The 67,933-nt window shown below is 52.5% G+C and overlaps 5 protein-coding genes across 7 annotated transcripts in view; 2 read left to right on the top strand and 3 right to left on the bottom strand.

Moving 5' to 3' along the window:
• The first annotated feature begins 2,487 nt into the window (after positions 1–2,487).
• Positions 2,488–15,924, top strand: KRT7 (keratin 7). 3 transcript variants are annotated; one of them, XR_005021519.1, is made up of 10 exons: positions 2,488–3,325; positions 4,741–4,952; positions 7,071–7,131; positions 8,334–8,429; positions 9,833–9,997; positions 11,107–11,232; positions 13,519–13,739; positions 13,844–13,936; positions 15,209–15,243; positions 15,615–15,659. XR_005021519.1 is itself a non-coding variant. In XM_036866163.1 (9 exons), the coding sequence occupies exons 1-8, from the start codon at positions 2,996–2,998 to the stop codon at positions 13,908–13,910; spliced, it is 1,278 nt and encodes a 425-aa protein (XP_036722058.1). In that variant the 5' UTR covers positions 2,488–2,995; the 3' UTR covers positions 13,911–13,936; positions 15,209–15,282. The 3 variants fall into 3 exon arrangements, 2 of the variants coding, with proteins under 2 accessions (XP_036722058.1, XP_036722057.1); XM_036866163.1 differs by lacking the exon at positions 15,615–15,659 and having other exon boundaries at positions 15,209–15,282; XM_036866162.1 differs by lacking the exon at positions 13,844–13,936 and having other exon boundaries at positions 2,489–3,325; positions 15,615–15,924.
• A 756-nt stretch (positions 15,925–16,680) lies between these two features.
• On the bottom strand, positions 16,681–20,965 carry LOC118902770 (keratin, type II microfibrillar, component 7C-like). The gene is made up of 8 exons (XM_036867447.1): positions 20,913–20,965; positions 20,679–20,739; positions 19,713–19,805; positions 19,026–19,188; positions 18,687–18,814; positions 17,729–17,949; positions 17,536–17,567; positions 16,681–16,979 (listed from the first exon to the last, which is right to left on the bottom strand). Exons 1-8 carry the CDS (start codon positions 20,963–20,965, stop codon positions 16,681–16,683), a joined length of 1,050 nt encoding a protein of 349 aa, XP_036723342.1.
• Positions 20,966–30,711: 9,746 nt separating this feature from the next.
• On the bottom strand, positions 30,712–35,617 carry LOC118902150 (keratin, type II microfibrillar, component 7C-like). The gene is made up of 9 exons (XM_036866165.1): positions 35,249–35,617; positions 34,302–34,510; positions 33,441–33,501; positions 32,569–32,664; positions 32,180–32,344; positions 31,792–31,917; positions 31,320–31,540; positions 31,036–31,057; positions 30,712–30,777 (listed from the first exon to the last, which is right to left on the bottom strand). The coding sequence occupies exons 1-9, from the start codon at positions 35,615–35,617 to the stop codon at positions 30,712–30,714; spliced, it is 1,335 nt and encodes a 444-aa protein (XP_036722060.1).
• An 8,995-nt stretch (positions 35,618–44,612) lies between these two features.
• Positions 44,613–51,505, top strand: LOC118902146 (keratin, type II cuticular Hb6). The gene is made up of 9 exons (XM_036866159.1): positions 44,613–44,982; positions 45,720–45,928; positions 46,730–46,790; positions 47,567–47,662; positions 47,887–48,051; positions 48,314–48,439; positions 48,693–48,913; positions 51,157–51,188; positions 51,324–51,505. Exons 1-9 carry the CDS (start codon positions 44,614–44,616, stop codon positions 51,503–51,505), a joined length of 1,461 nt encoding a protein of 486 aa, XP_036722054.1. The 5' UTR covers position 44,613.
• A 5,829-nt stretch (positions 51,506–57,334) lies between these two features.
• The window catches only part of LOC118902147 (keratin, type II cuticular Hb5), a 20,451-nt gene continuing 9,852 nt past the window's right edge, over positions 57,335–67,933 (bottom strand). The window contains exon 9 of the mRNA XM_036866161.1: positions 57,335–57,844. Within this exon, the coding sequence (XP_036722056.1) occupies positions 57,735–57,844 (110 nt within the window). The 3' untranslated portion in view covers positions 57,335–57,734. The remainder of the gene's footprint in view (positions 57,845–67,933) is intronic.

Below are 67,933 nucleotides of genomic sequence, written 5' to 3' on the forward strand. Positions count from 1 at the left end.
TTGTCTCTTCTGGAAAGCCTGTTGGCTGTCATATATGTGTTTTGTCATTTGACTTTATTTTTAAGATATTACATTCCATGCGAAAATATTACATGGCTTTTGTTATGATTGCAATCACTGGAATTCCAAGACAATGAAAACACATTATGCCTTAAAGATTTTTTTCTTTAGGAATTTGAGGAGGTGTTTTGAGGGGATGGACAATGAGTAATGGAGCCAGAAAGAATGTCTCCCCCACCTCTCCAGAGAGGACCAGCCAGTTCCAGCTTTGAGGGCTGCAGGACGGCGGTGTCTGGACAGGTTTAGTGACAAGCAGCGCTGCGGAGCTTGGGCTGCTTGTTTGTTCACAGCTGGGTCCAGGGGTGCAGGGGAGGCCAGGCGGGCAGTGGGGGGACAAGTGATGTGCATGGCGGGTGTATCTGTGTGTGTGTGTGTGTGTGTGTGTGACAGAACGCTACAGAGATGGAAGCGAGCCTCTGGATTATGGAAGAAAAACTGCGAAAAGGTTATGGAAATTAATTCATCTCAAGATTATGCCCGGAATCTCCTAACAGGGTCTCTGTGAGGCCAGCAGAGGCATGGGCTGGTGGGAGACTGGGTTTAGATGAACCAATGGACGGGGCAATCTTGTGGGGCAGGAATTTGATCCTCGGCCTCTCGGTGTTGACACTCCTCGTGAAGCCCTCCAGAGGGTGTTTCTGCGGGCAGCCTGGCACCCAGCGGGCTCATGGCATTGGCCTAGGAATGGAGAGACAGGAAGAGACTGGTGAGGGCTGGAGCCACCAGGAACGCTTGGGGGAGGGGATGGGGAGGCGATGGGCGGATCCTGGGTGGGTCTGGAATGGGGAAATGTGGCCGGAGGCGAGGCTGCATCCTGGGCCTGAAAAGCCCGCAGACCTTTTCTCCTTTGTAGTGTCCTCCCAGCTCGCTCTCCCCATGAACCTGAGGATTTCGTCTCTGGTGAAGAAGCTGTGGCCCAGGGTGGGGCAGCGACTTATTCAGGGTCACCAGCATTGCCCTGCCAGCGTTCCCAGGCCAGGCTCTAGGGAAGCAATGGGGGTGGCGGGGAAGGGAGGGATTCCTGGCATGGGCAGGGCGTAGCCTCTAGAGGGCAAATCCAGGTTGTGGGGGGGCAGCTGTGGAACTTGGGTGGGTTTAGGGGGTGGAGGGCGAGGGGGCTGGGGTAGGAGGTAGTGGGGAAAAGACGATGAGCGCTGAAGGGTAAGGACTTTGGAGTGTATGAGTGTGTGTGTGTGTGTGTGTGTGTGTGTGTGTGATGTATATATGTGCGTATGTGCATGTGTTCATGTGAATGATGTGGTGTGTGTGTGTGATATGGTGTGTATGTGTATGAATGTGTGGGAGTGTTTATGTATGCATATATGTATGTGAGTGTGTATGTGTGTGATGTGGTGTGTGTGTGTCTCTCCTTCTCTCTCCCTCTCTCTCTCACACACACACACACACACACACACACTGCAGCAGACACACTGAAGGTCTCCTTGGGCATCCCTCAGCCTCTGGCCTGAGCTGTCCCAACACCAATATGGAGGAGAGGGAGGGAAAGGGGCCTGGGTCTCCACTGTGATCACTGAGAAGGGGCTCCTGTGCGTTAGTCCTCCTTGTCTAACTGAAATGGAAACCAGGAAGGGCATTCCATCCCCAGCCTCCTCCACCCAGGATGCCCCCAAGGGCTTGGTCTGAAGTGACAACCTGGCCAGCTCACTGGGCGGGACTAGAGGTGGACTAAAGGCGACAACATCCTGTCGGCTGTCTTTTCCAAAGGCTCCTCAGGCTGCCCCTCTAGCAGAGCTAACAGCACATTTATCTCCATCTTGGGCTGGGTTCGAAACTGCTGGGAAATTTTTGGTGGTGGCTTCAGGTGGGGGAGATGATGAGAGCTGGGGACGTTTAAACAGGAAAGTGGCAGGGGTGGGGAATGGGGAGGAGTGTCTGAGGGCAAACACAAGCACGTTGCACAGACATACGTACAAAGGCGTGCAAGCGTGTATTCACAGACACACCTATCCCCCTGCCCCCCCGAACATAGACGCCCACTTGTATAAGTACATTCACAGACATGCAGACACATATGTAAACACACATGCCTAGGGTGTGCACGCAGCCAAGCCCAGGGCAGGTGCATACACACAAAAGTGTACAGACATTCACACAAAGTGTCTCAAATACACACAGGTGTCCCCTTCCTCTCCAGGGACAAATAAACTAAGTGGACAGGAATGTGATCTGGGGCAGGGGGAAGTGCAGGCCCAGGGTAACCATCACCAGGAGATGTCTACTGGAGCGGGGAGGAGAGGGGCAAGAGTGGGGTCATGCCCCACTTGGTCTGGTCTCTGTATGCAAATGAGGCATGGGGACACGTGGCCAGGGAAGCCAGTTCACCCAGGCCCACCTTGAGGTCAGCTTACTCAAGAGCCGAGCTCTCTCAAGGAGGAGCTGGACTTGGGACGGAGGCTTTCGGTGAATGCCTTTCTGGCTCTCAGTAGCTTGGGGAGGGGATTGGGGGCTGACTCCTGGGCTAGAACATTTTGTCCACCCCTTCCTCCAATCTTTTACCGCTTGATCTTTCTGCTCTTGTCTCAGGAATCTGGATATTCTTCACTCCTTCCCCAAGCCTCCTCCAGGGAGCCTTCCCTGACTGAGCCCGTTGCAGATCGACTGGGACCGCTGTCTTCCACCGCTCTCTGCGTCAGCCTGCACCAAGGGGTCTGAGCCTCTGTGGCCCTCCTCCCCACTCTGGACGGTTCAGGCTTGGACCGAAAGCCTGGGCCTCGGAGGGGTGGACGGTGCGATGGCGGAAGCGCGGCCCCGGGAGGAGCTGGCGGGCAGAGAAAGGTGGCTGGCGGCCAGCCCCGCCCCTACCTGTGTAAGCCTATCCGCCCGCGCCTAGAGGATAAAAGCGGCCAAGTCGCCCGGAGGTCAGCGAATTCGGCCCCCTGTCGCCCGCCGCTCGGTCCAGCCCGGCCCAGCCAGCATGTCCATCCACTTCAGCTCCCAGGTCTTCAGCTCGCGCTCCTCCGCCTTCCCGGGGCGAGGCACCCAGATGCGCCTGAACTCGGTGCGCCCGGGCGGCTTCGGCGGCAGCAGCATCAGCCTCTACGGCCTTGGCGCATCGCGGCCGCGCGTGGCAGCGCGCTCATCCTACGGGGGCCCAGCGGGCGCCGGCATCCGCGAGGTCACCATCAACCAGAGCCTGCTGACCCCGCTGCAGGTGAACATCGACCCCTCCATCCAGCAGGTGCGCCAGGAGGAGCGCGAGCAGATCAAGACCCTGAACAACAAGTTCGCCTCCTTCATCGACAAGGTGAGCGGCCCGTGCTGCCCCAAGCCAGGATCCAGGCCCCAGCAGCCGCCCCGCAGCGCACGTGGGCCAGGGGCTGGGAGGGCTGGTGCCTGCTCTCTTTCCGCCGATATCTGGGACTGTACCCTCTCCATGAACCCTGTAGATGTTTTTGTCCCCCTCGGCCTCCAAGCCCTCTCTTCCAGCAAGCTACCCAAATCTCCCTGCTTTTTCCTCCGGGAATGTGTGCGTGGGTCTGTCCGGTTGTCCTGGTGGGCTGTGTCTGTGAGTCGGCTGGGGTTCTTGGGCAGCTTTTGTCATCTGAGTCAGGTTGGGAACTCCAGATGCCAAGGCCAGGACTTCTTTCTCTGGGCCCCCTTCTCTGAGAGGGGACTGTGCGGAGTCAGAGATGGGGCAGGGTGAGATTCTCCCCTCCCCCCCACTTATTATCTAGCAGATGCTGGAAATAAAGGGCTGGAGGGAGGCAGGCTCCTGGCCCCATCGGCCCCACCTACCTGGTCCTCCATCCTCCTTTTGGTGGTAGGAGGTGAGGTTATACTTGCCCTTGGAGAGAGCCCATCTGGGGGCACTGAGGGTCCCGGGGAAGGGCCATTTAAGAGGTGTTTTTCCTCTTATGTCCCAAAGGGGTGGGGCATAGAGATGGGGGGGGGAGCGCACTTGTGGGGCTGGACCCAAGAACTAAGGGCTAGCCCCCTGGGCCCCTCTGGCCAGGGCCTCCCCCCTGGGCGTAGAGCAGGCTTTCCCTTTCCTGCCTTTGTGTACCTCTCTGCTTCCCTGGTCCCCCATGTCCTCCTCTCCTTCACCCTTCAGACTGTACACATCCTTCAAGTTCTGGGGCAGCCTCTGCAGGAAGCCCCAGGCCCAGGTTCCCCCCGCTGCTGCTCGGCTGCAGCCCCCAGATCCTGCTGCCTGAGTTGCTGGTTTTGAGGAGGCTGGCTTCCCACCACCAGTCATTTTGGTGCTCCTTAGGGACTCATTTTACATTGGCTTGATTGTAGCATCCTGTCCTGAGGCTTTGTTGGAGAAAGAGGGAAGGGGAGAGAGGATACTGAGAGAGGAAGAGATGAGGTCCCAGCCTGAAGGGAGGGGGCCCGAGTCGGGCTGAGGACACAGACAGGAAGGGGGCAGCCGTTCAGAGAGGGAGGGAGAGGCCATCGCCTGTGATGCGATGGGAAGGAGAGGAGGGAGGAGACCCTAAAGCACAAGCACTGGCACGTGTCAGTGACCTGAGCCCTGGACACACTCTGAGACAGCTGAGACAGAGAGTATCCTGGAGGAGAGAGCCAAGGGCTAGGGGCCCACGTTGGGGGAAGAGCCAGTGGGAGCGTGGATTCTGCTGGATGGCTGGAGACCCTCCCAACCGCACTGTGGGTGGCACGATCTGCCTCTCATGAGTTTCCTTCTCCCGCCCCTTCTAGGTGCAGTTTCTGGAGCAGCAGAACAAACTGCTGGAGACCAAGTGGGCACTGCTGCAGGAGCAGAAGTCGACCCAGAGCAGCTGCCTCCTGGGCATCTTTGAGGCCCAGATTGCTGGCCTGCGGAAGCAGCTCGAGGTCCTGCAGCTGGACGGGGGCCGCCTGGAGGTGGAGCTTCGGAACACGCAGGACGTCGTGGAAGACTTCAAGAACAAGTACTGCCCCGCAGTACGACCTGCCGGGATCCATGCCCTGGGCCCATGTGCCCCTCTCAGCTCACCCTCTGCAAATCCTCTCTGGGTCAGGGGTCAGGGGGTACAGCTGCTCAGAACAACAACTCCCAGAAGGGAAGGTCTTGATTAACACATTCCCTGCTTCTCCTCTCTCCTCTTTGTCTCTGGGGGCCGTTTCCAAGTCGCTCTGGTCCTTTCTTCTGACTTACTCCCAGTGAAATATCTCAGCCTAGCCCTGATCTGCACTGCTCCCTTCGGAAGCCTGACCAAGGCCCAGGAAAGGGCAGGGCAAGAGATGATGTGCGTCAGAACTTGCATGACCCTCAGATTATTCTAGAACAACTCTGTTTTGTTCCCGTGAGGAATTAGAGTCCAGAAAGTTTCAGGGGCTTGATCGAGATCGCATAGTAGGTCACTGGCAGAGCTGGGGCTTGTTTTTGGGCCCCTGACTCCCAGCGGGAGACCTGGAACCAACTTGGGAAGGAAAGAAGCAGAGAGCATGATCATTGTGAGCGATGGGAGGGGTTGTGGGGGCCGGGGGTGGGTGCGGCCAGGGCAGGAACCAGAAAGGAGGCTGTGAGGAGGGGCAGGGAGTGGGAGGCTGGAGGCCGGGAAGGCGGGGTCTTGAGGACAGGCCTTTGAGGTGCCTGCTGAACTCTCTGTTCACATTGAATAGAAACCAAAGCCAGAGGCTGGGCCAGGCATCCCTGCCCAGTGGGCACTCGGGGTAATGAGTGAGTTCTGTGCTCTGCCTGGGGAGATGTATGACTAAGCCGGAGCAGGGACACTGGCTTTGACTGGAGGTAGAACAAACAAAGGCCTCTGCAGAGAGTGTCTCTCCATTCCCAACCCCCCCCATCCCCACCCCCGACTTCCCTAGGGCAACAGTCAACAGGATTAATCCCACGGCAGGTGGAAGGCAGGTGGAAGCAGACCGGTGCAGGACAGGGAAGGCCTGGGACGACCCGTGAGCCCCTGCTGTCAGGTGTGCATCTGTGCACACATACCCCCCAACCCAGAACCCACAGAGCACTTTCCTGGGGAGCCAGGCTGATCTCCAGGCCAGGGCTGAAGGAGGAACTGGAAGGGGTCCTGAGTGCAGCTGCCCAGGGAGCTCCTATCTGCACATCCTCTGGGCCCAGTGGCACAGCAGGGGTGGACAGATGGCCTCGCAGATATTTTCCTAACTCTTCTAGAGGCCCTGGGGGAGTGGGACTTTGGGGGTCTGGGCTCCTGGAGGGCCTCTGCCTGCCTGAGCATCTTGCTCCCCACTAAAGTTGCCCCACATCGCTCCTGCTGTTCTCCAGAAGCTCGTGGACACTGCTGACTTTCTGTTTCTGACACCTATTTTGAATCCTCAAGTAAATACTGGGTCAGGCCCACCTGCCCTCTTGCTCTGTGCCCTGCTTTGCTGGCGTCCTCCTATGGGCAGGGGGCTGGCTCCTTGGGAGAAAGAGGGATGGAGGCGGGGGCTCTGGGAGTAGCGATGGGGGCTTGTCACCTAGTTGGGGGCTGGTTCTTCCTCCTTCCTGAGTCCACAAGGTTCCTCCTCTTCAGGCCCCTCAGCGGGTGGGATTAAGCAGGTTAAGGAGTGAGCTCAGGCGTCCGATGGCCAGGCTTCAGGTCCGGGCTTTGCCACTTAGCAGCGTGGTGACTGGACAGAGGACTCAGCCTCTCTGTGCCTCTGTTCCTTTCCCTGCGAATCATAGCACCATTGTTATGGGATTGTTGTAGGGATTAACGGAGAGAATGCAGGGATTAACTGAGAGAATGCATGGGAAGCACAGAACGGGGCAGGCCCCGTACAGAGTGGTCCATAAGCTTGGCTGTTATTCGTCTTCTCACTCCCAGTATATGCAGCCTTTGTCCTTTGATTCACGTATGTTCCCAGCTCCCTCACCCCCATGCCTGCCAAGACTCAAAGCCCTAGGAACAGCCATATGGAAAAGTCAGGGACATTTTGTTTCGTAGCTGACACCTGTTTTTTCAGGTGTGTCATTAAGGAGGGGGTAAAGGTGATGCACGGCAGACTTTCACACCTGGATGTGGGGGGATGGAGGCAGAGCTGCACCAACACCATGCTCCCCTCCTTTACTGCAGGTACGAAGGCGAAATTAACCGTCGCACGGCTGCTGAGAATGAGTTTGTAGTGCTGAAGAAGGTGAGGGGGTCAGACAGGTAGGGTGGGTGGCATTGTAGGAAGCACAGGGGACAGGGGACCACATGCCTCTCACCTGAGCAGCCAGTAGGGACCTGTGGTCAGGGTCTGGCTGGGTCTATAAGAAGGGAGCGATGGGCTTGGAGAAGGAGAGATCTGGAAGCCAGCCATTTATAAGCCTGCTTCGTGTACGTATGTGAACATATGTGTCTGCATGTCTGTGTGTGTGTATTTGTGGGTAGGTGTGTCTGGCGAGTCACTAGACTTGTTTCTGGGCTTTTGGAGGGGTTAGAATTATGACTACAGGATGGAGGTTAGAAGGGACGATTTCAACCCCAAATAAGGAAGTGCTCTATCAGAACATTTAATTACAGTTGAGGGTGGCACATGGCATGCCTGAAATATTTACTGAATGAATGGGATGGGGTGCCTTGAGGCAAAGTGAGCTCCCCGTCCCTGGAGGTGTGCAAGTGAGGTCAGAAGGCCTTAGGAATATCTTAGAGGGGATTGACTTAAGATTCTGATTCAAAACACACTCACTCAGTGTTCCAGGCCCATCCACAGAAATGTAACCTGCCCCGGAGTGCTGGGCCCTTGGAGATTCAGGGATGAGTGGAAGTGAGCCCTTTCCACAGGAGCTTAACCACAGCAAAGGATGGCTCTCAGGGGCCCAGACTTGTGGTGTTACCTGTTGCCCACCTGCCTTATATCACCCATGCTGCAAGCTACATATTTAGGCTAGAGATCTGCCATCTCTGGGAGCGGTGTCCTGGAGTCTGAATGATTTCATGCTCTCCCATTTGACGGATGAGAAGCTGAGGCTGATAAAGTTGAAGTGATTTGTTCAAGGTCACATAGCTAGTAGGCGGCAGAGCCGGGGGTGTGTCTAAACCACTAAAGCCTTTAGGAACTGGTAAAGCGCTAGGTTTGGGGCTTCAGGCTGCTCTGGGCTATCAGCGCTGAGTAGGCACCTCCAGTCCTGGGGCTGCGCGGAGATGATGTTCCTCTCGAGCCTGGGCGGGTCCAGTGGAGGGAACTTCCCACCGTGGGCGTGTCAGGCAGCCTGGAGGAGCTGTATGTTTCTTGGTAGGGCAGCGGTGATTGGTCCTGGGGGTTGGACAGTACTGGCTTGCTCCCACCCCTAAGTGTTTCTCGAACTGAGGACATGGTGTCCCTCTCCCCCTTCTTACCACCACTCCTCCCAGGATGTGGATGTTGCCTACATGAGCAAGGTGGAGTTGGAGGCCAAGGTGGACGCCCTGAATGATGAGATCAGCTTCCTCAGGACCCTCTATGAGGAGGTGAGGACCTCAGGGTTGGGAGATGTGCCACAACCTGCGTGTCCTAGCCAGGGGGCTATCTGGTCCACCCCCTGCCTCTAGGTCAGCCGGGGTGTGTGTTGGGTGCATGTAGGGGAGTTGATCCTACTCTTTATTCTTTCTGGATTCAGGAATCCATGGTAGGCGAGGAGTTCAGTAGGAGCTGGGGCAGCACACCAGGGTGGGATGATCATTTGTCAGGAAGGGGGATTGGGACGGGCTGGAAGAAACCAGGAGGATGTTGAGGGATCTGGGCTGCGACAGGGTTCACAGGTGGGCTGGGTGGGCTTGCAGGGGAGCCTGAGTCAGGAGAGACTGGAGTGCCTGAGGGTTTACGCCCACCGATCAGGCACCCTCTCTGCCTGCCCCTCCCATCTCCCCTCCTGCTCACGCTTGCCCTGCCCTGGGCTTCCAGTTCCTTTCCCTCAAGGGGATTTAAAAACCTCTTCATTCCGTCAGTGTGAGTCTCTGGCCTTAGGCAGAAGATAGGGTGGCGGATCATCTGGCTGCTCTGGGACACAGGAAAACGTGAGGCAAATTACAGACCAGTTCTCATTTCTCTTCAGTCTGGTCTTTACCTGCACATCCGGCCTCCATGAGCAACTCCGAGAGAATTTCCACATGTGTTAATTTCAGGGGCTGGATCCTTGAGGCTGACTTTGGGTACTTCTGGTCTCAATGTGGGCCTTCATATGTCTATCACATGTTATATATATGTGTGTGTGTATGTATATACATGTATATATAATTATTTTCCTCTCATTATGAAATACATACTCATTGCAGAAAATCTAGAGAATTAAGTAAAGCATAAAATTGAAAACCAGTTTCCTATACCTACTCTTATCTTGATACCTACCTTTTCAGATTTCTTCTGTGCATATATACACATAGAGATATAGAAATACATATATTTAATAAAATAGAATCATACCTTTTTTCATGTAACAGTATACCACAGATATAGTTCCCTGTCCGTAAATACGGCTGTATCATCGGTGTTAAAGGCTGCAGAGCGTGCATAATAGGGTGGAACATGACTTATTTTACCCACCCCCTAGTGACCCCCTTCACAGCAGAGCTCAAATCCAGTAGCACCTCGCAGCCAGGAGCCGCCGCAGTTCACCACTCTGTCACTTGTCTGTCCGCTGTGATCCTGCCAGACTCTTTCATTTCAGAAGGTGCTAATGGGCTTTTCTGGGAGTCAGGGCTGGTGGAGCTGTTTAGTAGGTGCTGGGTCTGTGCCCCCTGGCTACCTGGTGACTCACTCCCACTCTGGCCTCTTCTCCCTGTTTCTTTCCCTAGTGTGCGGGGAATCCCAGGATGGGCATGGGGACAGGGATGGGTCACGCCCCAAGTCCTGATGTTCTGTCTGGTCCCTACAGGAGTTGAAAGAGCTGCAGTCCGAGGTCTCAGACACGTCTGTGGTCCTGTCCATGGACAACAGCCGCTCCCTGGACCTGGACGGCATCATCGCCGAGGTCAAGGCCCAGTACGAGGAGATCGCCAATCGCAGCCGGGCCGAGGCCGAGGCCTGGTACCAGACCAAGGTGGGTGGCCGCTGGAGGCATATTTTCTCTTCCTGGCAGAGTCCTCGGTGACGGCTTCCCTTACTCCTCACCCTGTCTCAAGCCTTTGGGGTCTGGGTCCCACTGTGCTGACAGACACCAGGGATTAAATCTGTGGTGGTCTCCAGTGTCCTGGGAATAAGAGGAAGAGAAGGCCAGGTCCCTGCCCAGGGCGAGATTCCAGCCTGATGTAGGGGGAGAGGGCAGAGGAAATGGACATGGATTAATAATTATTATAGCTAAAATCTGGCAAGTAAGCACAATGCTAGGCAAAGTTTCAAATGTTTTACCTGTATTGACTCATATAACCCACAGAACAGCCCTGTTAGGTAGGCACTATTATTATCCCCCTTTTACAGATGAAGAAACTGAGGCATGGAGAGGTTAAGTGATTTGTCTAGCTCTGCACAGCTAGCAGATGGAAGAGCAGGGACCAGATCCTGGGTCCAAGGGCTCCAGAGCAGGTTTAATCGTTGTATGCACTGGGTGTGGGCAGGGCAGCTGACAGTACAGGTGCTGAGGGAATGGGCGGGGAGGGGGTGTGCTGGGGCAAACCAGTGATCTGGGGGAGGGAGCCTGAGGGTTTAAAAGCAGAATAGGGCAATGTCTCTGCAGAGATAGGGAGTCATCCATGGTGCGTGGGAGGACACATGCATGCCAATAAGGACTTACTGTGTGACACTAGGCCAGTCCCTTCTATTCTCTGGGACTCATTCTCCTCATCTGTAAAATGGGTGGTGCTGACGAAGGGGTTAATAGGTGAGGATCTCAGACTTCCAGTGATTCTCCAGCATTAGGACATAATGGGAATGGGAAGAGTCCCGGGATCAGTGGGAATGGGCCCGGTGAGCCATCCTTGTCCTCCCCGTCCTGGCTGGCAGGAAACTGAACCCCTCCCCCACCCCACTGTCCGGGAGTCTGGCCTCCTGGCATCGGGCAAAGCTTGCTGGGAGTCAGACTGTCCCTCCCTGGGAAGATAAGCTGGGAGGGCTTGTCACTCAGAACCTGGGGCCTTCCTTGGGTCGGGAGAAGACAAGTCACCTGTAATCACGGCCCACCCCTTGCCATACTCTTCTGTGTGGTCCCTCCAGTTTGAGACCCTCCAGGCCCAGGCTGGGAAACACGGGGACGACCTCCGGAATACCCGGAATGAGATTGCGGAGCTGAACCGGGCCGTCCAGAGGCTGCAGGCTGAGATCGACAGCATCAAGAAGCAGGTGGGCACCAGCCCTTCTCCTTGGGGCATGTGAAGGGCAGCCGGCTGGGACCACGCTCAGGATGAGGAGCAGGAGGCTGGGGGCGAGGGTGTCAACCCCGCCCCTGCTGCTCTGGGGACGAGGCTGGTGCAGCTCAAGTCTCTCGGGCCCACCTGTGAGCTCTCTAGGACGAAATGTTCTTGGCCAGGTCCTGCTTGACCGAAGGGAGAACAGGAATCCTAGCTGGGCATAGAGCTTGTGGAAGGAGCCTCAGGCTGGCTGGCTAGACTAGAACCACCATTCGTTACCACACTGGTACTGAGCCCTCCCCTTGCACCTAGCTCTGGGTGCGATGTGTACCTGGGGGAAGGGGTGTGGGGGGGGGAGGCGGGCCGGAGGCCAGCAGAGTCCCTCACTATGGCTCCCAAGGCCCCGCCCCACCTGCTGACCTCACTCCTCACCACTCCCTCTCTGGCTGCGCTCTTGCTTCCTGTAGCTTACATTTGCCAAGCATCTTCATGCTTCAGGGCCCTTGCACTTGGTGTTCCCTCTACCTGGAATGTGGTTCTCCCAGCTCTGCACGTGGCTGCCCCTTTCTCACCCCTGGGGTTTAGGACAAAAGACCTCTTCTCAGAGGTGGCTTCCTCAGCCGTCTGTGTGAGCTTCCTGAAACACCTATCACTCTCTGAAATTTTCTGTCTTATTACTTTAGTATTGACTTATTAGCTAAGTCTTATTAATTAAGTATAAATAAGTATTGTCCCCTACCTCCACTGGGATATTACAAATGCCTTAAGAGCAGGGGCCCCCGTCTGGTTCACTGCTCCTCCCTTCCCAGCACCGGACACATGGTCAGGGCACAGGTCTCAGACGACAGACTGATGCGAGGAGGTGCTGTGAAGCTGGGGTGGGGGGTATTGATGAGGAAGGGTCCCCCAAGCCCTGACCAAGGCATGGGGGTGGTCGGGGCAGCTAAGCCTGGGCAGGTGTCTGCAGTGGGGAGGGAGGGAAGCTGATGGGTGGTGACTACTTTCCAGATGAGCCGGAGGACGGGATGTGGGGGTGATCTACCCAGAAATGTCCTCCCCTTGGAGCCCTGCAGGCCTTTTTACATGAGGGCGAGGGTGGAAGCTTTCTCCTGGCACAGATTCAGGGCTGTGAGTCACCGGTGCAGCAAGCCAGCATCCAGCCCTGGAGGGGAGGCACAGAATGATGAATGGCGGTTTCCCAAACGCCGCAGCTTCTGCCACATCCGGTTCTCCTCTTACCCAACAGGGCAGAGACAGACCCCGGAGCTGGGGTGTCTATCACCGTCGGGGGGCTCAGAGGCAGTGGCATGGCCTTGCCAAGGGGGCACCAGTGTGACAGGAAAGGGCACTGACCAGTGGATGGGGGCAGAGGGCATCAACCAGCCTCCTGGGCGGGACTGGGGGTGTTGGGCAGAGAGGAAGAGTGCGTGCTCTGAGGGGAGAGGGTCTGAGGGCAGAGCACGGTTGTGAGAGGGCAGGAGGAGGAGCACCGCGCTAGGGGATGGGGATGGTGGCTCTTGGGGCTGAACAAGAAGCGGCTCAGGACTAAATAGGCTCCTCTAGTGAGGGACGGGCCACGAGAGAGGGAACACTAAGGCCAGGCAGGAAGCGGCAGCTGCTGCTCACGTCCGTCGTGAATCACGCCACCCCTGCCCAAACCTGGGGCCTGTTGACTCGGAGTCTAGGGGTTCCAAGCAGCGTCTCTGTACTCCAAGTCTCCCTGTTCTGGGCCTGTTCCAAACTGGTTCCTATTTTGAAGGTGTTTTTGGTTCTGGTCAGCTGCATGAAATTTGAGAACTAAACTAGAATCCCATAGCCTTGGAACTCCTCTAGCTAGGGGTCAGGTGTGCGGGCATTTGTAAATCATAATAGCATTTACTCATAATAGTGATCATAATAGCATTTATTAAATGCTTACTGTTTACCAGACACTGTGCCAAAGACTTTTGTATTATTTCGTTTCATTACTTGCAATATCTCTCTATACATACTGTGATGACTGCTATTTTAGAAAAGAGGAGACTTTTGGCTTAGAAGGGTTGATTCATCCAAGATCACATGGCTTGTAAGTGGCAGAGCCAGAAGTGGAAGCTACGCATTGGGTATCAAAACCCATGTTTGAAACCCTTGGGATTCCCTGGTGCTTGGGAGAGGAGGCTGGTGCCAGTGAAGCCACCGTCAGCAAGGTGCCCAGATGCTCACTGCAGTATGGGGAAGCAGGAGGGCAGTGGCCGGTGAGGCCTGTCCCCCCAGCTCAAAGCCCCACTACTCCCCACAGCGTGCCAAGTTGGAGGCTGCCATCGCCGAGGCCGAGGAGCGTGGGGAGCTGGCCGTCAAGGATGCACGTGCCAAGCAGGAGGAGCTGGAGGCCGCCCTGCAGCGAGCCAAGCAGGACATGGCCCGGCAGCTCCGGGACTACCAGGAGCTCATGAGCACCAAACTGGCCCTGGACATCGAGATCGCCACCTACAGGAAGCTGCTGGAGGGCGAGGAGAGCCGGTGAGGACAAAGAATCTGGAGAGGGGATCCTTCTGGGGCTCAGTGAGGCCTGGGGCTTGACATTCATCCATTTGCAAGCATTTCCTGTGTACCCTCTTCTGCAGGGCACTGCGTGTGGGAAGTGCAGGGAGGGTACAGATGATGCTTGCTTCTTTGCCCTTGATGAGATGACTTTCGAGAGGGAAAGACCATATGGTGTAAGCTCAGTGGGAAAGTTGAAGTAATAACAGCGCTTTGTGTGTGTGTGTGTATGTGTGTGTGTGTGTGTGTGTGTGTGTGGCTATTAGCAAGGTTATCTTATTTGATCCTCAGAACACATCAGGTAAGCAAGACAGGTATTACTGACTCCTTAGTGTACAAAGGGGAAATTGTGGTTAGTTTCATTAATTGAGGGGACAGGGCCAGTGTGCAGTCAAGCTCTCCCGGTCCAGGCATCTTCCATGGCGACAGGCTGCTTCTCACTACATAACTGAGGGCTAAGTCACGTGGTATTGACTGAGCGTGGTGAGGAGGTAAATTCCCCCTGTCTCCAGAAATATTTGCATACTCACCTGCAGCCTGAGATGAAGCTGGGTTGGGTTAGTCTTCCAGGGAATTCTTCACAAAAAACTCCACATCTATGTCCATGAAGTTGGGTCTTCATTAGTACCTTGAGGGCTTGACTCATTCAGTCAACAGACAAGTGGCCTGGAAGCTTCCTAGTGTCCCCATCTCTTGCCCTTGACCTTTGCCCTGCCCCCTTCCAGGATTTGGGGCTGCAGCTGGGCTTCCCTCACTCCCTCCACTAAACTGAGGCCTCTCCTCCTCCCTGCAGAGTAAACTCATCCCCAAGGCCAAGGGCTTGGTGACAGTGGAACTGTGAGTCACAAAACAAACACCCAGCTGTCTCGGATTGATTTTTAATTTCCAGGGCAAGACCTGTTTCAGCCCCACAGCCTGCTTATAACCACCCCCTCTCCTCCCTCCCCACTCAGTCCCGGCTGGAGCTGAATTCACTCAGTCAACGATTCACTAATTATTTCAACACATATTCAGTAATTACCGTGTGCCAGACCTCATGCTAAGGACTGGAGATGCAGGAATCAATAAGCTCCAGCCTGCTTTGAGGATTTTATGATCTGGTTAAGAGAGGCAGCCATCTACATAAGCAACGAGAACAGCTACCATTTACAGAATCCTGTGTGCCCAGGGCTTTAGGTAACTTACGTTATTTAGCCCTCACAAACAACACTGAGGTTGGTACTGAGTTAGGCCCCATTATAGGTGAGGAAGTGGAGACTCTGAGACATTCCCAAGGTCATGTAGCCAGTAGGCAGGAGGGCCAAAGTGAAAAGGCTGAAGGAAGGCTGAACGTGTGGGGACAGAGGAAGGAACCTCAGTTCTGCTCGGGGCCTGGACGGAGGGATACGGGAGTGCTTCCTCCAGTGCTGAGGAGAGAGCAGCCCTCACAGGTATCTCCTCTGCCCCAGGATGACCGGAGCTGGAGTGGGAGCCGTGAACATCTGTAAGTCCTTGGCTGCGGGCCCATCACCTATGCCGTCCACACTAGGCTGGGTCTATTGGATGGCACATCGGCCTGAAGGCCTGGCCTTCTGGAGGCTGGGAGCCTCCTTCCCTTCAATAGCTTTCAGCAGGGGCCTGCAGCTCCCATCCAGAGAGGCTCAACAGCCCAGGAAAGCCATGCACGGGACAGGGTGGGTGGGGGCAGTGTGGAGCAGCCCTCATCTCTGTCTGAGGCTCCTTCTGGGTTGGCCCCTGGCTGTTGGTGGGAAGGGAGGTGGGTGGGAGGAGGGAGACGGGCAGCTATGGCAGGAGGGCGGGGGGCCTCGGGTAGTGGGCCTCACGCCGATGGAGACCTCCTCCCTTCTCTCTCAGCTGTGGTCAGTTCCACGGGCGGTGCTGGCAGCCGGCTGACCTTCGGGGGAACCATGGGCAGCAATGCCCTGAGATTCTCCAGTGGTGGAGGGCCTGGGGCCCCCAAGGCCTATTCCATTAGGACCACATCCACCCCCGGCAGGAGCACCCGCAACTGAGCCCCTGGTGTGGGGAGACACCATCGTCTCAAAAGGACCTCCATCCCTGGTCCCATCCCTGGTCCCAAGACTGCAAGGCAGTCTGAAAAATGATGTCAGAATAGCTTCCAATAAAGCAGCTGCTTTCTGAGGCTTGGGTGAGCCCATGCCCACCACCTGGTATCCTGGCTTCATTAGGCTGGGCGGGGAAGGCGGTGGGGAGGGGAGGGCTCGAGAGCACAGGGTCTGCCCTGATAACTGGGACAGCACATTGGTGACATGGGGGTGCTGCTCTATGGAACTTGACTCTTATCCAGAGTGAGGCCTTGACCCCTCCCAGGGCTGGGCCTGATTCCAGCTCCACTCCTGAAGAAGCCCAGAAGCCCCTGGAAGTTCTGGCTCTGCCAGGAAGTGGGCACTGGAGTCCTCTCCTGCTGAGGGGGTGGGAGAGCTGTTTGCACCCACCCCCTACCCCAGCCAATGCCCTGTGCTGTCAGAGAACATTCCTCAGTGGTGAGAAGACCACACATTTAGCTGCCCTATGTCTGGGTTTGGGGTGGACCAGCCAACTGGCAAATCAGCCCTTCCTGGGAGAGAGAGGGAGCCAGGCGGGGCATAAAGTTGTCCCCTGGGAGACGCAACCTCAGTCACCGTGGGAGGGTTTAGGAGGCAGGGGAAGCAGCAGCAGGTCCACACTGGAGGGGCCCTGGGACCAATCTGTCCGTTAGAAGCCACAGGCGTCCAAGCCTCCAGAGCAGCCGGAGTCAGGGTTGGCTCTTTGCCCAGGGCTGGGGGAAACCAGTCATTTAGACTCTTGGGGATGGAGGGGAGCTGCCAGAGCTGCGGGCGAGGAGCCCGCCGTCCCTGGAGGAAGTGAAGAGACAAGCGGGGAGAGAGATGCAGGAGGAGAAGGCAGCAATTGCGGCAGGTCAGGCCGGCTGGTTCCTGCAGCCCTTCCGCCGCAAGCCCAGGGGCTTTCCGAGCTCTGGGACCCGCCACCGGAGGCAGGGACGGTTGGCTCGCGGAGCGGTGTATTTACAAAGCAGAAGGCACCAAGCAAACCGCACCAGGTGGCTGCCGCCACTGCTTTGGCCGCAGGGTGAGCACACGCCGGTGCTCACCCCCAGGTTCCCGCTGCAGTGGGCACTGCAGATGCTGCCCGTCACCGGCTGGGAGCCCGACACGCAGAGGTCCCCGCAGACGACCCCGCCCCGGGAGCTGCTGACACCTGCGGGGGACGGGGGAGGGGAGAGAACAGGGCTGAGTCGCCTCGCAAGGTCGTCACCAGCGGCTCCTGCCTGCGGGCCAGAGTCCCCCCACCCCCTCTTCTCTTGCTCAGAGCTCCTTCCCTCTATTTCTATTCCCCCTTCCCCCTCAAACAACCTCACACCTGGGCACTTCTTCCAGTAGTCTAACCTCAAGCATCCTTGATAAACTGTTAGCCCAGCCCTCCCTATAGGCTGAAATAGCTATTTAAGTTATCATAATCATTCACTGCCGCATCCCCCTCCTTCCTTTCAGGGTCTTAAACTGTGCCCCCCCGTCCCCCCCCCCCGCCACTGCCTCCTGTTTTTGTAAATAAAATTTTATTGGAGCCCAGCCACACCTATTCCTGAAGTATTGCTATGGCTGTGGCTGCTTTCACATTACAACAAGCTAAGCAGTTGAGCAGAGACTGCATGACCCGCAAGCCTAAAATATTTACTATTTGGCCCTTTAAGAAAAAGACTGACCACCAGGAGCCCCAAGCTCTTATTTCAGAACCCACAGTATAGATAACTTACAGACATTTACAGCACCAATGCCCTTAAACAAACTTGTGGGGAGAGGAAAGAGTCAAAAATTAGTTGGGGGGAGCAGAACTTGCAAATTCCCTCCTCCAAGTAATCATGACGCAAATAATACGCAAACAGGCTCCTAGCTCTAAGCACAGCTTGGAGGATGAAGAGACATCATCCCCACAGATGTGGTCCTCACCTCTGCTCCTCGCCCTCCAGCAGGCGCCTGCAGGTGGCGATCTCGATGTCCAGGCCCAGCTTGGAGTTCATCACCTCCTGGAACTCCTTGAGCAGGCAGGCCATGTCCTGCTTGGCCTTCTGCAGGGCCTCCTCCAGCCCGGCCAGCTTGCACTTGGTGTCATTGAGGGCCGCCTCGCCCTGCTGCTCCGCCTCGGCCACGGCGGCCTCCAGCTTGGAGTTCTGGGGGACAGGGGAGGGTTATTAAGGCTCCTTCTTCTGGATTTAGGGTCAGAGACTAGGTATCCACTGACCATTGACTATCAGAGGAAGAAGGGGCCTTACTCGTTTGTTAGGTCAGGGGTTGCAAATTAGTGCTCTTGGGGAATGTTGGCACAGTGTCCTTAATTTTTGAAATTTAATGTAAAAATCCAAATTCCTGGCTTCTCTTGAAAAACCAGAGGATCTGGCCACACTGGACCTGCATTTCTGTAGGGCCTGCCTCAGTTGGATCTGATCAGCTCTGCCCGTTTGTTTTGTTTTCCAGTTTACCACACCCTAGTGCCTTCAGTACAGCCTGCTCCACTCACTTACTAACCTCTGGGGACATCAAAGTGTGTGGTCAGTGATCTCGAACAATGGGCCAGAGAGGTGAAATGGCTTCCCCCAAATCACATGGTGAGCTAGTGGCAGGGCTGGTTTGAGAGCCCAGGTTTCCTGCCTCTCAGACTGGTGCTAGTTCCTCTGCCCCATTCTGCCCCTGGGACCATGAAAGCCCTGGTCATTCCGTTCCCCTCCACAGCCCTCCCCCTGCACCCCACATTCAGCGGGAACGGAGAGCATTCTCCATGGAGAAGACTTGCCTAAAGTTTGATGTTGCTCCTTTTCCCACACTTTGGCAAGGTGTCTGACTTAAATCCCCCTGCTGCAGGCCAACCCTGTTCACTTTTTACGCTGAGGGGTGGGCCAGGCTTCTGTACCTGGCACTTGGCATTCTCAACCTCAGCCGTCAGCCTCTGGATCATGCGGTTCAGCTCGTTGATCTCCTCCTTGGTGCGGCGCAGGGTCTCCCCATGCCGGATCACCGTGGCCTTGATCTCCTCGCATTGGGGGGAAGCACAGATGCTCATGGGACACAGGATATGCCATCGCATTGAGCCCCACAGTTTGCACATCGGCCACCCCATCCTGAGAGCTGCCTGCCCTTCCCTTACCCATCCCACCTAGACAAAGGCCAAAGCCCTTTTAGCATCCCTCCTGCTAATACTTTCAGCCTTTAGCATCCCTGTTCTGGGAAGGGGGCGCTGGACCACTCACCTTGCTGAGGTACCAGGACTCAGCCTCAGCCCGGCTGCGGCTGGCCATGTCATCGTGCTGAGCCTTGATCTCGGCGACAATGCAGTCCACGTTCAGGTCCCGGCTGTTGTCCATCCTGACGATGACTGAGGTGCCTGAGATGTGGGCGTGGAGGACTTGGAGCTCCTGAGGGGAAGTGGGGGAGTGGTAAGAGCTTCCTGGACCATAGCCCCACTCCCGGAAGCCCTCTTTCTCATGGTCCTTCCCTGTCCCCTGCCCTTGCTTCTTCCACAGCCTCACTGTCTGAAGCCCCAGTACAAAGGTGACATCTCCGCTTCAACCCTGGAACCTCTCAGTGCACCTCAGGACCAAAGTCCCAAGGCTGAGAGGAGCCCAGCTCTGAGGCTTGCTGCCTGATTTCAGTCAGGGCCTCTGAAATCAGGCAGCAATTTACAATCTGTGCCTGATTTGTGAATATACAGTTTTCGATCATTATCACCACAGTAACCAGGAACAACAGCTTGTTTGGGTTTGGCAGATAAGACAAGAAGCTATACTTTTTCATCTTCTGACAGTAAACCTGCCTCGGGTCCCTCAACTCTGCCCTGTGCTCCCCTCACCCAGGGGTTTCAGAAGCCAAATGGTGGCAAGTCCTTTCCAATGTCCAAATACCATCCTCCTTGCTGCCCCACTGCTCTGTGGCCCCTCACCTCTTTAAACAGCTGCTGCAGGAAGTCGATCTGGGTCAGGGTCTCCGCCTTGGCCTCCAGGTCTGACTTTTGCAGGTAGCCGCAGTCCACATCCTAAAGGGAGAGGGTGGCACAGGAGTCTCACTGGGGAGACAGCACAGAGCTCTCCCCACCAGGGAGGGGCACCCCATCAGGCTGGGCACACTCTCTGGGCCCTCCTTAGCTGCTCATTCCAGTGCCTGGTGTCATGGCATTGATGAAGTCCTTTACTCAGTTCAAGGGGTCAGAAGCAGGTCTGGGTAAGGGAGGAGGTCTTGAGGTTTCCAGGCATTTCCTCTGGTACCCACTAGGATGATCTCTCTAGAATGCACAGCTTGCACTATCATGAAACTTAGGTTCTGGTGTAAAATGGCTGTTTTAATGATGATCCACCCCTCTCTGCTCTGGAATCACATGGAAAGAAATCTAGAGATCTGTGGTCAGAAGAAGTCCCAGGGATCAGCTCTGCTCCCAAGCCAATGTGACTCAGGGCGCGACCCTTGCTTGATCTCTGTGCCTCAGTACACTGATGGCAGTTATGCTGAGTCAAGTCTAAGAGGTGAGGAACAACGGCACTGTTCATGCCAGCATCTCCCAGCTGTTGCTGGCCTGAGGATGGAGCCATCCCCAAGCATTCATGTACTCTTCCGTTCACAAAAATTTATGCAGTGCCTATTTTCTGCCAGGCACAGGGCAGAAGGAGGAGGGAAGCCATTGGCCAGATGGGAGTGACCTTGGATGGTGAATGATTACCCTGCTTGAAGCAGGCAGTGTACTCTGATGTCCAGGGCCACCCAGGGAGCATTGGGGCATTTGGGGAAAGAAATAGGGGAGAGGTTGGGCTGTGTGATTCTGGGGAAGTTGCTCAGCTTTTCTGAATCACAGAGAGCTCTCTCTGCCTCTGTCCTTGGTTCTGAGTTGTGGGACATGTATTCTGGGGTCACTCACCTTCTTCGGGGCCACAAATTCATTCTCAGCGGTGGCCCTTAGTGCCACTTCCTCTTCATACCTGGGGACAAAAAGGGCACAAGTTTCAGTGGCTAGAATTTCAATAGGCTGGGATTTGAAGAGAAAGAAAGAGAATGAAGGCCCAGACAAACACATTCCAGGAACTGGATTTTTTTGGAGGTGGTCATAGAATCAAAAAGTGTCCATCCCTTTCCTTTGGGTACTCAAACCAACCATGTCACCCACTGCTCTTCCTGTTTCAGGGCCAGGGTTGGTGCCTCGCACATTTTTGTAGGGCTCCTCTCTGCTTCTGAAAGGTAATTCCCTGGTGGTGGTGGTGGGCACCCTGACCTAGTTCTGGTGGCCCCTTTTCCTGTCCTCCTTACTTCCTTATCCCTACCCTACTTCAGGGCCCAACACAGCACCTGGAACATAGAATAGATGCTCAATAAATGTTTGATAAACTAAAATAAAATAAACACCTAATGATGAGGTAGCTGGAGCAGCTCAGACTCTCTCCAGTGTTTCAACTCCCATCCCAGAAAAGCATTTGATGCTTCCCAGACCCTAGCTCATTTTAGCAGTGTCACTATACTAGATGCAAAAGGCTCTCAGTCATCAAGACGGCTGGCCCCCAACCTCCATCCTGGGAGTGAGGCAGACACACAAACGCACCGTTAAGAACAGGCACGCTCACTCCTCACAACGATCTCTAATCCCTCATTGGCCCTCCAGCTGCTGAGAAAGGTCTGGATCCTTGAGTGGGGAGGGGTGGGGGCCAAGGATGTCCTCCTGTCTGTGGTCTTCCCTTCACCCCCAGCCCTGTGAACCAGGGAGAGGAGGCAAGGACCCAGCAGCTCTGCAGGAGGAGGGTGCCTCAGGAAGCGCTAAGAGCAAGCTGGCCTGGCTGGAGGCCGCCCTGCAGCAGGCCAAGCAGGACATGGCGCGGCAGCTGTGCGAGTACCAGGGGCTCGTGATGGTCAAGCTGGGCCTGGATTTTGAGATCGCCACCTACCGCAAGCTGCTGGAAGGCGAGGAGAGCAGGTGAGGGCTGGGCGGTGCTTGAGATGCGGTGGTGCAGGGGCATAGGGAGGGCACCACCTGGGTCCTCGCCAGCTTGGGAGGGGTGGGGAGAGGTGAGCTGGGTATCCAGGGATCTGTTCTCCTGGAGCCAGTTTTTTCCCTCCATCTTACAGCCCTTTAGACCAAAGATCCCAGCTAACGAGCACCCTTGGCACCTGTGATGGGCAATTCATTCACCCCCAGGATCAGAAAGCAGGGGCCAGTTTGTCTATCGAGACAGCTGCAGGGACCAAGGCCCAGCCAGGGGGAGTAAAGTCCCCAGTGTGGGGTGACTTCTCCTCAACTCTGCCCATCTCTCCTCCAGGCCTGGGGAAGGCAGGGTTTATGGCAACAAGTAGGGCCTGGCTTTTTAACCTTAGGCAGGTAGAGACCCACGGGCTGCCAGCTCCAGCTGGGCTCACCAGTCTGAGGGGAAGGAAAGGGAACGCACCGTGCAACAGACAATCTGCATTTATTGTCTCCTTTAAACGCCACAAAACCCTGGGAGGGAGGTGCTATTAGCCCCATTTTACAGATGAGAAAACTTGAGTGTCAGAGAGTAAAAGACCACCTCAAGGACACACAGGTGGAAACTGATTGGATGAGGCTTGAACAATATCCTCCAGACAATTGACTTATCTCCTCTGTGGTCTCCTTCAAAGTGCCCCCCTCATGGTCTCTAATTTCAAGAAAAGTTTACGCCAAAGACAGTGTAGATCTTCTGCCTTCTCCCTTCTCTAAGAATTCATCAATAAAAGTGAATTATTTGACTTTAAGGCAGGAAGGGTTGAGTTTAAAGGCCCAGAAGGAGTCTTTACTCAAAAGGGCTGAGGGGATCTGAGAGAACCAAGCAGCTTGAGGGATGGAAGGATTTCTGCTTGTCTGGAGAGGGCCAGGAGTGCTTTGTCTTGAAGAATGGAGAATATTCTGCCTCGTAGATGGATTCACTCACCTGCTTCCTCTTTCTCCCTGCAGGCTTGGTCTGGGATTTGGGGCAGGGAACATCAGTAAGTAAATAATAGAGTAACTTGGGTTAGAGGGGTCAAATCTTAACTCCCAGCCACCTGCTGTGTGTGTATCCTCTTGGGAAGGGAGAAGGGGTCTGCTGCCTCTGTCTCCCTTTTGTGGGGGGCTGTTCCCTCTCGTAGTGGTTGTTTTGTGTTTGTGTGTGTTGGGGGAGGGCGTTCTGTGGTCTGCTCTTTGCGGGAAGGATCTCTTGGTGTGTCCTGGGGTGTGGGAAGAAGTTCTGTGTGTTTATCCCCGTGGAGGAGACTCTTTTATTCTCGTGTGGGGAGAATCCGTGTCTGACTTCAGGGCCGGGGGATTCCCGAGTTTGGTTCTGGGGGATGCGGTCTGTGTCTCTAACACTTTGGGGAGTTTGCACTGCACGTCTGTCTCCTGGGGGAGGGGGGTTGTCTGTGCATCTGTATGTCTGTCTTCGGGGGCGGCGCGAGCAGGGGAGAAGAAGGGGTTTCCTCCTCCACCAGCCGCTCTCAACACCTGCAGGCTGGTCTCAACCTCGGGCCTCTCGGTCCAGCTGCCGTCTGGAGCTGGCCCCGGCGCCCTGGAGACGAGCGCCCCTGGCGGCGGCTGCGCGCCCTGCGGCTCCCCCGGCGGTGTCGGGGGCTTCAGCTGCAGCGGCTCCCGTGGATGCTGAGCCCTTCCTGCCCTGCTCAGGAGAAGTCAAGGAACCCTAGCTTCCGCCCCAGTGACTTGGCGCTGTGTCTCAGACGCCCCCTCCCACGGTTCTGGACCTTGCCTCACCTTTCCCTCTTGCCCCCCACCTTAGAGTGTAAAGTCTTGGAATGTAGTTTACTGGACCATGACAGACCCATTCCCAGGGTGGGGACAGGCTGGACGCTGTGCCGCTGGGAGGCAAGGCGTTTGGCTTATCTGGACCCAGCGCCCCACCCCCTCTTTTCCTGGGACTCCTCCTTTGCAATAAAAAGTTATGCAGCGAATGGAGCCTTCCCGCTGTTTGTGCCTAGATTCCTCAGGCTATTTATCTCCAGAGCAAAGACAAAGCTGGCCGGATTTGGGGGAGGGGAAAGAAAAGGGGGCACCCTTTGGTGTGTGGGTCCACGTGACTTCAGATGATGGTGGTATCATAGAACCAGGATCTTAAAGGTTGGTGAGTGTGTGTGTGTGTGTGTGTCAGAGGGTCCCCGGTGAAAGGGAAAGAAGGGGTTAATTCATGCATGATGGTGGACTTATTCCTAGCCTGGGGTCCACAGGCAGCCGTCCTTGGCGGAGTTGCTGAGAACTGCATGCATTCATCCACTCACTCACTCTACAAGCGCAAAATGGCCTCTGAGGGTCAGGCATAGTGCTTGGTGGGCAAGACACTCTAGTCCTGGGCCTCTGGAGATGACGGTCTGGTGGTGAGGCAGGCCGCAAACCAAGACATGGACCAGAAAGACATACAGTGAGATAAGGATGAAGGTGGACCTCCTTCTGCTGCCCTGGCAGGGGCGCTTGAAGGCAGGCCCTGGGGAAGATGGCCCTGGCAGATTGGGGCTGGAGGACATAGACACAATTGGGTGGTCCAGGTTTTAGTTGAACAAGTGATCTGACTGTGGGCTGGGAACAGCATACCACGGTGGAGGAAAACATGGGCTTTGGAATCAGAGACTCCAGCTTTGCTTCTACTTCCAGATCCATGGTGTAGTGTCAGAGTCCATCTCTAACAGGATCCAGGATACCCCAAAAGGATGGACAGCGTCGGCGATGAACAACAGGAAGGAGACTGAGACTCGTGGACTCAGCCAAGTCAACAGGAAGGAGACTGAGACTCATGGACTCAGCCAAGTAAAAATAGCACCATCTCGTGCTTTCTTTATTTCATATACTCATATATAGATTACAGTAGAATTACATAAATCATTAACATACATTGTAATATTATTATTTTGAGTCGAAAGAATGAATCATTTTGAACCCACAAAGATTTCCTTAAAAGATTACATAAACCATACCTTTTAGTTTCTAGATTTTCTCATAAGATAAATTCCAAGGTTACCATTACGTACAGTACATGTTCTAAGAATTATTCTTGGTGGTTAACCAACCTTAACACCTAAGTCTAAATATATCCTTATATTCTATATATCCCTAGCCCCCACATAGCTTTTCCTACCTGGACATTCCTTTTTTATAATGCCATTAAAATATCTAAAATATATTTTACAATTTCTATTTTGAATATTGCTACTCAAAGGCAATTTAATATAGCAACAAACAATATTAGGATCCCAATAATCTATTAAAGAATAACTTTCCAAATCATTTCTATTTGTCCCTAATCTAGAACATATCTGTTCACCAGTTAATTGATCAAATATCATTAAACTACCATTAATATTGAACCACAAATTATTATTACCATCATAAACACTCTCATATGGCCATATCTCTAGGGAGGATGGTGTTTTCCAAAGAAACATTTCCCTATGTCCAGATTTAGTCACTGTTTCCCAATGTCCCTCTTTAGGCACCGGGCCTTGCCAAACAGTACTCAAAGGGGAAGTCAGGAAATCTAAGATTTTTCCTTGGGGCAAATCCTGCCACACTTAAATTTACATATATAGAAATTATAAGTATTGCTTTTACGGGGAGTGTAGTCCACCTTCCACGTGCGGTTCCGCCTTGCAGTTCCGCACTGGAGTGCCCCATGACCTTGTCATGGAGTTGCAGCCTCTGGATGGCTTCCAACAGTGTAGTTTGGTCTGAGTTTTCACAAGGCAACTTTGGGGGGACGGAAGTTAAGCCAGTTTGTGCGGGTGGGGTGAGCAGAGAAAGGCTGGGTTTCTGGGCTCTTTCTTTGCCATACAGGCCTGAGAGAAGCCTCCATTCAGCAAGCTCACATTCTTTTCTGTTGCACAAAGGATTACATCACCAATGCATCTGGGGAACAATGGTCCTTGCTTTCTATGTCCCTGGGTGGGGCTAAGGTGCATAATTAGCCAGAGGCCCCGGCTTTACCTTTTAAGGTTCACTAGTGCCAGAGTGTCTGCTGTGTTCTCTTGGGTCCCAGCCCAGAGAACAGGTACCCAAAAGGCCCCCCTTGCTGGATAAACAGAGCAGTCTCATGCAAGAGGAATGGGACCAGAACTTGGCTGACAGGCTGTCAATCACCTGAGGGGTAGGGAACATGGCCCCATTGGACTCATGCATCAGACCCTTTTGATCCTTTCTGACTGACACCAATTGTATAAACATTCTTACCAAGACTCCCAATGCAAAGCAGCTGCCTGAAAGCAGAGCCACTCCTCCACAAGATTTTTCAGCTGGACTCCTTATTCCCTGCATTTTGCTAGGAGGTAATGAGATTCTCTGATGTTCAAGGTCAAGTTTTTCCAGCTCCTGTTGTGCTGATCCTGTCAACAAAGGAACTTTGTGGGATGTGTGGAAGGAAATGCCGCCCTTCCCCAGCCAGGAGCTGTAGGCAGGATTGACGGTGAGCATCCTGCATCCAGCATCACCGAGGACTGGTTGTGGACCACAGGTTCTCTTTCCAAATCCCAGGCCTGATGTCAGGCCGGGAGATACCAAGGGCCATGAGGTCAGGTTTTAGTCACTTGCTGGGCCAGGGCCACATGGGCCACCAGCAATGCTTGCGGTTTGGGGACCACTTTTCTGAGTGGCTCCTCTGGCCACGGGCCATATTCCAGCCTGGGGCATTTATGGGGAGTCAGTCCTCACTCATTTACAAGCTTTGTGAGTTGGAGTGACTTCTGAAGGGAGGAGGGTTGTCATCAGTTGCTTCTCAGCAGAAGGGGATCCCGAGGGATCAGTCCCTATCGGCTCCCCACGCCTGCCTCACACTTGATAGCGGCACTTAAAGTGCTGGACGTGACTTCACTGTGCTCGCATCTCTATTCGAGCCCCTTGACCATGTGACCTTTCTCATCCATCTGTCTCCAGAGCCTGCCACGTAGTAGATATGAACGAGCTGAGGCTCTGTGGTCCTGTTTGGTCTGCTCTGTCCTTGGGTGAATTGGGCCCTGTTCTTCCACTATTAACGTGTTTCACGAGACCCTCCTTGGGAGTGTCTTGATGAGTCTAAATGCAGTCCTTCCTGATGTGATTCTAGCTGCAATATATCAACCAGTCCAGTCTGGAATAAGAAGAAAGGGCCCAGATTCTGTTCCCAATCTTGCTGTTACTTTTCACCTGTTTCTGGGCCTCAGTCCTGCCCTCTCCAGACCTGACTAGTGAAGATTTATTTATCCCTTTTATTTTTCCTCCCTAATTAACCTCGCTGCTCCGCAGTTTATCTGTAAAACAAGAATAGTACCTATCATAGCGTTGTTTCAGAATTAACTATATTACTATATGTAAAGTGTTGAAAACATAGTAAGAATTGTATCGATATGAATGTCATTAATATTTCACTTACTGGAGTTCTTGGGAAGGGTTTTGAGCACCTTTAAAGAAGGCTCTCCAACTTCAAGAAGGCCAACTGATCTCCCTCTGCCCTGGCTGGTGCTATAGTAATTGCAGGGCAGGAGGGGTACATAGGGGAGCCAAAGGGTTAGAGCTAGGGTTCCCTAGTCAGAGGTCACCTCCTCAGGATAACACCCAGCAGCACCTTCCCATCACCACTCCCACCATACCCGGTTCTCCATCTGTGACCCCATCTCACCAACACGAGTCCACTTGTGCACTCACACGTACCCACAAAAGTCCTCTCTTCAGCACATATATACAGGTATACACACATTCATACACATCATCACACATATAGGAACCCTCACAGTTACACACAAATGTACATGTTTCCACACAGATGCCCAGACACGTGTGTGTACCTGGTTGCAATCATTCTGTTCCTCTCACAGACAGCAGCCTATAGACAGTGAGCTGTGCGGAATGAAGACACAGCATGCACACAGCACAGTGCATGGCACCTGGTCCCCTACTTCCCTCTAGCTCCTCATCCTTTCCCACATCTCCTAAAGAATAATAGAGCTTTCACTACTTACAGTAGCCAAGACATGGAAGCAACCTAAATGTCCATCGACAGATGAATGGATAAAGAAGATGTGGTATATACACACACACACACACACACACACACACACACACACACACACACACACAATGGAATATTACTCAGCCATCAAAAAAAAGAAATAATGCCATTTTCAGAAACATGGATGGAACTAGAGTTTATCATATTAGGTGAAGTAAGTCAGACAGAGGAAGACAAATATCATATGATATCACTTATATGTGGAATCTAAAAAAAATGATTCAAATGAACTTATTTACAAAACAGAAATAGATGCACAGACATAGAAAACGAACATATGGTTACCAAAGGGGAAAGGTGAGAAGAGGGGTAAGTTAGGAGTTTGGGTTTAGCAAATACAAACTACTATATATAAAATAGATAAACAACAGGTCCTACTGTATAGCACAGGGAACTATATTCGATATCTTGTAATAACCTATAATGGAAAAGAATCTGAGGAAGAATATATATATATATATAAACTGAATCACTTTGCTGTACACCTGAAACTAACACAACATTGTAAATCAACTATACTTCAATTAAAAAAAATAATAGAACTTTAAATGGCTAAGGGACTTTAAATGGCTAAGCAGTCATCTAGTCCAATCATTTTTTTTCACTAGTGAATACACTGAGGCCCAGAAAGGGGAGGTGACTTGCTAAATGTCACACAGCGAGGTGTTTCATTTTCTTCACCATTCTGTATCATGGGCAATATGTATGTGATCCATTCACCCTCGCTCCTCTGCCTGAGCTGTCCAGGAGTGGGAACCTAGATCTGTGAAGGTGAAGATTGTGGAACTGGAGTAGGAAAGAGAAGGTCAGAGCCAGAGGGAGGGTGAGAGAGTGAAGTATGACAGGTTATCAAGGTCCAACTGGGCTGATGAGACTAGTGAGATGCAGAGGGAGGGGTCAGTTGACAGAGATGAGAAGTCCCTCAGGACTGGTGGCTTCTGAACAGGGGAGGGATGGAGGGATAGAGCTGGTGCTGGGGCCTCAGGTCTGGACTCCAGACAGGGCCTGCTTCTGAGCTGTGTGGTGTCACAGCACAGAGGGCTGGTTAGAACAGTTGCATATTCTGGAACTCTCTGAGGGCTCTGTCCTCAGAATTCCATTGGAGGGTGGAGGGGACACATTGGTTGCCAGGAGACCTGGAATTAATCCCATCTTTTAAAAGAGCCAGTGTCTTTTCAGACCGCTCACTTCTGACCTCTCAATATTCTCAATGATTTCTATCACACTTAGAGATGGGGATGGGGACTTCCATTTCTGCTATAGTTTCCTGGGCCCGGCACTGGAAGTTTAGAGATTCACTCTGCTGTACAGATGTATGTTCAGGGACTTGCCTTGGCCTATAGGGAAGCTGAGGGGCCATCTCTCCACTCCCACCAGCACTTGTAATATCCTCATCAGTGTGGCGGGGACGGTTTCCTGCATGAAGGAGCCTGATGGCCTGGAAGACGTGGGGATTTCTTTCTGTGCTTGCAATCTCTGATCACAGGTATAAGTGTAATGAGAGGCTGCCCATGGCCCTGATCCCAGGAGGGATTTCTACTTTATATTCTGCAAAAGAATACTACTGATGATAAATGCATATTGAGATTTTGTGGCAGGCACTAGGTATTTTATGTATATGAAATTCCTTAATCCTCCCAACAACCCTAGGAGGTAAAAGAGAGGTGCTCTTTTTCTCATTTTCACTTTAGACATATGGAAACTGAAGCACAGAGAGGGTAAGTAAATTGCCTGAAGTCACTCAGCTAGGAACAGAGCTCAGTTTTGGACACATGCAGTTTGGCTCCAGGGTCTGTGTGCTCACCTCTACACCACATCATCTTCTTGCTACGTGCTGTTTTCTAGCTTTGAGGCAATTTATCAGCTATGGAAGGTCTCCAAACCCCAAAAGGACTCCATTAAAAAAAGACAGCCATATCAAAGGCTTTTTGAAAGTTTAAGTCATGTTCATGTATTCACCCCTTAAAGAATTCTTGGAAATTACTCAGGCTTGAGTCTTCCCCACCAAAGCCAGGAGTGATGTTTCCTTAAGCTTTGAGTGACTGGTGCATCTACCCGTAGGTTTACAGATGTGCACAGATATGTTCTCTGGGAGGCAGCTGTGGTTTAGTGAAATGAGCACTAAACATGCTCACGGGGTTCAAACCCCAGCTGTGCCACCGAACTCAGGGTGGGGCCCTGCCCTGGCTACTGTGGGAGATATTGTGAAGGTGGTATGGATAAAATTACAGGATGTAGCGGCCTAGCACAATGCTTGGCTAAATCTGAGAGTGCTGTGAGCCCAGGGACAAAGGACTGTAGTGGAGACCCCAGATCTAGGGCTTTTTCTGCTCCATGTGACTTTGGGGACCCTCCCAAACCTCGACCCCTGAGGAGGATAGCAGAAGTGCAGACAAGGCCCAGGGTTGGCTATATTGATTTATTGGAAACACAGATCAAGAAATAGAGGAACACAGCAGAGAAGGAAGGGGAGATGCCGGGACAGAGTGGGAGCTTTGGCCATTGGCCCCATGCAGCCCAGGTCCTGATCCTGGTCCTCCCTGCCCCGGAGTCCCCTTCCTGTGGTGGCCAAAGAGACGTCTTTCTAGGGTAGCCTTTCCCAGCGTGGGCGGCAGAGCCCGGGAAGAGGGGATCACACACAGGCTTGAGAGGCTAGGAGTGGGATGGACCTTTCGAAGAGCCAGAGAAGTAGCCTAGGGCTTGCTCCGCCCAGAGGTGGGCGGGGTGGGGTGGGGCGGGGCCAGGCAAGGCGGGCCCTGCCCGGCTGCGCGGGAGGGTTGGCGGGGCCGGGCCTGAGTTGGGGCGCCTATTTGCGGCAGCTGCTGGCGCAGGGGCCCACGCCGCGAGACTTGATGGAACTGCAGGGGCCGCAGGGCGCACACAGGCTGGTGCTCACCGCCAGGTTCCCGCTGCAGGGGGCGCTGCAGACGCTGCCAGTCACCGGCCGGGAGCCGGACACGCAGAGGTCCCCGCAGACGACCCCGCCCCGGGAGCTGCTGACACCTGCGAACCCCAAAGGCTGAGTCAAAATTCTGGGGGGCCGAGTCTCTGGCCTCCCCGATGATGCACCTCTCCAAGCATCTTTACTTAACAACTCTAGTCCCAAAGAAGTGGTCCTTGCTTGCTGTCTAACACCAAATCCCTCCTCCTGTGATGCCAGCCCACTCTTATATTTAGGTCCAGTGGAACTCCTCCTTCCATCCCTTACAGGAAGAGAGTAAATTCATCCACACAGGGCCTAGGTTACTCACAGACATTCACGGCCCCAACGCCTTCACACAGTCTGAGAGGGAAGAGGAAAAAAATCAACATTAGTGACTGAGCCAGAGTGGCCAACAGAGCTCTACAAATTCTTGGGGTGGGGTTCACAAGTGGTCAGGAAGGAGGGGGCAGTGGGTCAAAATTAATAGTCCTCAGAAACCGCCCCCCACCCCAAATGATAAATGATAGGTTTGTCCCAGATCCCTGATCAGCCAGGATCAAGGGTGGTTCTTGTAGAAGGGGTGGGAATGGGCAGCTCAGGGCCAGGCTGGGATGGGCCCCACCTGTGCTCCTCGCCCTCCAGCAGGCGCCTGTAGGTGGCGATCTCGATGTCCAGGCCCAGCTTGGAGTTCATCACCTCCTGGTACTCCTTGAGCAGGCAGGCCATGTCCTGCTTGGCCTTCTGCAGGGCCTCCTCCAGCCCGGCCAGCTTGCACTTGGCGTCGTTGAGGGCCGCCTCGCCCTGCTGCTCAGCCTGGGTCACTGCAGCCTCCAGTTTGGAGTTCTAAGGGCCCAGAAGAGAACAAGGTGGGTTATGGTCCCTGGGTCACTGTGTCCAATCCCTGGATGTTTCCAGTCTCTCCACCCAGCTGGGATCACCCCAGGAACAGGTCTCTGCTCTTCATCACCTGGGTCTCCCTGAGTGGCCACAACCTGGGACTTGAGTCATGCAAATGGGCTGGAGAATGAATGGTGAGATCCAGTTGGGTGCACACACTGACTGTGGGACCCCGGTGGGCCTCAAACGACCCCTACCTGGCACTTGGCATTCTCGACCTCGGCCGTCAGCCTCTGGATCATGCGGTTCAGCTCGTTGATCTCCTCCTTGGTGCGGCGCAGGGTCTCCCCATGCCGGATCACCGTGGCCTTGATCTCCTCACACTGGAGGGAAGCAGGGAGGCTCATGAAACTCAGGATGGGACATCCCACCCACTCAGGACACCACAGATGATTTGCAAATCGTACAGTACTCAGCCTGTGCAACCATACGTGGCAGCCATGTCCTGCTACTATAACCTGAGAGGGGTCTGCACTTCTTTCACCACCTCTAGGAATCAGAATCCCCAGACAAAAGAAGCCTTGTTAATATATACCACACATCCCTGCCACCATGTCTAGGAGGCAGGTGCCCTGAGACACTCACCTTGCTGCGGTACCAGCTCTCAGCCTCAGCCCGACTGCGGCTGGCAACGTCGTCATAGTTCGCCTTGATCTCGGCCACAATGCTGTCCATGTTCAGGTCCCGGCTGTTGTCCATCTTGACGATGACCGAGGTGTCTGAGATGTGGGCGTGGAGAACTCGGATCTCCTGCAGATGGTGGGGTGGGAGGATGCGTGTGGTTTACACCACCCCCTCCGCCACCACAGTGTGTACCCAACCTTCTCAGCCCTCCTTGGTGTCTAGCCCCTGCCCTCTCTGACAGCCTCACGGACTGCAGCTCCTGCCCAAATCCCTGTCCCACTCTGATCCCAGACCAACGCCCTCTCTTCCAGGCCTGCTGCTGGTTTTCTGCCTGGACCACAACCCCTCACCTCCTCATACAGTTGCCGCAGGAAGTCGATCTCCTGAATCAGGGCCTCTGAGTTGGCCTCCAGGTCTGACTTGCAGAGGTAGGCGCAGTCCACATCCTGGGAAGGTGGGGAGTCTTTGAGTTCAGAGGACCTCTGGTGATCACCACCCCCAAATTCCCCTCTCTCTTCACCCATTACATGGAGGTGAGGGGAAAAGGATTCCCAGAGCTCCTGTTCCCGTCCCATCTCCATACCCTCTGCCCTTCCCCAGAGGCACCTCACAACCTCCTCCCCTTCTGAGAACAAACCCCTCGTGCCTTGGAGATGGGTCACCAGTCTTTCACTCCTCCCACCTGAGACCCCTTACCTCCCAGCTCTCCTTCTTACCCTCCCCTGTACCAGGAAGCCTGCCAGACTGGCTCCCTCACTCAGCCACCGTGACACTTCCCTGTCCCCCAGCAGTCCTCCAAGACTCCACCTGGCCTCTCCTGGCTCTGCTCCGTCCTCCCCCAGATCCTGAGACTGTGCCCCTCTTCTTAACCAGACTTCCTGCAACACTAGACAGGACACCGTCCCTCAACAGAGAGACTGAAGCTGCCATGCCTCCATGGCACCCCAGCCACAGACCACCAGCTCTGAAGCAGCACAGAACATCCAGAGGTCAACTCAGCCATCCCCCTGCTTCAGGGCAGGGTGCTAGTGGATATTCCAAGGTTATTGCCCTTCTCAAAGCCCTACATGTGCCTTTCATGACCTAATCTCTGGGAATTTCCCATGCTGACTTGGCAAGGTCACTGCACCCCGCACTGAGGTTGAGACCATGGGTCTCCCCAACAAGAGCCTGTCATTCTGAGATCCCTCATGTCTCTGCTTCCCGATCCCATGTTACTCACCTTCTTCAGAGTCACAAACTCATTCTCCGCTGTCGCTCTCAGATTGACTTCCCCCTCGTACCTGAGGCAGAAGAGGGCAGAAAGGGAGGTCATGGCAGGGCAGGTCTCCCCAGAACCCCCTCCACTTCATACCAGTGAAGGAGGCAATGTTAGGGACCTGCCAACACAGCCCGCCCCCTGGCAGCCCTACTGGGGTCCTCTGTGGTTGGATTTGGGATGTGTTTGTGATTCTCTCTCCACTTTGAATGGAGGGGTCCAGGGGGCTACTCTTCTGGGACCTCACAGCCCTGTTCCCAAAGCTGCTCTGAGGTCACGTCTGGAGGAGAATAAGGACTCAGCACCAGCCCCATGCTAGGAGTGGACGGCAGCACCTGTGGGCACTGCAGCCTCCCCTCACCTGGGTGTCCATCCTAGCTCACCTGTGGGAGGGCCTATGAGTCCCAGAGGCCCTCAGCACTCCGCACCCTAGACGATGGGACACCAGCAGCCCCAGGACCTGGCAGCCCTGAGCGACACTGGGACTCATATCACATCCAGGTGCTACAGGTGGGAGCCTGAGAGGCCGGGAGCAGATGGCTTGGGAGACTGCAGAAGCCCCCTCCCCACAGCCCGCAGGGCATAGCTGCTGGGTGATCAGGCCCCAAGAAGAGAAGGCTGAAGGAGCAGAGAGGCCTCCTGGGGGACCACGGCCCTGCTCTCAGGCGTCTGATCAATGACTGCCTGATGTGAAGATCCTGCTGCACACCGCCCACCTGCCCTGCAAGGTCACTGCCCCTTCTCGGAATTTCTTCTCCAGTCTCATCCAATAGGCTTTAACTCAAGTCCATTCCTGTGCCCAACATCATCCCTGACCGCACTCACTTCTCCTTGTAGCCCTCCAGCACCTCCTGCACGTGGTTGAGCTCGGAGGCCAGCCTCCCGTTGTCGGCCTCCACACGCTCAGCCTCCCGCCTCAGCGTCTCGATGTAGCCGTTGAACAGGGGCTCCAGGTTGCTCTCGGAGCACTGGCGGTTCTGGTAGAACTGCCACTTGGTCTCCAGCAGCTTGTTCTGCTGCTCCAGGAAGCGCACCTGCCATTCGGGGTGGGAGGACGGGTCAGATGGCCCCCACTGCCCCAAAGCCTACTTGGGGCATGGGGGGATGGGGGGGGGCGCCGATTGCTTTAAGGTAAACTCCCAAACCAGGAGCTCCGCAGAGATCACACAGAGGGCGCTGTGGAAGACAAGGCAACTTCTGGATTTCGGGATTGGGATCTATGTTTGGATTTTCCAACTTAGGGGTGAGAGCAAGGGGCTGGGAAAGATCAGTCCCTGCTCAGGTGGACTGAGTTATCCTGACGTGCTGAGCCTAGGTGGCATGTGGTCAGGAGCCAAGTAGAGGTCTTTTTGCCTCTGACTCCCCCATCAGTGCCCAGCCTGAACTGAGCATGGGTGGGTTCAGGAAAGGTGTGATCAAGGACACCCACCCAAAGGCTGACCTGTGGTCCTCTTCCTATATCTTATGTGCATTTCTTGTGTCTTGTTTGCATGTATGGCCTTCTTCCTCTGACATGCGGTTCCAAACCTTGTCCTTGTCTGTCTGTGGGGACCCTGCCTGTCTGGACAGAGGTTGTATATAATAACAATTGCCTAATCAGGAGCCCCTGCTCTAGACTCATCTCTCTGATCTTTCTGTGCCCTGGATATGTGTCCATCTCCTCCATTAGACTGGAATCTCATGGGCACCACATCTCTCCTGCCCCCTGACTACCCCTTCAGTGCCTACCCAGGAAGGGAAGGTTCAGGAAGGGTGTGATCAAGGACACCCACCTTGTCGATGAAGGCAGCGAACCTGCTGTTGAGACACTTGATCTGCTCCTTCTCCTCGTGCTTCACACACTGCGCATTGGTGTCGATCTCCAGGTTGAGGGGTGCGAGGAGGCTCTCGTTGACCGACACGGTGGTGATGCAGGGCGGGCTGGGGCCGCACACGCCGCCAGAGCGGTACCCGAAGCTGCGGCCGCAGGAGCCGGCGCGGAAGCCCCCGCAGAGGCTGCGGCTGCCGAAGCCCCCGGTGAGGCCGCGGTAGCAGGAGATGCCGCGGTAGGGGGCGGCCGTGATGCAGCAGCGGCTGGGCCGGGGCCCGCAGGCTGAGGCGCAGCTGAAGGAGCGGCCGCCGAATCCTGATCCGCAGGTCATGATGCTTCTGGAGGTTTGGCTTGCAGAGGACAGGATAGGAGAACTGGAGTCTTGTGGAAACTCCAATGTCCTCCTCTAGAAGCCTGGGTCCTATTTATGCTCAGGTAGAAAGGGGCTTGGCTATGCAGATGGGGTTTTGCAATTTGTGCTTTATGGGCTTGGGTGGCTAGCTGGGTCCAACGCCTCTCTAGAATGTGCTTTAATAGTGGAGTGGCCCGCACCCTCTTCTGTGTAAAGGATGCCAACCCCTGGGCTGTAGGTGAACTCAGCATGTTTCATCTTTCTTTAAAGTGCCTTGACAGCAGGGCATGCACACATCTGAGGGTACTGGAGAGAGAAGGGCAGGGCAGGGGAGGGGAGGGAAGAATGGGGCCAAGAAAAGGGGAAGAGAAGGGAAGCCAGATGGGGCAGAAGCAGGCAAACTGTATGTGTGTAGGGTGTGAGTGGGGGACCCAGGAAAGACTGCGATATTTATGAATAACTTCTAGAAGTTTCCATCCCAGTAGTGGCCAAGGTTCTACTATAACATAAAGCTGTGTTTCCCCCATCTGCAGAAAGTCCAGTTGGCTGCTGAAATACACCTGACTTTTCCTGTCATGGCAGCACCAGCGGATTATTAAATATTTGTGTTTTATGTTTCCTTCCACTTTTATCATGAGAGTTTTCAAACATATAGAAAAGTTGAAGGAGTAGTACCTGTGTAACAAACACCCTGATGTGTTCCACCCAGGTACCCAGATTCAAGAGTTGTTAACATTGTGCCATATATTCTTTCACATTTACCCAATTATTTGACGATTACAGAAAGCATAACATGGAGCCCTTAAATACTTAAGCATGCATGTCTTAAGAATAAGGACAGTACCATTTTCACATGCAAGAAAAAGAACGATAATTCCAAAGAGTCATTTACTATCCATTCCATATTAAAATTTCCCAATTGTCCTAATAATTTTTAAAAATAGTTTTTCTTGATTTAACTTATGGCTCTATCTCTTGTATTTTCTGTACACTGAAAATTAACTCTTGAGCTAGGCTGTTCAGTATGGTAGCCAATAGACACATGTGGTTATTTAAATTAGTTAAAATTAAATAAATTCAAAATCTAGTCCTGCAATTACATGCCACACATGACTACTGGCTACCTTATTGAACAGCACAGCTACAGAACAGTTCCACCATCACACCAGCTTCTATTAGATAGTGCTGGTCTGGAGGCTTGACTGGGTTTAACTGAAACATCTTTGGGCAGAATACGTCATAACTGATGCTTTATAACTCTTACCGTATCACCCCAGGAAGCACAAAATGTCAGATTGTCCTGTTACTGGTGATGCTAAATCGGATCACTTGAGTACATTTTCCCCTTTACAATTAGAAAGAACTCCATAGGGCAACATAGGTCCTATTTTCTTTTTATTGGCCACCTACTATGTGACCATCATTATATGCCATAAATGATCTCTAATTCTCACATCAACCATATGAAGTATGTATCATTATCCCCATTTTACAGATGAGGAAACTGAGGCTCAGAGAGGTTAAATAACTCAACCAAAGTCTCCCATCTATTTTTTTTTTAAATATTTTTTTATGTGGACCATTTTTAAAGTTGTTATTGAATTTGTTACAATATTGCTTCTGTTTTTTTAAAAAATATATTTATCTATTTATTTATTTATCTATTTTTGGCTGTGTTGGGTCCTCGTTGCTGTGCACGGGCTTTCTCTAGTTGCGGCGGGTGGGGGCTACTCTTCGTTGTGGTGCTCGGGCTTCTCATTGCGGTGGCTTCTCTTGTTGCGGAGCACGGGCTCTAGGCACGGGGGCTTCAGTAATTGTGGCACGCGGGCTCAGTAGTTGTGGCTCGCTGGCTCTAGAGCGCAGGCTCAGTAGTTGCGGCACACGGGCTTAGTTGCTCTGTGGCATGTGGGATCTTCCCGGACCACCCCAAATCGAATCACATCAAAAGGATACAACTCCTGCTAGTGTTAGAGGGTCTTCTGCAGAGGCGGGGAGTGGCTGTGGCTCACCGTGGGAACAAGGACGCTGGCAGCAGAAGTTCTGGGAAGTACTCCATGGCGTGAGCCCTCCCAGAGTCTGCCATTAGCCCCACCAAAGAGCCGGGTAGGCTCCAGTCTCCCATCTATTAAGTAATGAAGCTCAGGAGATGCAATGCCTTCTCACCTATAGGCTATGGCAACCCCTGGATTTTCTAATCCCTGCAAACTTTCAAGAGGGTGGAGAAGTTGTTAGAGAGAGGATATCTGTGGATATAGGATTGGGGAGAGTCAGTCTAAGGAAGGTGGGCAGAGTCAGAGGAGGCTGGAATGGTTGGAACCAGGAGGGCCAATGGGCATGTATGTGGCACAGGGCAATGAGAGGCTGGGGGGGCGGGGTGGAGATCTGCAGGACCGTGTGGCCGCGAACTGAAGGAAGGGGATGGAGAGCAGCAGTTTTAGTTATTTGTTTACCTCTGGTATATTGTAAGTACCTAGGTAGGTTATACTGTGTTCTATGTACCCGTGAAGCACCCCATTCCAATAGAGCAGGTCTAGAAAAATGATACCATTAAGTACAGGGGTTTGCATTAAATGGAAGGGAAGAAAAGAGAAGTGAAACGCCGCAGCTGGCAGTCTTCCCCGGCCCCCCCGCCCCTCCCCCATAGCTGCTGTGTCTTAGGGGCAAAGGCAGGCAAATCAGCTTAGGGCAGGAGGGAGGGAGGGTTTGGGAAAAGAGAATAGTGTGTCTGTGCAAAACATTCAGGAGTGGGGCTTGTGACAGGACTGACATGGGGTCACGGACTGTGTCAGCCATTTTGCCATCCCAGAGGAGGGCGTGGCTCCTGATACTTTATGTGTTTGGGGAGCTGGGCCAGGTCTTCTGAGGCCATTCATGCCCTCATCCGCCACTGTGAGCACTGCCCACAGGGAGCTGTGGTGCTGCCAGCCAGCCAGCCAGCTGGCCGGGTGTCCTGAGGAGAAGCCCTGTGAGTCAAGGTGCAGCTCACACACGCTTTGCCTTTTCTACCAGTGTAACTCCCTGTAAAAATGACCGCGTAAACATGAGCTAATTACTAATGGCTGGTCTTTGCTAAGCAATTTGAAAGGAGCAGCAAGCAATTTAAAACAAGATATTAAAAAAAATTCAAACGTGGCACCATTTCATTTAACTTCAGGTATTATTAATGGCTGCTAATTTTGAAGACCTAAAAAGACATTCAATCTGTAGGTTTTCTTGGAGTAAAAAAGCTTGCGTTGGGGGTTGGGGGGGGGGGGAAGGGAAGAGGGGAGGGGGGAAGAGTTGGCAGAATGACCACTCCGTGGTCTTGGCTCTGGCAATGGGAGCTTTATGGAAGTTAAAATTGCTTTTATGGTGAAATATACCACCCCCAAAAAAGAAAGTATAGGTGGTGTGCCTACCACCTGTAGGAAGAAATAGAACATATGTGTAACTTAGGAGCTTCCTGTGAGCCTCATTCGCACTGTACCCCCTTCCTTCCTGACCCAGGGATGGCTCCTCTCTGGGATTTTGTGTTGAATCATTCCCTTGCTTTTCTTTACAGTTTAAGGACTAAGGAATGCATCCCTAAACCATGTATGATTTAGTTTTCCAGTTTTTGAACTTCATATAAATGGAATCATATTGTGTGTATTCCATTGTTCAATGTTGCTTCCTGTAGCTGTATTGTGTTCATTTTCACTGTGGACTGTACTCTTTGTATGAATATGTCACAGTTTATTCATCTTTCCACCCTGGTAGCCTCATGGTTGTCCCCAGAGTTTGTATTATGAACAGAGCTGCCATGAACTTTCTTTTCCATGTCTTCTGGTGTATTTGTGCAAGAGTTTTTCTAGGGTATATGGTTATTTAAAAAAAAAAAATTATTCAGGTAGCATATGCTTAGTGTAGAAAACTATTTTATGAATATTCTTCCAAACTTATAACAACATCTTTTGATGTTCATCTTACTTCATAGTAGATACTATACTGGTGGCCCAACTTTCGTTAATGCATTTAATTTTTACAATTACCCTCTGAGGCAGGTGTTATTATTCTAGTTTTACAGATGAGGACACTGAGGCCTAGAGGGTTAAGAGATTGCTCAGGTTGTGTAGTTAGAGGCAGAGCTGGCACTCAGAGCTTGGTGTGTTTGATCCCGGTGGAAGGGATGAGTTTATCTCACTGCACTCCTATCCATCCACCATCTGTCATCACCAAAGTATCACATGGTAGATGGTGTTTGTATAGGACACATTCATACGCACTCACTAATCCCTCCCTCCAGTACCTCTTCAGGGTCCTTCAGTGTGCTCCCAGGGTTCAGGGCCAGAGGATGAACTCACCCTTATTTGATGTGAGCTTCCAGTTCTAAGAGAAAAGCTGGACATATACCTAGATCATGAACAAAAATGCAAACCCTGCAGCACACCAATGGGTACAAATGTTTGGTTCATGGCTATATTCCAAGGGCTTGGCACATAGTAGGTGCTCAATAAATATTTGTCAAGTGAATGAAATGAATACCAGCTACATATTAAGTGCTGAGTAATGGAGCCATCAAAGCTTGATGGTTAATTATGCAAAGCTTTTTGGTAAGATGGGGTGGGGACCAGATGAAGCAGACCAGAGGGCAGCCATTCCTGGGGCTAGGGATGGGGTGGGGAGAGATCCTGGCTGGGGCCTGAAGGAAAGACGCAGTGAGTAGATGTGTTCTTTACCTGAGTCCTTGACCTGAGTGATGATGGGGTGGTAGGGAAAAGCAGCCAACAAGGGCAAGAATTCTGAATGCCACGGGTCAGAGTAGAGATGGGGTAGGGTTGGGGAAAGAAAGAGAGAAGTGGATGGAAGGTAGATTTCTAGATAAAAGGAGAAAGAAGATGCTTGGTGTTAGACTATTACTCTCCAGGGCCACTTGGAAGAAGGATGGAGACTGGCTGGGGGGTGAGGAGAATGGGAGGGAGGGGAGATTGGGGGAGACAGAGAGGAGAGGAGGGAAGTGGAGGATAGTGGAGGAAAAGAGGGAGAAGACCCATGGGAGAATGGTGGGGCGACACTCCAGGGGTGGAAGAGCAGAGGAGGAGGAGGTTGATGGGGGAAGGGGCACAGCACTGAGGACAAGGTGTAGACCTACCTGAAGGGGTGGGCAACCTCATCTCCAGCTCTAAAGAAATGAACCCTCATGGGACAGGGACGTGGGCTGTGGGAGGTTCAAGGGCTCAGCCTGGTTAGTGGGAATGGACCTCACCAAGGGTGGAGCTCCTCAGTCAGTCTTCATCCACTGCCAGACTCTCCAGGATGGCCTTTGACCCTCCCTCCTCTGGTGAGTTCTCATGGATAATTGGCCGCTGTCTCAGGCTGTCTTGGTGAGGAGGCAGAGCTCTGGCACGACCTCTTGGATACCTGCAAGCCTAGAGTGCAGTTTTGGTATCTTCCAGATGTAGAGTCCACAGGCTGCTTCCCAGCCTCTAGCCGTGGAGCAGAATGACATGGGCCCTGCTTCTGAGGTCTCTGTCTCAACTGGCTCTCTACTGTCACAGCATCTCATGATCCCTTCCTCTTCTGCAAGGGCCCTCAGGTGCCCCTGCCGTCCACTCTCTGAAACATCTCCATGTATATCTTTTGACCAACACTGTCCCTCCTGCTGCCTTACTGAAGCCTGTCCTCACCCTTTCCAGGGAGCCTTTCTTGCCTTTCTCATCAGATCAGCTGTATTTCACATTGCCTCAGAATGGGCACTCTCAGTAGGCATTGTGTTCCTGAGCATCTGATTGTATAGCCAGAAACCAGCCCTCTTCAGACTTCTGGACTTTCTCATGAACTTCTGAACTTCTGGGTCTGTCTTCCTCATCAGATCAGGAGCTCCAGAATCCGTGTCTCCTTCCTCTTCTTAGTGTTTTCCTCCCTCCCTCCAAAATTAAGACAGGGTTCAGCATATTGCAGGGACACATCAATCGCAGAATCCCTGAATCCCACAACAAGATGTTATCTTATTTAACCCATCATCCATTTTGGGGAATCTGCCTTATAACATCCTCCAGAGGAGCAGGGTGGACTGAAGGGAGTCTTGAACAAGAACTTCTCAATGTCAAAACCACCTGATTTACCCCTTCTTTCCAGGCAACCCTTGAAACAAGATCTACTTGGGCTAAAAGAAGAGGCTGTGATCTCCAGATAAGAAGGTCTTTTGGTTTGCCCTGTCTCCACAAACATGACAGCCACTCCAGAATAAACAGTGTTTCTCTTTTACATAAAGCTTCCCTAAATGGGAGACATAATGCAAGCTCCTTAGGAAACCATGACTACTTGACCTCCTCTGGCAAGTTTTTCCTCAAATCCAACTTCTATCTTTCCAGTCGCAGTGAAAGCCTGACTTCTCTTGCTCTCTTTGGAGTTCCATTATACTTGGATGGATTATCAATGGCAAATCCCCCACTCTCAACCCCATGGTATCCCTGGGCTACTGATCAATCAGGAGTTTTCAGAATCAGGCAAAAAAGCAAGATGAATGAGCATGTCGTTGATTTATGGCTGAGGACTTCCAATAAGGCCAAATAAGACATACAAATTGATCAGTTACTACAGAGAACAGACTTTCTGGACTGTCCAAGCTTTTCTTTTCATTCAGTAGTGTGGTTGCCCAAGGATTGGTGACATTTTCCCTTTGCCTAAGAGGAGAGATTCTCATTGGGCCTTCCCTGGGGCAGTTGGGCTTGAGGATGGACATTTGATTTTGGGTTCTTTTCCAGGATAAAGGAAGTGATGATGGTCAAAGGTCTCCAGTCCTCCCTGCCCCTTGGACTGACCTCCATGGTAGAATAATAGTTGATAACATTTATTGAGCACTTGCTATGTGCCAGGTGTTGAGTTAAGCATTGTCCATGTATTTTAAAATTTAATCCTTCTATTAGTCCTTTCAGATAGGCACCATTAGTGGGAATTTTACATAGGTGGTTTAGGAATGTGGGTAGGTATATTCCATCAAACCTGCTGATACATCCACAGCAGCAGCAACAATAACAAATATCTCTATCTCCCCATCCAACCTGCCACTATAACTACAGCAGCACCGATACCTACCACTAATATGATTACATACGTAGAGTGTGTCAGGCTCTGTTCTAAGTGCTTGACATTGATTAATTCTTTTAATCCTTATAAAAACTTTATGAGGTGGGCACTGTTATCCCTATTTTACAAATCATGAAATGAGATACGGAGAGGTTAAGTAATTGCCTGAGGTTACACAGCTAGAAAGTGGCAGAGCTGGACTTTGAAACTAGGCAGTTTGGAATCTGGGTCTGTGTTCTTAACTGATAGACCATGTACTTAAACTTTTTAGTTTCAATTATATTAAGAAATAACTTTGCATAATGACTAAGTACACACATACATACACATCACATGCTATTGAAACAAAAGATCCTGAAATGTTACTTTTACTACATATGTTGCACTCTAATATTTTCTACTATATTCTACTCTACTTGATTTTGCCCTAATCTGTCTCATTAAAATTCTGGTTGTTCCTATTGGTGGGTCACAATGTGAACTCTGAAAAAACAAATGCCGTCCCAGAGCCTGCTGCTTCTTAATGATTACAGTAAAGCACATCTGCACTGTGCTCTGGAGTTTACTGAGCATATGCGCATTTCTGTAACACTCCAAGGCAGCACTAGGAAGAAGAGGCTTAATCCATTTCCCAGAGGAGTGAACTGCTTTGCCCGTAGATCACACAGAGCTATTCCTGGCAGAGCCTTGGTTCCTACCCAGCCTTTTACGGTTCAAGACCCAACCTATCCACACTGGATGGATGGCACACACCAAAATGGATGTGTTCTGACATCTTCCAAGGCTACTGACAAACTGCTGTAAAGGGAAGGGGGTTGCAGGTTTGGCAGAGCATGGAAAGCAGTACGGGCTAAGGGGGGTGATGGCAGGGGGCTGGATGCTCTCCTTGTACGTCCCTATCTAGAATGATTCTCTGGTATTCTGAGCCAAATGCTATAAAGATTTATAGCAGCTGTGTCTACTCCAGTCCTTCTGGGCCCTGGAGAAAACATGGAGACTGGAGATGAACTCTAGACAGGCTATCCTTGGTTGGGGCCTTGTTGGAACTGTCTGGGCATTCCTGAAGCCATCAAGCCCGTGTGTGCCCCCTTAGGCCTCATGGAAGACTCTGAGGGAGGGATTGCCTTCTCTCAGCATAGGTTGACAAGGAAGGTCTAATAAGTGGCCTAGGGACTGGTCTGTGTGCAACTGAAGGTAGGCGAGTGTGTATGTGAGCACGTGTGAGTATGTGTGAGATGGTGTATGGGAAGGCCAGCATGTGAGTGCACAGTGTGTACGTGTGTGTGTGTGAGAGAGAGAGAATATGTTGATGGGTGTAGGTGAGGGATTTGGGAGCAGGTGCGCTTGTGTGTGTGATTAAGTGAGAGATTGTGTAAGTGTGGGGCTTTGGTGGTGCAGAAAGAGGCCGTCAGTGTGAGGGAAATCACCAAGCGCGCCTCAAGTTCCACACCTTCTGTTGATCTCACACTTCCCCAGTGTTCCGGGCCACCACGGACAGCGGCATGATTCCATCAAATGGGGCGGGACAGGAGGAGCCGCAGCCCCGCCTCTCCCCGCCCTCCATTCTAACCTGAGTCACTGCTCCCCCATCCTCCAAACCCTGAGCTTTGCCAACTGTGTATAGGGAGGTTGGGGGTGGGTGGGGGAGGTGAGCTGGCTCTTTGAAGTCAAAAATTGTGCATTTTAGGGTAAAGGCCAGAAACATCTGGTCGCATCTGGCCCCCAATTAAGCACATTAAGGGAGAAGCAACAGCAGCTAAACAGCCCAAGCCTATAAACGCGTCTAACTGCTCGTAACCCGTGGATGCGTCAGGCTCCCCACATATATAAAAGGTCCAACGATGTCCAAGAAGTAAACACCTTCGTCCACTGTGCCCTCCGTTAGGACGTCTTCCTCCTCAGAGCCTCCCGTGCCCCAAAGAAGCATCATGACCTGCGGATCAGGATTCGGCGGCCGCTCCTTCAGCTGCGCCTCAGCCTGCGGGCCCCGGCCCGGCCGCTGCTGCATCACGGCCGCCCCCTACCGCGGCATCTCCTGCTACCGCGGCCTCACCGGGGGCTTCGGCAGCCGCAGCCTCTGCGGGGGCTTCCGCGCCGGCTCCTGCGGCCGCAGCTTCGGGTACCGCTCTGGCGGCGTGTGCGGCCCCAGCCCACCCTGCATCACCACCGTGTCGGTCAACGAGAGCCTCCTCGCACCCCTCAACCTGGAGATCGACACCAATGCGCAGTGTGTGAAGCACGAGGAGAAGGAGCAGATCAAGTGTCTCAACAGCAGGTTCGCTGCCTTCATCGACAAGGTGGGTGTCCTTGATCACACCCTTCCTGAACCTTCCCTTCCTGGGTAGGCACTGAAGGGGTAGTCAGGGGGCAGGAGAGATGTGGTGCCCATGAGATTCCAGTCTAATGGAGGAGATGGACACATATCCAGGGCACAGAAAGATCAGAGAGATGAGTCTAGAGCAGGGGCTCCTGATTAGGCAATTGTTATTATATACAACCTCTGTCCAGACAGGCAGGGTCCCCACAGACAGACAAGGACAAGGTTTGGAACCGCATGTCAGAGGAGAAGGCCATACATGCAAACAAGACACAAGAAATGCACATAAGATATAGGAAGAGGACCACAGGTCAGCCTTTGGGTGGGTGTCCTTGATCACACCTTTCCTGAACCCACCCATGCTCAGTTCAGGCTGGGCACTGATGGGGGAGTCAGAGGCAAAAAGACCTCTACTTGGCTCCTGACCACATGCCACCTAGGCTCAGCACGTCAGGATAACTCAGTCCACCTGAGCAGGGACTGATCTTTCCCAGCCCCTTGCTCTCACCCCTAAGTTGGAAAATCCAAACATAGATCCCAATCCCGAAATCCAGAAGTTGCCTTGTCTTCCACAGCGCCCTCTGTGTGATCTCTGCGGAGCTCCTGGTTTGGGAGTTTACCTTAAAGCAATCGGCGCCCCCCCCCATCCCCCCATGCCCCAAGTAGGCTTTGGGGCAGTGGGGGTCATCTGACCCGTCCTCCCACCCCAAATGGCAGGTGCGCTTCCTGGAGCAGCAGAACAAGCTGCTGGAGACCAAGTGGCAGTTCTACCAGAACCGCCAGTGCTGCGAGAGCAACCTGGAGCCCCTGTTCAACGGCTACATCGAGACGCTGAGGCGGGAGGCTGAGCGTGTGGAGGCCGACAACGGGAGGCTGGCCTCCGAGCTCAACCACGTGCAGGAGGTGCTGGAGGGCTACAAGGAGAAGTGAGTGCGGTCAGGGATGATGTTGGGCACAGGAATGGACTTGAGTTAAAGCCTATTGGATGAGACTGGAGAAGAAATTCCGAGAAGGGGCAGTGACCTTGCAGGGCAGGTGGGCGGTGTGCAGCAGGATCTTCACATCAGGCAGTCATTGATCAGACGCCTGAGAGCAGGGCCGTGGTCCCCCAGGAGGCCTCTCTGCTCCTTCAGCCTTCTCTTCTTGGGGCCTGATCACCCAGCAGCTATGCCCTGCGGGCTGTGGGGAGGGGGCTTCTGCAGTCTCCCAAGCCATCTGCTCCCGGCCTCTCAGGCTCCCACCTGTAGCACCTGGATGTGATATGAGTCCCAGTGTCGCTCAGGGCTGCCAGGTCCTGGGGCTGCTGGTGTTCCATCGTCTAGGGTGCGGAGTGCTGAGGGCCTCTGGGACTCATAGGCCCTCCCACAGGTGAGCTAGGATGGACACCCAGGTGAGGGGAGGCTGCAGTGCCCCACAGGTGCTGCCATCCACTCCTAGCATGGGGCTGGTGCTGAGTCCTTATTCTCCTCCAGACGTGACCTCAGAGCAGCTTTGGGAACAGGGCTGTGAGGTCCCAGAAGAGTAGCCCCCTGCACCCCTCCATTCAAAGTGGAGAGAGAATCACAAACACATCCCAAATCCAACCACAGAGGACCCCAGTAGGGCTGCCAGGGGGCAGGCTGTGTTGGCAGGTCCCTAACATTGCCTCCTTCACTGGTATGAAGTGGAGGGGGTTCTGGGGAGACCTGCCCTGCCATGACCTCCCTTTCTGCCCTCTTCTGCCTCAGGTACGAGGAGGAAGTTGCTCTGAGAGCGACAGCAGAGAATGAGTTTGTGGCTCTGAAGAAGGTGAGTAACATGGGATCGGGAAGCAGAGACACGAGGGATCTCAGAATGACAGGCTCTTGTTGGGGAGACCCATGGTCTCAACCTCAGTGCGGGGTGCAGTGACCTTGCCAAGTCAGCATGGGAAATTCCCAGAGATTAGGTCATGAAAGGCACATGTAGGGCTTTGAGAAGGGCAATAACCTTGGAATATCCACTAGCACCCTGCCCTGAAGCAGGGGGATGGCTGAGTTGACCTCTGGATGTTCTGTGCTGCTTCAGAGCTGGTGGTCTGTGGCTGGGGTGCCATGGAGGCATGGCAGCTTCAGTCTCTCTGTTGAGGGACGGTGTCCTGTCTAGTGCTGCAGGAAGTCTGGTTAAGAAGAGGGGCACAGTCTCAGGATCTGGGGGAGGATGGAGCAGAGCCAGGAGAGGCCAGGTGGAGTCTTGGAGGACTGCTGGGGGACAGGGAAGTGTCACGGTGGCTGAGTGAGGGAGCCAGTCTGGCAGGCTTCCTGGTACAGGGGAGGGTAAGAAGGAGAGCTGGGAGGGAAGGGGTCTCAGGTGGGAGGAGTGAAAGGCTGGTGACCCATCTCCAAGGCACGAGGGGTTTGTTCTCAGAAGGGGGGGAGGTTGTGAGGTGCCTCTGGGGAAGGGCAGAGGGTATGGAGATGGGACGGGAACAGGAGCTCTGGGAATCCTTTTCCCCTCACCTCCATGTAATGGGTGAAGAGAGAGGGGAATTTGGGGGTGGTGATCACCAGAGGTCCTCTGAACTCAAAGACTCCCCACCTTCCCAGGATGTGGACTGCGCCTACCTCTGCAAGTCAGACCTGGAGGCCAACTCAGAGGCCCTGATTCAGGAGATCGACTTCCTGCGGCAACTGTATGAGGAGGTGAGGGGTTGTGGTCCAGGCAGAAAACCAGCAGCGGGCCTGGAAGAGAGGGCGTTGGTCTGGGATCAGAGTGGGACAGGGATTTGGGCAGGAGCTGCAGTCCGTGAGGCTGTCAGAGAGGGCAGGGGCTAGACACCAAGGAGGGCTGAGAAGGTTGGGTACACACTGTGGTGGCGGAGGGGGTGGTGTAAACCACACGCATCCTCCCACCCCACCATCTGCAGGAGATCCGCGTTCTCCACGCCCACATCTCAGACACCTCGGTCATCGTCAAGATGGACAACAGCCGGGACCTGAACATGGACAGCATTGTGGCCGAGATCAAGGCGAACTATGACGACATTGCCAACCGCAGTCGGGCCGAGGCTGAGAGCTGGTACCGCAGCAAGGTGAGTGTCTCAGGGCACCTGCCTCCTAGACATGGTGGCAGGGATGTGTGGTATATATTAATAAGGCTTCTTTTGTCTGGGGATTCTGATTCCTAGAGGTGGTGAAAGAAGTGCAGACCCCTCTCAGGTTGTAGTAGTAGGACATGGCTGCCACGTATGGTTGCACAGGCTGAGTACTGTACGATTTGCAAATCATCTGTGGTGTCCTGAGTGGGTGGGATGTCCCATCCTGAGTTTCATGAGCCTCCCTGCTTCCCTCCAGTGTGAGGAGATCAAGGCCACGGTGATCCGGCATGGGGAGACCCTGCGCCGCACCAAGGAGGAGATCAACGAGCTGAACCGCATGATCCAGAGGCTGACGGCCGAGGTCGAGAATGCCAAGTGCCAGGTAGGGGTCGTTTGAGGCCCACCCGGGGTCCCACAGGCAGTGTGTGCACCCAACTGGATCTCACCATTCATTCTCCAGCCCATTTGCATGACTCAAGTCCCAGGTTGTGGCCACTCAGGGAGACCCAGGTGATGAAGAGGAGAGACCTGTTCCCGGGGTGATTCCCAGCTGGGTGGAGAGACTGGACACATCCAGGAATTGGACACAGTGACCCAGGGACCATAACCCACCTTGTTCTCTTCTGGGCCCTTAGAACTCCAAACTGGAGGCCGCAGTGACCCAGGCTGAGCAGCAGGGCGAGGCAGCCCTCAACGACGCCAAGTGCAAGCTGGCCGGGCTGGAGGAGGCCCTGCAGAAGGCCAAGCAGGACATGGCCTGCCTGCTCAAGGAGTACCAGGAGGTGATGAACTCCAAGCTGGGCCTGGACATCGAGATCGCCACCTACAGGCGCCTGTTGGAGGGCGAGGAGCACAGGTGAGTACCGCAGCCACATTTCTCTCTCAGCCCTGCCTGGGAGTTCAGTGTGCTGTCCCTCACATTCCTACTTGACTCCTGTTTCCAAACCTCCCCATCCTGCAACTGGACAGGTAATTTGAGTTATTCATTAGGTATGTTTCTAGCCCCATTTGAGTCTCTCATGCCCACTTACGTGCTGATCTGGGATTGGTGCCTTTTGCAAATCTGTTTCTCAGAGCCCGGAGTCAAGGCCTTAGTAATTGCTGTTCCTGAGAAGCCCTGTCTGGGCTGGGCTAACTTCCCTCTATAATGCTTCTTCCCTCCCAGGCCCTCATTGCACATGCCCCTCAGGGTTCCAGCTCTCTTTTCAAGCCTGGTCCTGGCCCCAGCCCTGGGAGTTCAGATTTCTCCCCAAATGACAGCTTCAATAGGGTTTTGTCTTTTTAAAAAATTAATTTATTTTATTTATTTATTTTTGGCTGCGTTGGGTCTTCGTTGCTGCGTGTGGGCTTCTCTAGTTGCGGCGAGCGGGGGCTACTCTTCGTTGTGCTGCGTGGGCTTCTCATTGCAGTGGCTTCTCTTGTTGCGGAGCACGGGCTCTAGGCACATGGGATTCAGTAGTTGTGGCACGTGGGCTCAGTAGTTGTGGCGCATGGGTTTAGTTGCTGCACGGCATGTGGGATCTTCCCGGACCAGGGCTTGAACAGGGAAGAATCTGCCTGCTGTGTTGGCAGGTGGGTTCTTGACCACTGCGCCACCAGGGAAGGCCTACCTGTGCCAATAGGGGGTTTTATCAACACACACTTACATATTCTAACTACGGTGAGCATCCCTAAGTGGTCGTCCATTGCAGCAAGTGGGACTAAGGATAGACAGACAGCAGGGACTGGTCCCTTGAAGCAGTTGCCCTGGTCTGGGCATTTTTGCTTGTTGCTTGTTTTGAGGGCGTGGGGAGACCCATTGGTCACCAGCCTTCTATGTTCAGCTGGAGGGGGGCGGCTGAACAGCTCCTATGAGGACAACAGCCCCGGGCTGTTGCCCTTTGTTTCTTTCCCCAGGTTAGTCAGGTGCTCTTACCCTGAGCCTTCCTCTTCTCGTGTCCAGCCCGGCCCTTGGCCCTGGGCAGAGTAGAGTGAGGATGCAGAGGGAGCACCCTGTGTATTGGGGAAATGGGGACACAGGTTTGGTAGCTGGAATCAAAGTGATCACATGTGAGACTCACAACAAACTCAAGTAATTGCATTGGAGAGTTCAGAGGCACTGGGGTTCTCTGGGCCTGGGTAGTTTCATTGGGGCAGAATTCTGGGAGAGAGACGTTTTCAAGACTGAGTTTGAACGCTGGAGAGACACAGAGGTAGCACTGGAAACAGAGAGGTCCACCCCTTTGCCACAAAGCGCTCTTGGAATGAACTCTGGAGCTTTGGTGTGGGTTCCCTAGGAAACCTGGGCATGGGATGGTAGATGGTGGGCTGTGGATTCTCCACATTTCTGAAGCTGATTTTGACAACCCTTTGCCACGGTCTCTCAGAGGGACTCTGTGTGTTTTCCTTAAGGAGAGAGCGTTGTGTGGGAAGGAAACACGGGCTGGGTGGAGTTAGGTGGCAGGAGTGATATCCCTGCCTCCGGCACTGGTTATTTCCTCTCTCTGGGCCTCAGTTTCTCCATCTGTTAAGTGAGGGAATTGGTGTAGCTAGTCTCTGAGCCTGCTCTCAATGGGTTCTAACATCCCATTCATTCATGCAAGTTATTTATTGAGCCAGGCATCGTTTGGGGCACTGTCTGCAATGGGGAAAAGAGTAGACAAAAAATTCTGTCCTCCCGAAACTCACATTTTAGTGACACCAATCAGACCAGATTCAGGAATTTAAATCTGCTGCGCCTCAGTTGCATTTACAAGTCCATAAGAACCGAAATAAATAGTAGCAGCTACCATTTTTGAAGTGCTTACTGTGTGGCAGGCATTATGCACTTGTAGGCGTATTCTGAGTTCATTCTCACAACAGATCAGGGAGTAGATTTTCCCCAGGAGGAGGCAGGCTGAGGGAGGGCATTTCTGAGGTTGCTCAGCTAATAAGGGGTGGAGAGCCGGCGCACCAGGTGATCTGTCTCCAGAACCCATACAGTTACCCGGCTACCGCTAAATCGCCCCTTCCCCTGGGCAAGTGCGCAGAAGGAAGGTGGGGGGACCTCACCTTTCACCTTGGCTGTGCGGTCCAGCGGCTTTTCAGGGCACTGACCTTTCTCTTTTCCTTTCCCCGCAGGCTGTGCGAGGGCGTCGGGGCTGTGAATGTCTGTAAGTAGCCCGCCCCGCCCCCTTCTCCAGCTGGGTGGTCACAGTGCCTTTGGGGAGGGGGCATTTTCGCTGCCCCAAGCCGCCTGGCTGTGGCAGTGCCTGACCCGAGTCTCTGCCTGTTCTCCCCCCATCCAGGCGTCAGCAGCTGCCGCGGTGGCGTCGTCTGTGGCGATCTCTGCGCCTCCGGCGCTGCCCCTGCTGTCACCACCAGCGTCTGCAGCGCCCCCTGCAGCGGCAACGTGGTGGTGGGCACCGCCGACGCCTGCGGCCCCTGCTCCGGGCTGGGCTACAGCATCGTGGGCTCTAAGAGGTGCTAGGGTCGCCCTCCGCCCAGCCAGGACCTCTCGCAACCGGAACGCCCCTTCCGTTGCCCCACGCACCGCTGGCTGCTGGCCTCCCGAGAACAGTCTCCAGATGTGTACCTTTTGCCCATCCTGCTCCCTACCTACTACTCCCTCTGTGTGCCATCCCCCGGCACCTGAGCCCCAGTGAGGCTGGGGCGCACCTTGGCTTCTTTCTGTAGCCTTTCCTAGTAGTCGTTCTGTTGTTCTGAGGATTCATCCTTTCTTCCGCCTTCTGTTTTTTGCTGGATTCATTGGTCTTGCCTGATCCCTTCACCTAAGCTTGGAGGAACAGGACAGGCGCCAGAATCTCCCCATCTGCGCATACTGGGGAATCTGCCAGTGTGCTTGTACCTATGGAATGGAGATAAAGAACACTGATGGTGGTTTTCCTGTAACTCTGTGAGGGATGTGACCCATTGGAGGGGAGACCATCACCTTCCAGGGATGCCTGCAGAGGCCTCTATAAAAGCCATGAGTCAACTGCCTGCAAGTTTGTTTGCCTTTATTTCACTCTTTGTTTCCAATAAACTAATTGTAGCTAATCCAACCTGGTGCCTCAGAGTCTTGCAAATGCCAGGGCCCTCCTGTGATAGGTGCTCCCTGCCGGAGATTTCCTCAGGACCTCTCATGCACTTAGTTATTTTTCAGTAGGTGAAAATGACTGCAGTAGAAGCTGCCCATCTGGCCTTGAGCGACCTGAAGCTTGGAAAAACAAGAGAAGACCCATGGAGGCAGGGAATCCCTCCCTGCCTTGTGTGGTTATGGGTTTCTCTAGACCGAGGTTTCTCAACTTCAACACTATTGACATTCTGGGCTGGAGACTTCTTTGTTGGGGGGTGAATGTCCTGTGCATTGTAGGATGTTTAGCAGTAGCTCTGGCCTCTACCCACTAGATGCCAGAAGTAATCCTCACCTCCAATTGTGACAACCAAAGATGTCCCTAGACATGGCCAGATGTGCCCTAGGGCTTCTCAACCAGGGTGATCGTCCCCTCCACCCTGCTGGGGACATTCCTGGAGGGGGAAAGTACATGAGGAAATGGGTGAAGGAAGGCATGTGGGACGACAGTGTGAGGGAGAGGAAGAGCTTTGGGTCAGGAGAACCAGGCTTCTAATTCAGAGTCCCGATTCTGCCATTTCTTAAGTGGGTGACTTTGGGCAAATTGCTTCCACCTCTGAGCTTCAGTTTCTTTGGCTATAAAATGAGGGATGTTGGACATTATTCCTAAGGTCCCTTCTGGCTCCCTAAGTGAGATTATGTATTAAAAAGAGTTTGAATGTTGGTTCAGCCATTTACTATTTCTGTAATTGTGGGCAAGTCATTAATCCTCACTGAGCTTTACCTTCTTCATCTGTAAAATAGAAAAATGATACCTCCTGGGTTGTAGGGAGGTTTCAGATATCTACTGCACATAAAGAATCACTCCAAAATTTAGAGGCTTGAAACAATAATGCTTTATTATTTCTCATGATTCGATGGGCTTACTGGGCAGTTCTTCTACTTTATGTGATGTTGTTTGGGATGCTAGGATGTCTGGAAGGTCCAAAATGACCTCATTCCATGTGGCTGGATTTGGTACTAACCACCAGCTATGAGTTCAGCTGGAGCTATTGGCCAGGACTTGTCAGTCAGGGCATAATCAGGAGACAATAATTTGAACAGATGAAGTTTAATATAAAGAATTATTAACTATAACAGGGGATTGAGTAATGAGAGATTGGCTAGTAAGAAGCAAAAAATCTAAAGCATACAGGAGCTGCTGGACTTCCCTGATGGTGCAGTGGTTAAGAATCCGCCTGCCAATGCAGGGCACACGGGTTCGAGCCCTGGTCTGGCAAGATCCCACATGCCGCGGAGCAACTAAGCCCGTGTGCCACAACTACTGAGCCTGCGCTCTAGAGCCCGCGAGCCATAACTACTGAAGCCCGCGTGCCTAGAGCCTGTGCTCCACAACAAGAGAAGCCACAACAATGAGAAGCCTGTGCACTGCAACGAAGAGTAGCCCCCGCTCACCACAACTAGAGAAAGCCCGTGCGCAGCAACAAAGGCCCAACGCAGCCAAAAATAAATAAATAAATAAAATAAATTTATTAAAACAAAATAAAGCATACAGGAGCTGCAGATATAAGGAGCAGCCCCTACCCCTAGGCCTGAGAGAGTGCACCCAAGGAAGTGGACCCCCTGTGGCCAAGATCTGGACCTCAGATCCAGGGAAAGCTAGGGAAACCTGTTCAAGAAGACATGTCTCCACCTCAAAACCACCTGCGAAGGATATTGGAAGCTGCTGGCCACACGATACTGCTGACTACCGTGCACTGCAGCAGTGAAGTTACTGCACGGCAGGAGCAGTTCTGGAGAAACTGTGGGTGCTGCCAGAATCTGCCAGGAGGAACCTGGAACCAGGAAGGAAAGCCCCTTCCTCCTGCAATATCTCTCCAGCGTCCTCTACTGACAAAGCTTAATATTGTGCCAGCAAACAAAGGAAAATATTTAAAGAGCCCCTCTAAATTTTCACAGAGCAGGCAATGACGGGTGAATCTGGAGCTGAGAGAAAATACATTGATAATTGGCATCCAGGGACTTGGTTCTCCTCCATATGAGCCTTTCTCATGTAGCTGCTTGGGCTTCCTCACAGCCTGGTGGCTGGGTTCCAAGAAGAAGGAAGGTAGGAAGCGGAAGCAGCCAGTCCTCTTTAGGCCTGAGCTCAGAAGTTCACTTCCACCATATTCTATTGGGCAGAGCAGTCACAGGGCCAGCTCAGATTCAAGGGGAGAGGAAATAGGCTCCTCCTTGTGATGGCTTATATGTGCAGAGAGGGAAGGAATTGTTGGGGCCACTTATGGAGACTAGATCCCACAGTGCACTCTCTGGTCACAACAATTCATGTCCCTCCCACAAACAACATATGCTCACCTCTCCAGAGATCCCCCCAAATTTCTCCCCATTATTATATCAGCTTGAATTTCAGGATCTTGCTATTTGGATTCAATCCAGTTACATGTGAAGCTCTTGGGATATGGTTCTTTTGTTGCAGCTCCCCCATTATGGTCTACCTCAGTCTGAAGTCCTGTGAATTAAATGGCAATTATTTATGTCCACCACACCTATCATGCAATGGTGAGATGGGATAGGATAGCCATAGTCTGCACTGTCATTTATTTTTTTAATTTTTACTTTTATTTTGGCTGCGCCACATGGCTTGTGGGATCTTAGTTCCCTGACCAGGGATTGAACCCCGACCCACGGCAGTGAAAGTGCTGAGTCCTAACCACTGGACAGCCAGGGAATTCCCGCACTCCCGTTTAGAAAGAGGAAAAGCTGGAGGCACTTGGAAGTCCCTGATTCATAACAACTCTAAGTACAGTTGGGGACCCATTGCAAACTCCTCCTGTTGTAGTGGCAGGGAGTAAGTATATCTGATTCGTGCCTAGTTTTGCTCCCTGGAAGTGGTTCTCCTCTGCTCTTGGCTCTATCCTTTGGGATCTTGGCTCCGCCTTCTGTATCATCCTTTTTTTTCCATGATAAACAGCCCATGTGTTCTTAGCCTGCTTCCTGTCTGTAGGAGGTTAGGAGCCCAGAGGCTTCTTTTCATTTTGAATGGTCTCTGTCCCTTGTAGTTAGAACTGCTATAATTCTTCAAAAATTTTTGTAAGGTGTGAGGTAGGGCTCAGGGACTCAGGACAGGAGGTTCTAACAGAAGGCGAATATGCAATGTCACTCCTGCTTGGTCCATTGAGTTGGTAGGTGAAAGGCAAGTGCATCACCTCCAGAAATGTGGAGCCTCCCTGGGCTTCCCCAGGTGGCACCTGGATGACCTCCCAAGGCTGGCAGTTATTACAGAATCCTCCTTAAGTCCCTGGGAAGGAGGTGTTACAATCCCAGAGCAGAGCTCAGAGTCACTTCCCCAGAAGGTCAGAACTGAAAAAGCCCTTGTAGGGCCCCTGTCCAGCCCTCATGTGACAAGTGTTCAGGGCCCCTGAGTCAGAGCAGGGGAGGAAGGAGCGGGGCAGTGGGGAGTGATGAGAGACACTGAGAGATGGGTCACAGCCAGATACACAGGACTGGCATGCCATGGTGAAGAGTCTGGACTTCATCCACTGAAAGGTCAGATCTGTGTTTTGTAAAGATCTCTCTGGTTGCTGCATAGTGTGGATTGGAAGGGGAGATGAGCAGGACTCCAACCGAGATGGTGGTGGCTGGAATGTGGGTGGTAGCAGCAGAGAGAGAGGAAAGGGATGGATGAGAGGGGTACTTAGGAGGTAGAAAAGGAAAGCACGTGGGGGTTAATTGGTTTTGAGGGTGAGGGTGAAGGCCTGGATAGATCATCTAGGTTCAGGTTTGGGCAACTGTGTTGATGATCTTGACAGGGGAGAGGCAGCAGGAGACACCGGTGGAGAGAGTGGGAAATAGTGAGTACAGCTTGAAGGTCTGCTGTGTTGGAAGAGTCTCCAGGACAGCCAAGTGGAGAGGTCTTGGAGGAACTGGGGCAAGTGGGTCTGAAGCTGAGGAGTGAGGTCAGGGCAGCAGGAGAGCCATCGGGACTTGAGCACAGCTGAAGGATTTGGACCAGGGAGGACGTTAACCATGGTGGGAACTGAAGGCAAGAGGCCGATGTGATTGCCCAGGAAGTGTGTGCGGAAGAGCGGGAGAAGGACGCCGAGGCACTTTCTTGCTTGAGGGTGAGGTTGTCTGGGTGAGGAAAGTGAGTCAGGGAAGAACTGAGAGCCTGGCCTGCAGAACAAGGAAGTGAAAGGCTGGAGACTCAGGGCTCCAGAGGGGGAGGGGGCGAGGGCAATGGGGAGCAGAGAGGGCTTGGATGAGGAGTTGAGGGGACCCTAGAGACACCAGGAAGGAGTGAGGGAAGATGCTGGGTCCTCCTGGGACAGCGTGGTGAGATGCGTAGAAAGTTCAGGGTCTGAGGAAGGACCAGCACTGGGGCTGGGGTGGGGTTGGGTGAAGGGAGACAAGGAGAGGGCCAGTGAGAAGGAAATGACAGCACAGGAGCGGGGCTATTCCAGGTCTTGTGCTTCCGGAATGGGGTTAAGGGCTCCTCAAGGTCTTCTTCCCGAGACCTCCCAGACTCTCCCTGAACAGAGGACAGGTGAGGTCAGGCCATGTTGGAGGCACAGGAGCCAGCTTAGCCTCAGAATTGAAGATCTGAGGTACCTGGGGCTGAGGGCAGTGAGTAGGGCTCCCTTGAGCGCTTGAGAGAGCGAGTAGACGGTCTCCCCTCACCGGCTACAGGGCTTTGGGGGGAGGCTGCTCCAGGTGCCGAAGAGGCGTGTATGGGCGGAGGGGTGGGTGTCAAGGGTCTCATCTCCCCTTGATTGATGGGCAGCAGTGGGAATAGGTGGGGTGGGGTCCAGACTGACACAGGTAGCCCCCTGGTGGTGGTTGCTGTGGTGCGTGTGTGTGGCGGTGATGGCGGGGGAGCAGAGTGAATGTGTGCCCAGAAAGGGAGGTGGCATGCCCAGAAAGCGCGCACACGCACACGCGCGCGCACGCGTGCGCACACACAGTCTTCCAGCAGATCCCATGCCCTCCTCTGGTTCCCTTCAAAACCAGTCAGAAGAATAAGTCCCCAACTACCCCAGACCCAGAGGCATGACCGAGGTGGCAGGTTGGCACTGCCTGTCCAGGGGAGGCTGGAACCATTTGGGGACATGCCCTGCAGGTGCACAGGTTGAGAGCAGGCCAGAAGCACCCCAGTCCTCAGGCCACCTCCATGGGCTGGGGTGCTCACCCGTCGGTGGACAGGGGCTCACTCCCAGAAAGCAACACATCACAGCACAGAAAGCGGAGCCCTCAGTTTATTGGAAAAACGGGGGACAAGAGGCCAGAGAGCTGGGGGAGGCGGTCCAGCAGTGCTCCTTCCTGGGAAGGAGAGCCCTTCTTCCTGGGCAGGGCCAGAGGCCCAGACAGTGGAAGGGAGGGGTCCCTTCCCACGCAGTATCCCCTTCCAGTGGGAAAAGAGGAGCAGAGAAGTGGCCGATGGGAAGGAGAGTGTGGTGTATTCTCAGAACGAGGGGGACAGCTACCGAGGCGCCACTGTTCTCAGCTGGCAGTGGGGGCAGTGGAACGTCTGGCAGGCAGAAGGGGCCTCTCTGGCTCTCCCTGGGGGCCACCTAGCACCTCCCCAGGTCGAAGGAACCCCCTCCGCAGGTGTTGCTGAGCTGGCCGCAGGGCGTTCACAGGCCGGTGCTCACCTCCAGGTTCCTGCTGCAGGGGCGCTGCAGGTGTTGCCCGTCACCAGCTGGGAGCCCGACATGCAGAGGTCCCCACAGACGACCCCACCCTGGGAGCTGCTGACACCTGCGGGGACAAAGGCAGCGTCAGGAGGCCTGGCTTGTGGCCACCCCATCTGGCCACCTTCCTTTGGCCTCTCTGATATGTCCAACCCTCCGGGGAAAGACACAAGGGCCTTCAGTTCTAGTTCTGAAGGTGTGGAAGGAACCTTAGTCTAGGAGTCAGGAGCCCTGGGTCCTGGTCCTGGTCCTCGCGCTCTGTGGGCAGGCCAGCTCAGAGCCGGAGGCAAGGAGCACGGTGGCCTGGGAAATCCACGGCTGAGAGCGAAACTGAAGGAAGGTGGCCAGCCCTCGAAGCTGGAACTGGTGAGCATCTGGACGGTTCTCAATGCACATGCAATGGTTACGTGAGATTAAGTCTCGGTCAGATGCTGAGGGATGCAAGATGGCGGGCCTTCCACGAAGCATTTCTCTATCACCACGTTGGTAATTGTGCCTCTGTCCTCCGATCCTGCACATCTGCCCCAACCCAGCAAGCTCAGTATCAGATTGGACCCTTCACTGAGGGTCTTTGTGTAGACACACCCACCTCTTTGGGTTGGGGGAGCTGTGAGTGTACCCAGCCCCCTGTCCTGATGGGAGATGACGGTAGCACGGACTCCAGAGATAACAAGCATGGTTGGAAGCTCAGCTCTGCCACTTACTAGCTTTGTGACCCGTGACAAGTGATGTTTCCCCAGGTTCCTTACCTGTAAAATATGAACGGCAATCCAGGCCTCGCTGGGATGCTGGGAGGATGAGGCGAGCGCCGAGAGGCAGGAGGTGCTCCCCCACCCTGAGTACTTCAACACGGTGACTGGTCTGGGTTGCATGCGGCCAGCAGAACCTTGCAAAGGGACGGTGAGCATCGGCTGTGAACTGTCATCCTTGCGTGAGCAGAAAACAGCCCACAGCCCTGCAGCTTTACGAGGCAATCATGGCCACCTTAGAGAGCTTGAATTAGAGCACCTATTTGTAAATGGCCCGGAACAGAGAAAATTGAGACAGGGTGAGGCCCTTGAAAACAGCCGTAGACAGGAAGCTGACAAGGGGACAGCAGCAGCTTGACAGGCTGCTCTCTTCCACCTGGGCTCCAGGCTGGATCGGGTCCCGCCCTCACCACGGGCTATAAAGGCTCTGGCCGAATCCCAGGCTGGTTCAGTCGCCAAGGCCTGTGCCTGCCCTTCACACGGCTGGCCTGAGTTGGCCTGGGGGCTGACCTGGCCCCGCTGCCTGGAATGACAGCTTGCCCTGTAGCTCTGGTCCTCTGATGCCTGCCTACCTCCCTGGGTTTGCGAGCACCACCGGGCCTTATTCATAACCGTGTGGCTTTCTGGTGGTAACCTGCCTGTCTGCCTGGCTTGTGACCCGTGCATGCCCTGACTTGTGTCATTTCTTCTGGTCTTAATATCCACGAGCCTTTTACTTTTTGGTCCCTTCTTCATGGGTTTTTGATAAACAACTCTGTGATGAGCATTCACAAATATATCTTTGTGCACATCTCTAATAATTTCTTTAAAATAAATTACTGGAGGTAGAATCACTGGGCTCAAGAGGACTATCCTGGCCCTGGCTGTGCCTGTCTGCTGTCTGGCTGTGGAAGCGAGGAGGCTGCTGCAGTGAAGTAGAGGATTTGAGAGTCAGGAGGTGTGGATGCAAATCCCATTTCTGACTCTGACTAGCTGCGTGACAAGCTAGTCCCTCTCTGTGTGCCTTGCTTCTTCGTCTGAAAAGTGAGGATTGGAAGATTGGCCTCCTGGGCCTCAATAAGGATGAAACGAGATGGTCTTTGTGAAAGCACCCGAGGCTGAGCCTGCATCGCCTGTGACCCAGGATGGGGACTGCCTCCCCTTTGCCTGCTTTGTTCTCCAATCTTGCCGCCTCCAGTTTTGCCTTCTTGACCTTGAACTTGCAACACACTGAGGCCTATGGCCTGGAGCTGATAAATCGTGGCACCTTCACATACTCCACCACTGTTTATTCTGTCCTCCAGGAGCTGACTGCTTAGTCAGGTAGATTCAGAAATAGGTACAAGTTAAACGGGTAATAGACACCTATTTTTCAAGGCAGTTTGTGATTGATTGTCAATTACCTGACAAAGTGCCTCTCTCGTCTGTTTCAGGGGCTGAGCTCACCTTGAGCTGGTGTAATCAGGGAGGCTCTGTGGGAAAGGTCAGGCTTGAGCTGGGTTTTGAAGGGTGGGAAGGGCTTGGAAAAATCGGAAGGGTGGAGGCATGGCCAGGCGAAGAAAGGCAGAAAAGCCCAGAACTATTCAAAGGGCAGTAGATGAGCACTGGTGGAGCTGAGAGGGTGTCAGACCTAAAGGATGAACTTCGGGCTCATTCCAATGAAGACTGGGAGCAAGACAAGGACATCCTCTCAATGCCATGCTTGACATACTGGCCAAGCGCCTGGCCAAGAAAATAAATATGCGCAAGTATTAGAAGAGATAGGACTGGTATTATTTGTAGACAATGGGATCAGCTACATAGAAAACACAACAAAAATCAACCAATAGACTCTAGAAATAATAGGATGAGTTGAGCAGTGCTTCTAGTTACAAGGTCAACTTACAAAAATTAAAAGTGTTTTTCTGTATCAGTGGCAACCAATTGGGAAATAAATAGAAAAATAAAGATACCATTCCTAAGAGTGATAAAAACAGTGAAGTAGTTGTGATATAGCAACAAAGTATTCATAGTCATTATGAAAAACAGTGTAAGGCTTTATTATAAAAAATACAAGAAAATCTGATTAAGTAGAATTATATCATATTCAGACATAATTTGGCCTGATATTCTAAAGATATCAATTCCCTCTAATTTATAAGTATAATGCAATAAAATTCCATCTGAATTTCTTTTGAGGGACTTGATAAGATCAATATAGTTTTTATGCAAAAAAACAAAGTCCATTTATAGTAAAGTCAGTTATGAAAAAGGAAAGCAATATTCAATATACTGTAATAAACCATAATGGAAAAGACTATGAAAAAAAAAAGAAAAGGAAAAGGAAAGCAAAGAGAAAGTCTGAGGATTCGAGAGCCACAGTAATAAAAATGTCTAGTACCTGTGTAGGAGCAGGTAAATGGACCATTGGACCACTGGAACAGAAGAGAGAGCTCAAAACAGGCCCTTTGATGTAAGGTAAACTTAGTATTTGATGAAGGTAGCAACAAGCAAAGGGCTGTTTATTCAGCTGGTGAGAGTAGTAAAAATAGACCCACTGTATGGAAAGCCTATGTAGAGCCAAAGTCCAATTTGTACTCTATACCATGGGGGACCTCAGATGAATGCAAGGCCTGGGCATGAAAGATGAAAGTATAAAGCAAACAGAAGAAAATGTAAGAGAATATCCTTGTAACTTAAGGGTGGGAAAAGACTTCTTAAGCAAACCTTACAAATCAAAACCACACAAAAAATTTTAAAAATCAAAACCACGAGATAACAAAATAGATTGTCATGATCACATCAAAATTAAGAATTCTACTTCAATGAAAGACTATAAAGTTAACAGGCAGTTGATAACCTGGAAAATTGTGGATTTGGTTCGCATTTCCTTGATGATTAGTGATGTTGAACTATTTTTTCTTATCTCTGTTAGCCATTTATATGTCTTGTCTGGAGAAATGTCTATTCAAGTCCTTAGACCATTTAAAAAATTGGGTTAATTTTTTTTGTCTTTATTTTATTTTTTTGCTATTGAGTCGTAGGAGTGCCTTACACTTTCTTAAGCTGGGCAAAAGGAAGGAGCTATAGTTAGTGTGTGGGGAACTTGTTCCAACATGCTGACCTCAGTGGGCCAAGGAATGAGACCCCATACAGTGGCCTCTGAGAATCTGGGCTTAGCACTAACTAATTGGGTAGGTCAGGGCAAGTCACAACGTCTCTGACTCTCATCTGACTTCTCTCTGACTTCTTCATCTCCATAATGGAAATAACGATGCCTGTTCTGACAAGCTCAGGGGTAACTTCATGGTCAAATAAGATACCATCTGCGAAAGTGCCTTGTAAACAGCAACAGTATAAAAATGTAAGATAATTATCTTATATTAGTGTTAGTCCGATTCTAGTGCTAACATTTCCTTCCCCTAATGGCTCACCATGGACTTGAGTTTTACAATAAGGTGGTTTAAGAAATGAAGGAAAAAGCTCCAAATGGCTGTGATTTCCCTGCCTAGGTAATTTAAAGGTTGACCATTTTGAATGGAGGTGAACTGGGATGACCAAGGCCATGGGAGACCCACCAGGGTTCCCACAGCCTGCACTCTTCTCAAGCCCCTTCCCTCCTCTCCTTCCCTGCAGTGCGGCAAGCTGGAGGCCACCATGGCAGAGGCGGAGCAGCAGGGCGAGGCGGCCCTTAATGATGCCTGCTGCAAGCTGGCAGGGCTGGAGGAGGCCCTGCAGAAGGCCAAGCAGGACATGGCCTGCCTGCTCAAGGAGTACCAGGAGGTGATGAACTCCAAGCTGGGCCTGGACGTGGAGATCACCACTTACTGCAAACTGCTGGAGGGCGAGGAGAGCCGGTGAGGACGGGTCCAGGGTCACTTCACATCCCCACTCTGGGCTAGAAGAGTGCCTCACTGACTCATCTCCAGGGAGAGAGCATTCAAACTGGCAAAGTCTCTAGAGCTCTAGAGAGTCCCGCTATTTCCCCATTCTCAGATAGGGAAACTGAGGCTCAGAGAGGGGAAGGGCTCGTCCAAGATCGCAGCTAGCTAGTGGCTAAGCTAGAACTACATCAGCCTCCCAGCTAGCACTCCAGCGATCTCTCTCCCTTCCTGCATTGCCCCTCCAGCTGCACCTAAAGCTCGTTCCCAGGTAACTATGCTACCCTGTTGGCTGAAAGGGTGTTTCTGCAGTCACATCTCAGTGGGTTGTGAAAGCTGCAATCATTCAGAAGGTTTGTTAAAGGCCATTCGATTTAAGATGCACAGACAAGGAATCCTATCAACCTGGATAGTCTGGGGTTCAGGACCAGCGAATAGACAGGAGCAGCGCAGTATCCTTGCCCAGGAGGGAAGACAGGGACAGACACAAATCCATCCATCCTCCAGGTGACTGGGCTTAGTGTCCCAGGGAGGATGTCAGAGGCTTCTCAGGGGAGGAGGTAGAGGAGCTAAGGGGGCAGGAAAGGGACAGGACACTTCAGGCTGTGCTGACAGTTTGAGCCAAGAATCAGGGTCAGGTGGAGTCAGCATGGGAGGGAGCAATGTGGATTTACACATCGGATGGTACATGGGCCTCTAGCCTTGGGTGGCCACGTCATTATTGCCTCTGAGTTGGATCCCATCCCAGGGAGCAGGCTAGGCCAGGGAGTAGAGTATAGAGGTTAAGATCACAGGCTGTGAGCCAGATCCCCTGGGTTCAGATCCCAGCTCTACACTTACTAGCTTCGAACCTTTATGCCTCTGTGTCCTAATAGTGTCTGTAAAACAGATAATCATAAAATCCACAGCTTCAGGCTGTTGCAGGGATTCAAAGGGTTAACGGAACATAGTAAGTGTACGTAGAAACAGATTATTATCAGAATTAGAATATCTTTATCCAGGGTGGCCGGGCAGGGCTGCACCCATGGAGAGACTCTTTATTAACCTGGGTAGTGTTAGAAATCTGACAAGAGTGGCACCCAAAGCAGCTGGCCATGACTGACCAAAGCAGGGAAACTTTTCTGTCCATTTCCTCAGGCCTTTGAGTGAAGCCACCAGCACAGTCTTCCCCTTTGCACCCGTAAGTCCCTAATCCACCTGCCAGCACTCAGTGTGGCTCTCGGCATTTGCACCGTGAAACTTACTTTCATTACGGAAATCATCATTAGTGTGTTGATAACTCGATCATATAATGAATGATGCAGCGTTCCCTACACATGAGATTTTAAAAGGCGGTTTAGTATATTTGCGTATGGTGGCCACTGCCCTTTTAATAGACCTTCTCCTTTTGCATATAACGTGTGTAATTAGATTATACAAATAATGCTCACTGCAGAAAACACAGAAAATAAAAGCAGGCATAATCACTCAACTTGGAGATAGCTGCTGCCAGTATTGTGGCCCAACAGGCACCGTGATGGGCATTTGCTAGAATAGAATCTTCTGGAAGGGCACAGTTCCGAGACTGTGGTAAAGCCAGGTTCACGTAGGAGGAAGGTGAGCTGGAAGCATATATCCCCTGAGAAGCTGTGGAGTGGAGAAGTGTTCTGAGTCAGGAAGAATGAATCAGAACAGAGCTTTCCTGGAGGAAACGTTTTGAAGCTGGGAATTTTTTAAAAAGGGGGGGAGACATAGAACAGAAAGTACAGGTGTTTATGAAGAGTGCAAGGTCCTGGTATAATGTCTCATCATAACGAAATGTTTATAGTGCTCACAGCAAACCCTTACATCAGATTTACTGCATGCCAGGCTCCGTCTGCAGGCACTTTACACATGGAGCTTATAACAATCCTATGAGGTGGTATTATCATCCCCATTTTAGAGCTGAGGAAACTGAGGCACAGAAAGGTTAGGTGACTTGGGCAAGGTCACCCAGCTAGTAAGTGGCTCAGCCAGATTTGAGCTCAGGCAGCCTGGCTCTAGGGTCCAGGCTCTTAACTACCACACTCTCCAGCCTCCCTCCCTCCCTCTGAATTTATCAAGTCAGGTGCGTGTCTGGGGTAACATTTAAAAGCGTGAGATAAAAATGGATCCATTTGGATGCTAGGAAGCTATTTCCTACCCAGAGGTGTCCAGTTCGGCAGTAGCTGCTCCCATCACCTTTGTCCCTAGCACAGGGACAAGGAGTGTGACCCCACCCCACCCTACCCCTACTTTTCAGCACCCCGAGTTTCCATGGCCGAGAAGCAAACACGGCATAAAGTGGCCTTTTGGATCCTGCAAACTAACATTCCCCTGTCCTTTGGGGATCCCCAGGAGCAGTGCTAGCCCTGATCCTTCTGCAGCAGGCCCCACCCCTCATCTCTCCCCTTCCCCGCTTCAGGATGGAGGAGGACAGGCCTGCTTCAAGAACAGAGGAGCCAGGTGCTAACCGCTCACTCTCCTCTCCCCTGCAGGGTGTGGGAAGGCATGGGTTCCATCAATACCTGTAAGTTTGGGGATGTGGGTGGGCATGGTTCTTTGGGGGTCAGTGGCCTTAATATCGGGTTTCCTCTAACTGGTGACGGAACCTCTGTCCACAGGGCACTAGATGAGGGAGCTGATAGAAATGGATGGTCCAAAATATCTGGCCCCTACATGGATCCATCTGGAGCATCCATGAAGCCTAAGCTTATGCATGTGGCAAATTCGGACCCGCTAATTGGTTCTGCAAAAGTCACCCAAGTCTTTCAGCCACACAGAATACTCCTCAAGTGGTACGATGTTTTATGAGAAAAAAACATGGGCTGTGTATTCTGATCAGTTGGGGCTACTGAAAGTATCTCTTAAATCTGTATCTTTAATAATTCAGTGTGGATGCAGCCCCTAGCCTAGGTGTCTATCTGTTCCCCTCACCTTTCCAGCAACCATATTTCTAGATGATTCCTCTCCTGTGATCAGTCAGTTTTTGCCTAAAGATTTCAACATTGCAACATTAGTCAAGTAGATTTAGGTGTCCAACTTGCTAATCACACTCCTTCAAGAAGATGGCAATGGGTTTAGCTTTTCCTGTAGTTTAAAAAGATTCATGTCACAGGTCCATTACCATGTGAAGAGAGTTAATCACTGGTTCCAGAAAAATTCTGGGTCACACCATGTCTGGAATGGAAGAGAATTCAGACCTGCTGTCTCCTTACAGGTGTGAACCGTTCCCAGGGTGTCATGGTCTGCGGGGACCTCAGTTCCACCATCCCTCGTGGCCTGGAAGGCATGGCCATCGGCAGCAGTGCCCTCTGCTCCCCCTCTGTAGTGGGGGCCTGTTCCAGTGTGAGATCTATGCGGTTTGCATAGTGCTGGGTGGGACTCTGGACAGATGGGGTCTGACGGGGCGAGGGTGGAAAGTGGAGGAACGGGGAAATCTTTTCTCTCTCAGGCCCAAATGTCAGTTTAGAGATTGCCCCTCGCTGGGAAGCCAGAACTAACTCTCCAGTTTCCTTCTCACTGGAGTTATGATTTACTCTTTGACTGTCAACCCTGGGTTTGGCATTCTTGCCACCTCCATTGATTCTCCCCTCGCTGTGGTCCAGGAAAGGATGTAAAGGCTTTTTGATATAAATTGCTTAGTCATTTTCTTCCCCAACTAACTTCAGGTTAGTAGACATTTACTAAGAACTGACTGTGTGCCAGGCCCTCTGGGTAGGGACCCAGATAGGGGACGGCAGTGCATGGGTGCACCCTTGTGCTTTGCCCTTGGACGAGGGGCTCTGTATAGCCCCTCAGTGTTGAGGGGGCAGCAGGGGAAGTGGGGCTGGGGCTCTGGGAGTCCCTTCGCTTGATCTGAGAGATTGTATGTTCCCAGGGCATCCCCCAGCTATGCATATGTCAGGATGGAAAGACTGAGGCTAATCTTCCCAGGTTTTTATTATTGGTGATTTGGAGTTTTATTGTATTTGGGTAATTCCTGTACGGCTCCTTCTCTCTTTTGGTGTGTGTGATTAAATGTCATGGCAGAGATTTTCTCTTAGCAACCAGGTCAGTGCCTGCGCCCTTCCTTGTTTTCCCTGATTGTTTCAGTGCTTCTCCAAGTGTGGTCCATGGACCACCAGGATCCCCGAGGGGCCGGGGGTGAGGGGACTTGTTAAATATGCAGATGCTGGGCTCCACCCAGAACTACTGAATCAGAAGTTCTGGGGATGAGCCCAGGAATCTGAATTTAAACAAGCTCCCAGGTGACTCCTATAAGAACTAAAGTTTGAGAGTCACTGGTTTGTGAGGGTGGCTCAGATAATTTGGCCATTGAGGTGACTTTCTCTCTGATTCTCACAGGATCAGATTCATCTCTTTGCCATTCTCCTCTGACTTTGTCAAAAGGTCAGAGCCAGTATGGGCCACCCACGCCGGGTGAGGTGGGGACAAAGGCAGAAAAGAGGAGGAGAATGGAGTCTGTGCTCACAAGTACCAGCTAAGTGTCTGGCGCATCATGTATGTATTTCATCCATTGCTCACAGCAACAGTATTATCTTCATTTCACAGACAAGGAAATTAAGGTCCCGAGAAGTTGATAACTTTATTAAGGTCACACAGCTAGTCCAGGATCCAAACTGAGGTCTAGGGAATGTCAATGTTCATATACTTTCCACTGCCTTGCCTTGGTTGTTCCTTGAGAATAAAATCATGGTGCATCAGAATGCTTCCGGATGAGGGGTTCCAACTGATCCTACCTTACAACACTCCAGAGATAAGGGGTGGAAGGTGACATAAAAGAACCTCCTGGAAATGTTTGTAGAAACATCTCCCCACAGCTTCTGCTCTCCAAGAATCTTGGATAGACCTTATTATGGGGCAGCTCACACATGCCTCTTATGTGGGGATCCAGAATTAAAACTCAGACTTCTGGTGGGAGGACATTTTCCCTGATGGCCTGGACACAGACAGTTGACTGGGGACCTCTGTCTCCGGCCTATTCCTGAATTGACAGTCCCCAAGAAGTCCCACCAGGGAAGTCTGTTCAGAGTCCCCTCAGATGCAAAGGGTGTCCCTCCTGGATGTGATAAGATGGAGAGAGGGGTTTCTGGTGGACAACCTTCTTTCACTTGTTTTATAGGAAAAACTCTTACTTCTCTCACCTTATGTTATTTGGGATTTATAAAAAGGGATTTAAAAAAAGACCTGATTGGGTAGAAGATATTTTGTCACAAGAATACATATTTGATCTCAAGATATAGAAAAACCTTTGAGTAGTTCTCCCTGGCAATGCCAGGGATGACTTCAGAAGGTGTCCCCAAGGGGCACATTGGTCCCCTGGGACTCTGGGATCTTTCTCCAGATCTTTCTTCATGTGGTGTCCCCCTAGTCTCTGCCTCCTGGGCTTAGAGGGTCCTGCAGGAGCACATCTTGGGCACAGCATGGTCTGGATTCCACCAAGTTTGAGCTGGGGAGAAAATCAGGTTCAAAAGGCCACTAGATCTGCTCTGCGGAGGGAAAGGCGTTGTACCAGGATCGGGCTGGGGAAGGGGAGGTGGTAGAAATGGGGGAGGGTCTACCTCTCCT

This window comes from Balaenoptera musculus, chromosome 10 (assembly GCF_009873245.2).
Source record: "Balaenoptera musculus isolate JJ_BM4_2016_0621 chromosome 10, mBalMus1.pri.v3, whole genome shotgun sequence".
In the NCBI taxonomy this organism is placed as follows: Eukaryota; Metazoa; Chordata; class Mammalia; order Artiodactyla; family Balaenopteridae; genus Balaenoptera; species Balaenoptera musculus.

Coding starts and splice junctions, on each gene's coding strand:
- KRT7 (XM_036866162.1), top strand. CDS start 2,996: ATGTCCATCCACTTCAGCTCCCAGGTCTTCAGCTCGCGCTCCTCCGCC. Junction 4,953..7,070: donor GTGGAAGACTTCAAGAACAA/GTACTGCCCCGC, acceptor CCTTTACTGCAG/GTACGAAGGCGAAATTAACC. Junction 9,998..11,106: donor AGGCCTGGTACCAGACCAAG/GTGGGTGGCCGC, acceptor TGGTCCCTCCAG/TTTGAGACCCTCCAGGCCCA.
- LOC118902770 (XM_036867447.1), bottom strand. CDS start 20,965: ATGTGCGAGGCACCAACCCTGGCCCTGAAACAGGAAGAGCAGTGGGTG. Junction 19,806..20,678: donor AATTTGTGGCCCCGAAGAAG/GTGAGTGACCCC, acceptor CTCTCCCTTTAG/GATGTGGACTGCGGCTACCT. Junction 19,189..19,712: donor TGCAGCAGCTGTTTAAAGAG/GTGAGGGGCCAC, acceptor ACTTCCCCTCAG/GAGCTCCAAGTCCTCCACGC.
- LOC118902150 (XM_036866165.1), bottom strand. CDS start 35,617: ATGACCTGCGGATCAGGATTCGGCGGCCGCTCCTTCAGCTGCGCCTCA. Junction 34,511..35,248: donor TCGCTGCCTTCATCGACAAG/GTGGGTGTCCTT, acceptor CCCGAATGGCAG/GTGCGCTTCCTGGAGCAGCA. Junction 31,058..31,319: donor CTGGAGGGCGAGGAGCACAG/GTGGGGCCCATC, acceptor CTTCCCTCTCAG/ACTGTGTGAAGGCGTTGGGG.
- LOC118902146 (XM_036866159.1), top strand. CDS start 44,614: ATGACCTGCGGATCAGGATTCGGCGGCCGCTCCTTCAGCTGCGCCTCA. Junction 47,663..47,886: donor TGCGGCAACTGTATGAGGAG/GTGAGGGGTTGT, acceptor CACCATCTGCAG/GAGATCCGCGTTCTCCACGC. Junction 48,052..48,313: donor AGAGCTGGTACCGCAGCAAG/GTGAGTGTCTCA, acceptor GCTTCCCTCCAG/TGTGAGGAGATCAAGGCCAC.